We start from the raw sequence: 66043 nt of genomic DNA, 5'->3' as shown, positions 1-66043 counted from the left end.
TCCATGATATAAGCCATACCTTTTTTTTAGATAGGCCTTGTCACAGCTACTATACATGTGTAAAAAGTTATGGTCAACTTTAAGCAATGTTTAAATTTTGGAAAAGCCGGATAAACTTCAAGGTCAAAGTTCATGATATACTAGTATTTGATATGATTTTATCACAGGTTACGTACATGACATTGTGATGTTTGTGTAATATGAAAGCCCTATCTCTCTTCATTAAAAAAGTTATGATCAAGCCTCAAGGTCAAGTTGTCAAAAGTCAGTGTATTTAGAAAAGAGTTGTCATAGGTAATTCATAGGGATAAAATAAAAGCCCTATCTCTTCTCAGTCAAAAGGTATGAGTATTGTTAATGTTTTTGAAAAGCAGGTCAAACTTCAAGGTCAAAGGGTAAAAAATCAGTGAATTTTAAAAGGTGTTGTCACAGTTAATACATTTTTATAAAATGGAAGCTTTCAAAAGTTATGGTCAATTTAAAGTAATGTTATTTTTTTAAGTAGGTCAAGCTCCAAGATCAAGGTCACAGGGTCAAAAAAGCACAGTATATTTGAAAATCAGATGTCACAAATAATGCACATGTGAAATATCAAAGTCCTATTTCAACTCATTCAATAGTTATTATCAAGTTTAAAGTTTTCGTGACAGATGGACAGACTGGCTGACGAATAAGGTTTAATGTTCCCTAAAAATAAATACATGTAATTTGAACATGATAGATTGAGAAGTACGAATAATTACAAAAAAATTAGAATATATTAGAATATAAATCAGGTTTCCTACATGAGATTTCCTTAAAGACTTATTAATACATATTATTCAAGAACATGCAATACATGTTCTTGGAGGTTCAATACATGGAGACCGGTCATTTCGATGAGATGTCTCGTTACGGGGTTGGTAGTGCCATAAAAGGATTTAATTCGCCTGATTCCACCTCTGATTTTTTTTTTAAAGTCTGTCTTTGCGCTGCTAGTGATTTATATTGTTTAAACAAAATCTAATTTTATAAAAAGAATTATTTTCAATGCTTATTTTTGACATATGCTTAAGTTATTAACCTATCAATTTGAGTTTAAATAGTAAAAAGGAATTTCATTTGTCACTAAGTATTTATCTAAGGAATTAGTGTCAATCCTCTACATCAAAGAGCGTCTGACTTGTATATATGATATAAATTGCGTAAATGTGTTAATTGAAATTTGAGTGAATCCCGTATGTTGTATGAGAGAGTTTTTAGATCCGCCGTGGACTATCCCGGACGTGAACATTAGATGTACTGGACATTCTGTCATCAAGAAAATATAGTTTTACTCTGGACTATTCTGAGTTATCAAAACGTTTGTGTGTGTGTCGGTGTGTGAGCTTTACAACCTGTCTTTGTTTTCTGTGACTTGATTTGATTTATTTTTCAAAAAACAAACTTTAACTTTTTATTGCTTGACTTTCGTTTAATAAATTTTCATCACAAGTTCACTTGTGTTAATTTAACCAAATATATTCTATTAAAATAATGATTCCATCTTCTTTGTTAACTTTAAATAGCTTGAAATATAGTGTAAAAATCCAGAATGAAAATAATGAATGTTAGAAATGAAATTATTAAGTGTCGGAAAAGCATTGCAAAATTCCGGAAATCAAACGCAGTAAAAACTGGTACCCCCCCCCCCCTTACCCAAAGAAACTAATACATGTACACACTTCGATGCTCGAATGAACACTCTAATCGGCACAAATTTTAGAAATTTAAACGTTTATATATAGGAAAGTTTAGTGACGCATACTAATCTTTTTTTCATTTATTTGACGACCTGTGAATAAAAAAAAAGTCGCGTATGATTGTTGGTTAACATTATAATAGGTTATGGATTAATCATGGATTTCAACACCAGTCCTGACCTGTACGTACCTGAACAAACTAACCAACTGACATTCTCGACTCTGAAGGAAAACGTATCATTTGAGGGAAGGGGGGTTACGTATCGCGATGAGAGGAAATTTAATTATCTCTTTTAGTCCAATAAACGCGAAAGAATGGCTTGGAATATTTTATGCAACTACATGGCTTTCTCAGAAACAATTTTGAATTTGTTAAAAAAAAATTCTAATTATTCATTTTTAAGGTCTTCCGTTTCCAACGGAAGACCTTCTACTGATTCTGATGGTAAAGATTATTATTCTTTTTTTTTCTTCTACTTCCTAGACCGCAACTTTGAGGTCTCATATCTCACTCATTTCTCAACGGATTTCGCTCAAATTTTCAGATGTTATAGACGTTTATAAACTCTATCAGAATGCTGACTAAAATTTCAAAAAGTCACTTCCGGTTTTGAGTTATTTCCCTTTAAACGAAAATTTATAGGCTTTCGTTTCCAGACAAAGGCTCAGAGACGGCTAAAGCTGGAGCAGAAATTCTACTGATTTTAGATAATAGAAGGATTGAAGTTGTGCACATAGGATTTTGTTTTTCGATTTCTGTATTCAAAATGGCGCTATATAGGGGTCAAAAAATAGAACGCTTAAAAAAACCAAAAATTACTCATATTTTGCTTTTTATCTTATAAACTAAAAATATTTTGTTAAAATATATAGAACATAATTTGTGCAGAATTAGAAAATCTTTCAAATGATATGTCAGAAAAAGGGCTGACCCCTAAATTAAGGGATTTAGAGGGGCCAAAAGTTTTTCCAGATATCTCAAAAAGTATTGAGAATCTGTTATACATCAAAGAAGCAAAGTTGTTGAAAATACCAAGCTTAATCTAATGGAGTCGTCAAAATACGTCCAACATTGTCACTTCCGGCCAAACCGGAAGTAGTCGGAAAACGCGTATTTTTGCCGTTTTTGACAAGTTCTTGTGTAACATATGTCTCTGGGAGCTAAAAAAAATTAATTTTCCGTGCGTCGTCGTCACTTCCAGTCAAACCGGAAGTAGCAAAAATGGCTTATTTTTGCATTACTTAACATAGCTTTAGAAGATTCAAAGCATTTTGGGCGTTATTTCTCATTTTTGTGAAAAATGAAAGCTACTTCCGGTCAAACAGGACGGAAGACCTACTCGTTGCTTTGCAACGAGCTTTGCTCTAGTTTTCTCTCGTATTCTGAAAGCTCGGAATGTATATATTTTGGGGGCTCCTCCGTGTAAAACAGCATGTATTTAGTTACCATCATGTACCCGTAAAATTGTGTCATAGTGATATTCTTTTTATTCGAGGAAATAAAAGGAATACATTCGGTACAATGCAATTATAAGTTATGTTTCAATTCATGCAAAACTCAAAGTTGCTTCATTTACGATTTTCATGAGAATTGGAAACGTCACTTCCACTTACAATTTACTGTGCAATGTTTATATGTATTTGCTAATTTAAACAACATCGCAAATTTTTCTGATATAAAGCAATTAGAATAACTTGATATAGGCCCGTATACATGTAACGATTGCAATTACTTCAAAGTGGAGGGGGAGACGGGGCCTAAAAAATCGTCGTACTACGTGTGTACCTTTCCAATAATAGAATCATCCGCACAAATCAAAAACAAGTTGCAGTATTGATATCCCCAATTTTTTTTAAATAACGAGACTATAATGGACTTTTCAAGGGTAGAATTGAACATTAATTTATCATGTTTATGGTACATGTGCAATTAAAATCACTATCAAAATTGGCAGAGTTATCGATAGGTCATCCTGTGTCACCCTTCAGTGTAACCGATGAACTCGTCCATAGATAACTCAGCAGATGAGAAAAGCGCGCGTAAACGCAGCACCTTTTATTCATTCGTCAAAGAATAGAATCCGACATTCAACACTTTTAAATCATGTTCAAGAAAACCTTAAAATTTGTGTATAGAAATATTCTTACGATTAGCGCAAATGACATGTTTTCTTGATCTTAAATCTCGGACTCTAGTAAAAATCAAAGAGCGGTAATGTGTATACAGGTCAATGCGCGATCGATAAACGGGTTCATAACCATGTGATAACTGTACACACAAAACACGCACACTGTACACACGAAACTTTCAGGGTCCGAGGAAAATTCACGATGCATGAATTGAATGACAATGAATTATCTTAAGCTTGAATTTTTTTTAAATAAATAATGCTACATTGAATATTAATACTTAAAAATATTTTTCCTCTCTCCAGTCTTGTTCTTTACACTAAACACAGGGAGAAAGTTGTCTCTGAATAATCTGTATGACATCCAGCTAGAGAATACGTTAAAAATCTTATTTCAACAAAGTTTAACATTCAATTTAGCTAGGTATATTATTCTTATCCAGTTAATTTCAGTTATACGTGTTATACGCGTACGCATATAGAATTCTTCTTCACTTGCCGTATAAAATCACTTACCTGTACATGGACTATAAAGTTTTCTGCTCATCTAATAAAACATGACTTGAACAAAATAACGTTTTCATGAGATCAATAAGATGCTAAAGAATCCATTTCAAATCGATAACCATATCGAAATATTTACCGTTTTTAAGTTATAAAGCAAAAACTTTCGAGCGCCCTTGGCCCCTAATTTGAGGGGCCAGACCATTTTTAATGATGTCAAATGATAGAGCTTAAAATTATGCACAATATTTGTTCAACATGTCTTAACAAATTATTTTTAGTTTAAAAGATACATAAGGAAATACATGTAAATTTTTGCGCTTTTAGGCATTCTTATTTTTGACCCCTATCTAGCACCGTTTTGAGCGCAGAAATCGAAAAAGAAAAACCGATGTGCACAACTTCAATTCTTCTAGTATTTAAATGCAGTAGACATTCTGCTCCAGCTTTTGTCGTTTCTGAGCCTTTGTCTGGAAACAAACAGCACCAAATTTTCATTTAAAGGGAAATAACTCAAAAGCGGAAGGGAATTTTTGAAATGTATGAAAACATTTAAATTGAGTTTTGTAACGTCCAAAAACTCTGAAAATTTGAACGAAATCCGTTAAGAAATGAGCGAGTTACGAAGTCTCAAAGTTGGCGTCTAGGAAAAAAAAAAGAATAATAGGAATAATCTTAACCATCAGAATCAGTAGAAGGTCTTCCGCCTGAGCGGAAGACCTTAAAAAAGAATAATAAGAATAATCTTAATCATGAGAATCAGTAGAAGGTCTTCCGTTGGAAACGGAAGACCTTAAAAATGTGTCTATTTCGTGGGGGGGGGGGGGGGGGGGGGGGGGTTAGAATGCAGTACCTAATTTTTTTTTCAAACACTACCACACTTACCCTATTTTGACCTAAACTGCAATGTGCCGGTTGAAAAGGCGGGGGGGGGGGGGGTTAAACCTACGCCCGAATGTACAATTAATGTCTATATATTATGTCTATCTTTGCAAAAAAAAAAGTGGGGGGATTACCCCCTCCCCGGTTCCGACGCCTATGGGTCTAGCAAGTTATCTGTGGTCTTAAGTTAAGTATACTAAGATATGATCCCTCAGATCTTTTTCTGATTAAATCAACATATGGACTTCTTTTTCTTGAGTATAATTTCACACAGATTTCTGTTAATGTACAGGAATAAAATGTGATCGAGTTAATGAGATACGTGTCCTTTTTGTCGCCACATTTTCGTATAAACTTTAAATTAAAATCGTACATGGTTCATCTTAAATAGAGAAATAAATGGTTTTAAAATATTGCATCCGAGAAAGTTTGACGGAGAATACTTTATGGAAATGTTATCTAACTTTTACTTTCACTTCTGAGTGAAATTGCCGCCATTTTGAAGATTGAATGAAAGAAAGAAACGTGAAAGGAACATTGTCAACGTGAGTTCTTGTGTTGTTATGGACGGGTAAGCCTTAGTCAAGCGTGAATACACCATCCCTAATTAGGTTTTAATTTTTCTTGGTGTCATTTGACCAGTCAGTCGTTTTAAGCCACTAAACCTAGGTAAACAAACACACATGTTGAAATAGAAAGCTATCACTTCCGTTATGTTCTCACATCTGAGATTTATGTTTAATCTATCTCATCCTGTGATTTCTCATTCAGGAAATCGCTATTATCTAAAAGAAGGAAATAATTTTTTTGCGTTTTTAAGTTTCATCCCTTTTCAAGAGGCATGGTGTAATTTACTTCCACAAACATGATAATGAAAGTGTCATGATCATGTACTGGAGTATTACAGTACTTTTAAACTAAGAACACAGAATGTCAGTACAAAGAACATTTGTTTTTCGAAATTTTGACGAATATGTCGTATTTTTAGATAATCTGTCAAGATGAGAATATCTTTTTTGAAAAATTCTGGAATTTTAAAAATGACAAACTATCTGGGGGAAAAAAAAGAAAACCTTTTCTATTCTTCTCATGAATTCAGAAGTTTACGTGGTGATTTTTATGTACCTTATCTTATGTTAAACAATATTTAATACTGAAAATGAAAATAAAACTCATTTATATCTTCCTAAATAGAATTCCAATTTTAGCTAAAATTGTGACCTAGGTCACCATAATTAAGCTTCTCGTTCAAATTTGTTTGGTGTCTGTTGATTGTTTTTCTATTTGATTTTAATATAATGTACTTTTTAGAATTCTTAGTTTAAGTGGCTAAAGTGAATGTTACATCCAGTGTGAATTTATCACTCAGAATGGTTCAATTCCTTTTATAATTTTTAATGTGGTTTGTGTCGCTTGAACACATTATAAAACAATTCTACAGTCAGATTGATATGAAAAGGAGTTACATACATGTATTTAAAATATTCTCTTGATTATTTAATTCTCTTAGTGGCAGAAATTCTAATACATGAAGAGGAAAGAATAGAGATTTAAATATCACATTGGGTTTTCAAATAAAAAAAAAAAGAAGACAAAAGTAATTTTAAAATGGAATATGACTGCATGTTAAAAATAACCTGCGCAAAGTAGCAAACTGAACAGTATGAGCAACCTTGTGTGTCTGCATTATATGTAATGGACCAACAGACTTGCCTACCCTTCCGCTTTTGGCATAATTCTTCCGCTTTTTACCGAAAAATTACGCTATTACGCCACTTCTACTAATTTTACACTTTTGATATTATTGTTTAAAATCCATTATGAACGTCAAGGTACGACCTGCTGAAATGAAATAAGAAGTTTTCGTAAAAGTAATTAAAAGAGGACCAGTTCAATAATGTACTATGTAGTTATATGTAAACTGGTATGGCAAAGATTCGGAAGAACACGAAAGGGCACTATTTACTTTAACTATTAAATGATATTGCAATAAGTACAGCCATTTCTATGCTCAATTTAGTGTATTTAAACATTGCTTAGAACAAGATAGAGAAATGTGCGTGTTTGAAAGATGTTATTGAGTACGATTTGTGTAAACATGCAAACGCAAGCATTCAACCAAGTGATTTTGATACAGATTGACTTAATACTTCATTAAGAGTGTGCGGTTGATTTTTGTTTAATATAGGATACAAGTATTAAACAACACTTTTTTGCCAATAGATGATTCAAAAAATAAAAGTTTATGCCAGCTTTATTTAGTAATGTACGATTTCGGTTGTTCTGAAAGAAAGTAAAGTATTATAGTAAAACAACAAAATAGGAAAACGTGATTGATTACGCTTTTACCTCTGAAATTCCACCAAAAAATTACTGAAATTACACCCTTGCAATGAAAAGGGTAGGCAGATCTGGACTAAGCATGTGGATTTAATACTATTAAAAAGTTGACAAAACAATACATGCAACACAAGCCTATTATTTGAGGGTCAAATGTTAAATGGTCAATGTTAATATTAATATGACCTTCAAAAGCAAACTTTTCAACATGATTCAAAGGATATCTTATTCTTATTCATAGATCCTTTATCATAAACCCTCCCCCAAAGGTCAAGGCCAAAGCAGCAATAGATATAAGAAAAATTAAGGTCAATTGACTGAATTGAGCTTACCACCTGACCTAGCCTTTGTATGGATTTTTTTCTACAAACAAGGAATCAGTTAATTTAAAACTTTGGCTGTTCTCATTATATTAAATATACTGTAGAATGTACCTAGAAATACTTTTTTCCATGTGGTATTAAAGTAATCTTTGGACATGGTCATAAATTTTTGGTGGAAAATGCTGGAAATTTGTCCCATTGGACTTAAAATACATGTAAGGCATATAGTCTAAGAAATCCACATTATCATAATTTTCTACTCGCTGGTTAAACAGAAATTATGACACTGTAGAAAAAAGTCATGTCTACAGTTTAAAAATTTCAACTATAGGAGATTATTACTATACTGAGGTTATAATAATATTGATTTATCATATCACAGTTTTGGTTGTGGGTTGGCATTGGATTCTGGATTTAATTAACTGAATGTGTGTCATCTGTGCATTTTTACATCTAGCCACATTTTATAGTATCAATGTTATGTCTAAAATAAAGAGTATAAGTAAGGTAGAGTGAGTTACAACTTACAATACAAAATTATAGGGCTATTTGACTTGAAAATAACCTCCCAAGTTTTAAACTTTTATCAATTTAGATGTTTTGTGTGAAGCAAGGGCATTGTAATAACTGTTAGAAAACTAGTCAGCTTTTTAAGATATTTTGGAGAAAAAAAATATGATAATACTAAAGGTTCTTATAAAGGAGCAGTGATGTACATTTTGTGGAGAATACTAACACGTCTCTATTTCTGTTTTACAGAGATTACCTGATGCCTGGAACAAAGGTAAGAGTTATCTCTCTTTAGTTTCATAATTAATTGTCCATTAATTTCAATTAATACAATAGTACAAAAAGTGTACAGAGAGCAAACATCTATTCCTTCTTCCTTTTTTTCTGTTTTGAGAATCTCATAATTGAAAAAAAAGATACATGTATATCATGTATATATACTACAAACAAAAGTAATGTGCAGAATTCAGAATAAACAGAAAGACCACCTCTTTATAATGCTGGGTTACTGTGGGATATAGGTAACTGGTATTGTTATAGTGTTATCAGTGTTATGTTTGTTGGCAAAACGCTGCTGATGTTGCTGCTGGTATAGAAGTAGATCTTGTTAGGTCACTCTGACCCGTGGTCAAGGAATGAGTGGCAGGAGAGAGAGAGTCATGATATATTTAGAGAGAGAGAGAGAGACAGTGATACAATGAGAGAGAGAGAGAGACTGGTGATAGAAGGAGTTGGGTGATACATGTACAATCAGAGAGAGGAAGGGATATATACAGAGAGAAAGAGAAAATGTGTGGTGATAATATATAGTCAGAGAATTTCAGTGAATCTGCAGAGTTTATTAGCTCTGATGAGTTTAACATGTATATATGCTGCTTTAGAATTACCCTTGAGAGAAAATAAATAAATAAATATTACATTGCATGTACCAGATTAAGTAACAGGAAAAAACTAAATAATGCATTTTTCATTGCAATGTATACCCCAGGATAATTGCATAATAAATTTAAAGGTGTTCTTTTGACTGGATGTGTTAACAAGTTACTGTGGCCAATTCATAGCTGCTCCTAGACAGTAAAGGAATGTAACTGTTATTGTTGAAGAGGTAACAGTTTGATCAAACATACTATAATACAGGTAAACATAAAGAAAAAAAAACAGTTTTAGATTTATAGACAACTACGGACCAGATAATGGGACTGTCAGGGGTTTTATAAATACCAGTTTATTGAGAGGTCACTTGTACTTGACCAAAACATCTCAGGAGGAACCTTTAAAATTCCAGATTTTCAGAAATCTGCTTTAGGGAAATTATTTAACAGGATTTAAATTTCTTTGGAAAAGGAAGTAAATTGATTTCATAGTGAGAACAATAGAGATAGCCATTTTGATAAAATGTGTAAAAGCTTTATACTAATCTAGTAGGTTTTCCTTTTATCAGTGTAAGAGTTACCCCCCTTGATCCAGATCAATATTGGAAAACCTTGAGTGACATGCAGCAAACACATATCTCTAATAAATGTCACACATGTTGCTGCATCAGTTCTAATTAAGCTAAGCTACTAGTTGCTGGCAAGAGAAAAAAGAAAAAAAAAAAACTCTGATAAAATAGGAGAATTTTTCCTTATCAGTGAGAAGAACGTGTTGTCCTGTGACATTATTTATAGGTACATGATGTTTCAAAATAAATGTAATACCGACTCATTATTATGATGTAATGATTGAACTTTATTTATTTCGGTCTTTTTGGGGGGTTGGGTGGGGTGCAGTGATCCACTGTGGAAACCTATTGTAAAATATGATATTTATTGATTAACTGTTGTGGGTTATTGTCGGATGTGACGGGTTGAGTCGGGGGGCTGGGAATTCTGTCTGGGCCCGTTTGTTTAGCGACAGCTGGGTGATTAGTCTGACCCTTTCCGGTATTGTTAGCAGTCAGCATCAGAAATTGATTTGTCCCGTTATATTGTTACCTGTCTATTGTTCTCAGGTAAACCATACGTAAATATACCTCCAGCTCTAATTGCAATTTTAATGGGAGGGAGTAAGTTCTGTCGTACTGCCAGATACTGAGGCATTTACCAATATCCATTATTACACATGAAATATTTATACCGTATCAGACTCCATCGCGAGGCATCCCCAATCACCTCATCTATTATTTACCACAGCAATATTATTTCAATTCATGATGAGCTACGCCAATTAATTAAAAGGATTGAGAAGTTATTATCAAGGTCCCTGCCTTGTATCAAATGACTTGATTGCGGCCACTGTCATTATTAAGAGCAATTGATCAATGGTACAAAATTATGACATAAAGATTTTCTATTGTCCCCATTGGCTTTTGTCCCCCTGATGCTTCTCTCCCCAATGCTGCTGGAAAATTCTTAACTTTCTGGTAAAATATTGAATGTGTATTCCCGTCCCTAGTGGAGGGATGAGAGGGTATTGTGTAACAGAGATGTGACATTTCCACCATAAATAAAACCCAACAGGACGCTGCTCCAGAAATTCTCATAATTGATTATCCCAGAGCTAAATCTATTTATTGTTCCTGGCAACTAAAGAAGCAGTATCTATCATTCCAACTGGAAATTTCTGCATTGAAATTTAAATTGCAAATTAGGGGAAGAAAGTTCATTTCCTTCATGGAAAATTATCTTATAGCGATTTCTTTTTGATTCAGTAAAATGTTTATATGGGAGGTAAAACACATGGCTTTCCAATGTAAAAATTAAATTATTTATAGAATTAAGAGTGAAATGGTCTCAGGAACAGGTATATTTAGTGTTGGTTATTTAATGTTAATGACGGGATCAGCTCCCCATTACCTGCATGTTTTGTTGACTGACGATGCGGCTCCTTTGTTTACTGATGGTCGGTCCTGGATCAATGGCTGATCTGAGATGACAGTTAACCCCGCTCACATCTGTTGTATGCGGTCCCCTGTAACAGGTGTCCTGTATAACATCTCATGTGTCCTCAAACAAGCTTCTGAATGCCAACTGAAAAATCAACTATCCTACACCAAGCTGGTTGTTCTCCGTTTAGGAAAGAGGGGGGGGGTCCTTTCAAGCTTGTGAACTGTCCAAGATTCTGTCGTGTGAGCTGTCCCAGATTCCCTTGTGAACTGTCCCAGAGTCTGTATTGAGCTTTCCCAAAGACCCTTGTGAGCTGTCACAGATTCTTTGAACTGTCCCAGAGTCTTTCTTGTGAGTTTTCCCAGCGTCTGTTTCATTCTGAGGGTCTGCCAACCCTCACCAAACTCTGGCCTGCGCCAGAATGAACTGTCAAGGATTACTTCCATCTCAAGATTTGACCCAGGTTTCATCAGCTCATTTACATTTTTATTTCTATAATTTCAGGTTAATTAAAAAGTACTGTGTAATCACCTATATAGATCTAATCTATATTTCTGAGAATTTATTTTTAGTCCCATGGCTTCTGATCCACTGTGTAACTGACATCATCTTTTTTCTAATCTGTCTCCCAGTGCATTTCGGGTTACACAGGTTTCATTGTAATAAAGTTCTATGATATTTATCCCAAATCATAATCAAGGTTGGAGAAAACACTTATTTTTATTAAAAAACAAATCAGACAAAAACTTTTTAGTTGTCTACCACAGGGCATATAGTATATAACATGTAAAATGTAAACATAGCAGTTCTTTACAGAAGTGTTAATCTGCATGTCTCTTATTTGTTCCATTAAACTGAACACCTAATAATTGTTTGTTTCTTTATAGTATTAATTATCTGCCATCACAGCCTTGCCTGTCATAAGACCTCAGGATAACCATGGAAACAGGTGGTACTAATATTAAGTGATACTAAAGTTTTGTTTTGGAAAGTGATAAAATATTTGTTTAACAATAAATTGTGACAACATCTGGAGATTGAGTAAAACATTTCAATGCCAGCCTCCTTGGTTTCTCTTTTTGCCTTGGTCAGTGATGACAGTGGCCATTGATCACTGGAATGGTCAGAACTTCTGTGATGTATCAGATCTCTGGTGATGTATCAGTTTCTCTGATCCTCAGATCTCTGTTCTGTCTTTAGATTTCTATTGTTCTGTTAGAAGTCTATTGGTCTCTTGTCCCCTGACACCCTGACTTTCAGTGTATTTGTCCTTCAGGTCTAACAATCCTCTGACCAGCGCTATTATCTGTGAGGGGACGCTGGCTTCCCAGTCAGACACTCATCAATACAGGTTCATCTCCCCGGGGGATACAGAGGCTGGCCGTGGTGTTTGTGTAAAGAACTCTTTTGTGATAGGGAGAGGGGAGGGATAAAGAACCGATGTGTGGCCAGACTTCTGATGCTCAGGGTTAGAAAAATATTCCTTGTAAACAGAGGCGTAGAGAGTAGCTTCAAAGCTTTATCAGTATGTACAGGGGAGATTCTGTTTGAGAGCATGGAAGTTTTTTTCTGACAGTCTTGGTCAAATCAAAATGTCCATACAAGCAGCTAGATTTGATTCTCTCTTTGAATCCTTGTCAATTCTTGAAAAAATGGCTTCAAATGAGTTTATAACAAAATCATCTGCAAGATACATGTGAAAGTCATTTATCAATAACAAAATTAGAAAAATATTAGGTATAGATCTGACAGAATGGGGATGAATGGCGTAAATTAGACATTACAATGAAGAAAATCATCCTGAATTCTGACACCCAGTAGCGCTAATGTTCTACAAGTCTGGACAGAGACAGAAACCACTGTTGTCCGTTTCATTTTTGATACTTTAAATTTATTTCCAATTAAAAGGAATTGATCTTTTTTCTGTTTTTGTTTGATCTGTGTTGAGTATAAACACAGAGGGTTATTTTCATCAGACGATTGTTTCTGTAAAATTCAAACTCTTCATTGGGCTCTAATTTCACATGAGAGCAGACCAAGCCAATATCCACCAGTAGTCCCACAAAGAATAAAATTCAGGATAAAATTGATCAGCAATCTTTCATAATTATTTTTTTAATACAATAGTTATTGAGAAATGAAAAGTTGTATTGATTTTTTTTTCTAATGACATTTTAATTATTGATTTAGAATTTCAAGTAATTGTCCAATTAATTTTTTTTTTTTTTGGACTTCGAGCAAGTTGTTACACAGCACTTTTGGGGTCAGATGGGCTTGGGTTTTTTTTCTTTACAATAAAAAAAAAATATCTTGGTTTTTATCTGCAAGTTTTGAATCAAAATTGCTATATTTTCAATAGAAAGAGTGGCCTCGCTCTTCTTTAAGGTGGGTTTAACTTGTAACTCAAAACCTGTTCTTAACAAAAATTTAATTGATCCAAGCAATGTATTTTCTGGTGAATTTTTTGGTAAGAGTCGAGGAGATTTAATAATTGGTCGATTGATGACACATATAATTTGTAATGAGTGTAAAGCAGTAATCCTACCCCAGTATGGCCCAGTGTGACAGTGTAGATCTATATACAGAGATATAGCCACATACTACAGCTCTCAGTTATTTCCCATTATTGTATAATTACACCAATTTCAGACTTCACTTTGAGATTGTCAGGTTTTGATTGCAGTGATTGTATCTAAGAGCTACCCCAAGGCCGAATTCCGTGTCCTTACCTCGAGGGCCTTGTTCAGAGAGATATATTCACTGTTAACTTGATGTTCAGCCAGCAATTCAAAATGTCTATTTATATCAGGGTTTTCCTGCCCATTGTAATATTTCCCTGTATAAAAGTTCTACCTTTGTTAATTGACTGAAGCCTAGTCTAATTGATTTTTTAAATTTTATTGGAATAATCAATAGTGTTGAGAACAAAATACTGTGATGAAAGTGACAGAGAGTAATTATTGATCTGAGTAATGAGGATCCCCCTCCCCCACCCCCCACTGACCTCCCTAACTCCCCACGGGACAAACACTCGCTAATATAGAGGCCCGGTATTGATCCTCTGCTTTATGGAGAATTTGTCATAGAGGAACTCAATGTGTCAATATTTGTTTAAATAGAAAGCCTTCAATGTATAAGTGTGGTATGTAGCATTTGATTGGCTGAGGGAGTGTGTACACAAGCCGTAAGAGCTTTTGGCTATTAGGTTGTCATCAGAGAGGAAGCGTGTAGAGCAGTCAGTGTTACAGACTGAAGGAGAACAACATAATGTGTGATTAGTGTGCTGCAGCATGTACGTATGCTATTACACCTACCCAGGAGGATCGCACCACAGCCCCGCCACTGTCGCCCCAGCCCTTACCGCTGCACCGCAGGCCGCCACTATCCCTGTCACTGAACCACTGCTTGTGCCCGCCACCCAGACAGCTCTACCCCCCCAGACAGGAATCCCTACCCTCACCACTCAGTTCCCCATCACAGTCTGCAGAAAGGTAAGGAGGCTGATTTTACCTGTGATATTTACCTAGGTGTGATATTTTTAGTGTCGGTGTAAGAGTGTGGGACCCTTCATTAAAATCTGGGCTGCTTTAGGGGTGTAAGTCCTATTAACACCTTGTGTACACTCTGCCTTGTTTGTTTGAAGTAGTATTTTATTGTCATGGAAATAGATGGATCTCAAAGCAGTACCTGAAGTGAAGTATAAATATTGACCAAGCTGTTTTAATGTGAGTCATTTATACTTTCTAGTAAGCCACCAGGGTCAGCACCAAATTTCAATGCTTGTTTTCATTTCGTCTTACACCCTATAATCTTTCCTTTGGTTTTGATTAACTGCAGAACTAGCTACAATGAAAACAAAGTTTTGTTTTTCTAATTTCTTGAGAATTTCTCTGAACTGGCCAGAGCTTGGCCTTATCTCTCTTTCCCTGAAGTCTAGGCTAATTGTTCAGGTTTAGCTTTGGTTGAGTTTGGGGGGTTAGAATTTTGGAGTTTTACAAGTGTCATAAAATATATCTGGCTGTGTAATCTTGGGGACAGTAAATCCAGGCTTCTCTACCCGTCCAAACAATTCACTGATAACATAACCAATATATTGATCAGGTCAGAGGAATTCAGGGTGAGAAATTGTCTAGGACCTATGGGGGGGGGGGGGGGGGGGCCGACGGGGGGGGTAGGGGCACCTGCTATAAACCAGAACATGACATGTGTTAGAGCAAGAGAATTTGTAAATGTATGTGAATAAAAAGGACACAATAGAAACACAGTTTTTATAGAGCATGGAGGAAGAAAATCGTTAATTTTATTTCCTGAAACAGAAATTTCTCTTTCCTTTGTAGTTACAAACATTTGTAAAAATTGAAAGTCTGAAGGTTTATTTTGATAGAATTGCAGGAATTTTTATCATGACTTTGATGTTCAAAGATTTCCAGATTGCAGTAAGCTAAGAATAGGTGATGAACTTTGGTCAGATATTAAGTTAAAACACGTGTGTTGAATACTTCCAATAACATTTTGATGTACATGTAACATGTCCAGATGAAGTGTTGGTATGTTGGGCGTCAGGTCAATGTAGGAGGATACTGTTAGATGCCAAGACTTAGAGGAGAGTGTGCCATCTACAGCATCAGGTCATAGCTAACCTTGTCTGATGTATTACTACTGACCAGGCAGCTTGTAGAACAAGTTAGCGGGTTTTTCTTGGTTAGGGAGTGATTAGTTAGTATCAGAGATTGAGCCAGATAAACTGTCGCAGTGTTTCCAGAGTACTTATCATCAGGAAACACCATCATCTCTCCTTCCTTGTCCCCCAGGAAATCTCGCCTCAGCGCGACCCCGCAGGAAGTGTGCGGGCCGGATCCAGGAAACTATACAATGGCCCTGACTGTGTTACACACAAACACACATGAATTCCGTCCTGTTCTCTCCGTACTTACCATCACTTGATAATCCTGAGATGAGGGTTAATACTTTGTAAGAGGCCCGTTTTATTGTGTAGTCTCCATGTGACATTGTTGTGATTGTAATAAGTCATGATTACTTACGTGTCATTGTTTTAATAAGATTAAATGTTGCTATAGATCCTGTTTCTCTATCAGTTTAAGTTACATGTCCTCATTTCCTGACTTTGTAAGACTCGGTTTTTATCCATTGTTAGATCACATGTAGTCCATTTCCTGATTAAAGAGATGACACTGTGATCTGATACTCTGCGGGTTAAATGCTGATCTTTAGTCTAAAAAACTTAAATTGTTTTATAAAAACTTATGTTATTAATAAACCAGTATGTCATTTTGTTCCTACTGAGTACAATTTTATAAAATATTCAACTTCAAGGATAAAAAAAATTCAGCAAGTATTCTAATCTAAATTTTATTTGATATTGTAACTGTTTCTGTTTTGAGGTAAAAGTTCAGTAGAAATCCTGTTATATGAGAATGACCAAAGATTTTAACAATCAAGTGACCACACACCAGGCAGATAAAGGGACTTTTATAGATTTTATTTGAAGTTTGCTTTCGGAGATGAACAAACAAAACTGAAATGAGCATTTGTTTGCCATTTTGCTGAACTATTGATGGATAATTGATCTGTGTTTTTAAACAGAGTTAATATTTCAGGGAAATTAGATATCTCTATATTTGGGAAACTCGTATCAAATACCATAAATTGAACAGAAATTTGTATGAGAGTCAGGCTTATTATTTCCTCGGAAAGATAAATGTTGACAAGACGAATTCTTACAAAAGGTAGACGGACCCAACTAGATAATGTAGTCCCCCTAGATGTTTTACCAAAACTCCAATATGTTATTAAAATGTCAATATCACACAAAAAAAGATAACAGACAGCTAGACAAAAAAGGAAATAAATCCATAATCCGGGAACGATTGTGGGTAGTGAAAATAAAATGTGCTCCAAACACCCGTCTAAATGAACAATATGGTTCTATTGACAGTTAATACTCAGTCCATACACAAGCACCACCATTATCAGATAGGGCTAAATAATAATGAATTTACTCAAAGGTAAACATATTAACTTGAAATTTTTAAAATAGTCTCATGAAAAAGTTCACCTGTCTGAAAAAGTATTTTCTTGGGAGAATTAAAATGGAAGATTTGAATGAGAGCTTGAGGGGAGAGCTAGGTTTGTGGAGAGAGAGAGACAATAGAATTCCCCGGCATTTATATACCTAGTGTATGAGAGATTTAGATGAAAGGCTTCTTATTTATAAAACACGTTAACAAGGTGAGAATCTTCTGGGTTCTAGCTGTTGACTTGTTGATTTTTGGGTCATGGAGTAATCGCTAATTTACGGAAGTAAACAGAGACCTGGAAATTAAAACTTCATTTTAGAATAATATCAAACTGCTGGCATTGTCTGATAAAATTCACAGAAAGTTGATCATGAGTGGTAGAACATTTGTACAGCTGATAACGGCTGATAATGGGTCCTCTAATGGATTACCTGCCTGACCCCGGGGGACAGGTATTACCTCACCTGTCTATTGTCTCCACAGTACACCTGGTGTACAATAAATTAACCTGCAGAATTAATTAAAAAATTATAAAGGAGTAGGACTCAAAAGATGTTTAAACTGGCCAGGACAGAAAACAAAGAGCAAGGACTAACAATAGAGGGCTGAGAAAGTGTGAAATTAAAGTATTACACTGTGTACCTGTAGGCCAGGTATTAGATGAAAAAATAAAGAACAGGTAGACAGGGAAATCTCAAAGCTTTTACACCTTGTAGATAGTTTGTTTTTCTAATGAATAGAAATCCCTATTAGGGCATAGAAAACTTATTCGTTTGAGAGAAATTGAAATACTTGGGAGTTTTTTGGTTATTTTTTTAAATCCAGTAATGGGAATTGAATAATCATCTTAACATGGTGGAAAGCTCATTATGAATTTATTTTGTATTTGTTGTTTTTGTTTGATTATCTTTAACACTTACAATACGAACAAAATGATAAATGTAGTACATGTATCTTAAATTGGCATGATCACTGTTTTCTCTTGTGCTGAGTCCTGGGTCCATGTTGATTCTGTATAAAGCTGTTAGATTCTGTGATAAAACTCTCTGGAACATCAGAGAAAAGATATGATAGGCTGTGTTCAGAGAGAGAGTAGATTTGATGATGAATTGATAACTCCTCTAATTGTAGACAAGATGACCTGAAGTGAAATGGCCAACAGGTCAGGACACAGTTCAGATGATTGACAAGTGTGGGGGTATCAATATTTGTCGTATTTTGCAATGATGCTAGGTTGATTTGTGTACTGATGCCATCACAGCTCTTCACATGTCCTCAAACACTCCATTAACCCATATATCGCCTTACACCCTGTGTCTAAATAAGTCGCGATCTCTATAAGAGGCGTGAGGCGGTATTTAAATTTTGGAGGATCCTGGGTACACAAGATATTGATTGATCGGAGTGAAAATTTATCTTTGTAAAGTAAAAACGGGTCTGTGGGATTATGAGTGTTTGAACAAGGCCGGTCGCCACGGTATCAGAGACGTGTTTTGAGGAAATTGGTTTTGTGTGGATTTCATGTACTCTACCCCAGGGGGGCGAGCTGGCATCAGATAGCAGGGGTCAGGGACGATGTCTGATCTCAATCTTACTCTGTCCCTGTCATGAATTAAACCAGCCATGTCCAAATGTCTGTCCTTTATTAAAAGTAATATCACCTTGTAAGGGGGGTAACTCTTACTCACTTGCACTTCTCAGATTCTGTCTATTTTCGTGTCGCACATTGGATGTTAAATGAATTGAAAAATAGAAATAAAAAACCTGATCATGTTATACATAGACGTAGGTGTCACTAATACGGTTAAAAAACCACTACACATTTCCTTTTGTGTTTAAATATCATATCTGGGTACATGCTTATCCTATTACAGAGTTGAGCAATCGCTATAATGTAGTGAAATACACACATTCAGTGGACTAAGAATTAGGGATATCAATCAGGTCATAAAAGCTGGCCGCTATTGTTGTATAATAAGTAAATATGTAAGAGGGTTTAGTGTGTGTGTAAATCCATAAGATTAACATAGTGTTATTTGTTGAAGCCAATGCATTAATTAACAAGATCACCTCCGACACATTATCTATTAAATGCTCCAACATCTCGAGCTCTGATACCCGATCTAATGGCACCCGATTTCTGAAGAGATACAAGTAGATTCGTGCCTTCTGATATTGCGAAACTGAGAGGGAGTGAGGCTTTGTTGGTAACAACGCGACAATATTATTGGATTGGCACGGCTGAGCTGGCAGTGTTATACCTTCCATTATTTGTCAATGGTTGACTGCCTTCCTGTGTGTGTGTATTGAGTGGGCCTTCTCTCTCTCTCCTGACTTCTCTCTCTGGATCTCTCTGCTTTCTGTCTCTTAAGGTAAGTCACGGGTGCACGGGGTGGGGTGGGGACACTAGCTCACTGAGGGGGGAGGGTGTCAGGGGCGGGGGTGAATGGGAGGATCTGATCATGTGACGGTGTCTCCTGTCCACTTTCATTTTTGGTCACACCTCACAAGATCTGGGATCCATTCCTGTTATAGGTTAGATCCCCATGGTGTAAATTGTGAGGTGTGAGAAGCACTTTAAATTATCTGTTTGATTTCTGCAGTAAATGAATGTAGAATTCTACCGGGCTTGTGATACAGGTCTCGAGAACAACTCTAAATTACAGTGATTAGGATGTTTAGAATGAAATGTCAGCACCCATTGCCTGCCGTTCTGATAAAGCTTTATGGAGGATGGAATTCACCATCAATTGTTTAAGTCAATTACCTCAGATCAATGGCCTGTTTTGTGAAGCGGAATCGATGTGGAGTGAATATTGTCACACAAGCTGTGACCGTCCCTTTAGTCACATTTATAAAAAGATAGTTACATTGTCCCAACTCCTTATCTCTGTTGCCAAAGATAGAGAGGTCTCCCGGGAAGTGACCTTGGAATACTGTCAAGGACACTCTTTATGCTCAATGTCATTCTCTGTAGAGAGTTTCAAGAAGTCAAAAACTGATAAAGGGTTGAAATATTGAACTGTAGCTATGATGTAGCAAATCTTGGAGTAAGTTATATGCTCTGTATCCATATTGTGGTTGGTTTCATTGTGGAAGTTTGGGATGATTGTGAGTTAATAAGAGTTAAGTGTTGAATTTTGCTTTTACTGTTTTATGCTTAATAAGCATGTTACTGAGAGTGTTGGATGAAAATTTGAGTGAAGAAAGATTGCAGTATAAGAGAGAGAGAAAGAGTAATGTGGGTAGTATGATTTTAGTCATTTTTGATATTAGTGAGTTCGTGATTGACCTTTGGTCTTTTCTTTTTTGTTACAGAGAACATCTGACGACCTGATGTCACAGTCACCCATGGTAACCAATGGGACGAGCCCCCCTCACCTATCAGGCTCCGACAATGACGCAAAAAAGGTAAGCTGTCAAGTCCCCCTTACCTGTCAGGTAAAAAAGATACCCCCCCCCCATTATTAGGTTCCAACATTAACCCCTTTTTTTATAAGGCTCCAACAGTGATTGCAAAAACAAGCTCTGTATCACTGTATGGTTAGCCTGGTAGAATCTGCTGAATGAAAATCAGAAATCAGGATGGTATTATACATATACGTATATATTGTATGTGTTGGAGTAGGGAACTTGGTGTTCCATCTCATGTTGAACCAGTAGATATTCTGACGAGTGTGTTATTGGATACATGTATAGTATATATGTAGTTTTTCTTTGCTGATTGAGCTTAATATCATTGATTTCATCGTGGCATTGTATTAGCCAGCATTGATGAACAGAACAGCAGGCTACATGTGTATGATCTTCCTTTGAAAAGAGAATCAAACATTGACAATGTTGATTATTGACTTGCCATAAATGATATCACGTTTGCTGGGACCTAAATGATTTATTGGGGACTTCATTTGTGAATTGAGTGTCATATAGGAAGAAAAAAAAGATAAATGATTAAAATATTGATTGTGAAAGATGAGTGAAAAACAGCAGGCAGACGAAAAATCCATAGGCGATTCTGAAGGTGAGGGTTAGGCAGGCGAACAGAGTGACACCTGGAATTTCCTGCATTCCCCGGTCGTGGAGTGAAATATTTATATCAGATGTTAAAGCCAATCAATAGCTAGACAGGACTGAGATCAATACTGTCACAGTCTCGGTTTCTATGACACTGGGCTATCTCCCCCTGAGTCCCCAGTCCCGGTCATTGCCATGGTCACCAGACCTCGGGGGTCCCCCTAGACCAGTCTGACCGGGCCGTCCTTGTAATGTGCGTGTAATCCGCGTTGATCAACACACGATCATAATAACCCCTTCAGGCATTCGTATAAGAGCATTTAAAGGGAGTGAATTTAAATATTATTGCATTGTAAATGGCACATACACAAAGGGTGGAGGGTTTAGCGTAAATTTTAATTATAAAGTTAGCGGAGAGTCATGACGACTGGGATCACACTCGACAAGTGACCGAGCCAGTCATCCGAAAACTTAAAACCACTGCCAAAATATAATTGCTTTTTTTCTATCCATTTAAGACCTGTTTACTTTTCTTTACATTAATGCAGCTGATCCCACTAGCAGTTATTTATGAATGTCCTGGAATAACTTCCATAAGTGCTATGATGTACTCTTGTTCAATGACTGAACTCAGTTTTAAGGCAAAATAAAAACAGTTTAAGGCTGATTCAATACGTGAACAGACACAAAAGGAAAATTTGATTACATTTAAAATTTTAATTAAGGGTGGTTGTTTATTCTGAGAAAAGGGAAGGCATTAAAAGTAAAAGAGTGCCACGTAGATTGATATGGATTACTGAACATATTAATGGTTTGGATCAATTACTTCAAAAATGACATTCAATTTCTGTCCTTACTACTAGATGGGGGTAAACTCTGTTCTGACATGTATTTAACTGTTGCTTCTGATCACAGATACATAGTCCTATAATATCAGATTACTCTAATATCTGAAATTGCATATTTAATGTACCATACACACACTGAACTACACAGCATTCAGATGAGGCATTTAGAAATTCATTTGATATATTGGCAAAAACTGTTGATTTAATAATTGTAATGGTAATTCTTTATTTATGGTAACTTGATGACTGTGTGGCACTAGTCATCCTTAAGGCCCTCTACTACACATGATTCTGGACACGATTCTCGATCCATTGAGATAAATAAATGAAGTGTAATAGGAGAACATGATAATTTCAGTTCTTTATTCATCACACAAAGGCACATGAAAACAAAAAGGGGCTGAAGCTATTCTATTTATAAAAACAGGCTATTCTAGTCATATAATCATGGTTTTTTTGTCTTGTATAGGTAAAATGTATGCTGGTAGATATGGTATTTTCTCATGTTGTCCTAGAATTGGTTCATATGATATGCCAAAACAGAATATACTTATATCTAATCAGTGAAAAGCTGGCCAACAGTGAATGTATGGCTAGTGAATGATTCTTCTCACTTCTTACTTTAAAGGGGAAAAACTACCTGTAAATCTCTGTGATGTTTTAAAAATCTATTGTATAGTTGTACATGTATAAGCACATGCTTTTAGTATTGACCTTCAGTAGTAAATACTTGTCAATATTTTAACAGGTAAAACTGGAACAGAATTCGGCCAATGGTCCGTCCCGAGTCGTCCACATTCGGAGTTTACCTCCGGACTGTACAGAGGCTGACGTCGTCCAGCTGGGAATGCCGTACGGAAAAATGTCCAACGTCTTACTGCTCAAACAGAAAAATCAGGTACGATATAAAAATGTCCAATGTCCTACTGCTCAAACAGAAAAACCAGGTACGATATAAAAATGTCCAACGTCTTACTGCTCAAACAGAAAAACCAGGTACGATATAAAAATGTCCAATGTCCTACTGCTCAAACAGAAAAATCAGGTAAGTTCTACAGAAATTTAGTAAGACCTGTAATTAAATTACGACATTTAAAATAAGCATCTCGTTCTTAATAAAGCAGGTTTATTTGTGGTCATTAAATACTTAAACATTAGAAATGTAACACTGTTAGTGTAAGATAACTGCAGGTGTATTTTAATAGCGTACATTGTACATACAGTATTGTAGTTTAATCAAGAATTTCTGTAAATTAAAGATCTGCGTGTAATTTTGTTTGTTACTAGTATCAAATGCTTGCTCTCTGAAATGTGATTTAGTTCTTAAACTATATAGTTAGGCCTCTGTAATGGTTGTGCTGTTGGGTACGCCCCTTTTACCACTTTATGTTTGTTTTTCAGGCTTTCCTGGAGTTTTTAGACGAGCAGGCTGCCGTGACAATGGTCAGCTTTCATCAACAGAACCCTGCTCAGATCCGAATGAAACCTGTCTATGTGCAATTCTCTAATCATAAGGAGCTCAAAACAGATCAAGCTCATTCATTTCAAGTGTGTACACTCTTCTTTTATGTTGATTTTGAGTTTGTTCAAACTTTCCTTAAAGCTCTAAAATTTTACCCTTAAACAAAACCTTAGATATGGAAAGCCAATCTTTAGGCTTTTATAATAATCAAACTGTAAAAAAGTGACCAAGTTGACATTTGATCTTTATTTTTACAAGTGTTATATTGATTTTTAGCTCACCTCAACGAAGTTGGGGGAGCTTATGTAATACCCTCGGCGTCGGCGTCGGTGTCGGCGTATAAAAATGTCGGCGTCCCGGGTTAAGGTTAAGTTTTTTGGAGCAGTTTTCTTTTTAAGTACTTCTATGTCCTATATTGATTAGACATGCATGGAAGATGGTTCTAGTGTGTTTCATTGTACCAGTCAAAGTTTCAGATGCTGCAATTTTAGCAAAGAAATGACCAGGTTAATGTTTTTGGAGCAGGTTAACATTTTTGGTGCAGTTTTTGGTGTAGGTTTCATTTCCAAGTAACTATAAGCCCTATGTTAACCAAACTTGCATGGATGATACATCTAAGGATGCATACTACCGGGCTTGCTTCGGATGCTGAATCTGACCTACTTTTTCCGGTTGAGTGAACAGGTTAAAGTTTTTTGGTGTAGGTTTCATTTCCAAGTATCTGTAAGTCCTATGTTGACCAAACTTGCATGGATGATACATCTAAGGATGGATACAACCAGGCTTGCTTCGGATGCTGAATCTGACCTACATTTTCCGTTTGAGTGAACAGGTTAAAGTTTTTGGTGCAGGTTTCATTTCTAAGTATCTGTAAGTCCTATGTTGACCAAACTTGCATGGATGATACATCTAAGGATGGATACTACCAGGCTTGCTTCGGATGCTGAATCTGACCTACTTTTTACGGTTGAGTGAACAGGTTATAGTTTTTGGTGCAGGTTTCATTTCCAAGTAACTATGAGTTCTTTAATGACCAATCTTCCATGGATGATACATCTAAGGATGGATACTGCCGGGCTTGCTTCGGATGCTGAATCTGACCTACATTTTCCAGTTGAGTGAACAAGTAAAAGTTTTTGGTGCAGGTTTCATTTCCAAGTAACTATGAGTTCTTTAATGACCAATCTTGCATGGATGATACATCTTAGGATGCATACTACCAGGCTTGCTTCGGATGCTGAATCTGACCTACATTTTGTGGATGAGTGAAAATGTTAGTTTTTGATGTATGTTTCATTTCCAATTAACTATGAGCCTTATAATGTGCAAACTTGCATGGACGATACATCTTAGGATGCACACTAATGGACTTGCTTCGGATGCTGAATTCGACATATATATTTTTCAGATAAGGCCAGCATTTTTTTATTTTTAGGTTTACAAACCCGCCGCTCAAGTTTTTGAATTTTCAGAAAAAAAATAAAATTGAGAAAAACAGAATTTTTTCTTTCCGATGTCAAATTTGAGTCGGGATCGAAATTTCAAATTTACGAACTCGTACTTCCGGTCTTAAATGCATGATGGCGGGTAATGAAGGTAGATTTGTAAAGTCCATAGCAGCACTAAAACTTGGTTTAATGTAAATATTTATCGATAGGAGTGGCATTCAAAACGTTTCACCAGTTTAGAAAACAAATACAATGCTGACGACTTTGTTGCACGATGACATTTTGGTGAGTTAATTTATTAATTATGTATCCATATTCAGAAGTATCTGTCATCTGTCTCTAATTTATTTTCCTCCCACAGATTGAAAACTGCCCATGGTATCTATTGTCAGAAACATTGTTTAGGTCTCTGTTACAGCTTACAGTCTTGTATCATTCTTCAGAAAAGGGTCGCTTATGCATCAGATGTAATGACTAAAACTATGGGAGAAGTTAAGCCCATTTGAGGAAGAAATAAACAATAGCCTAAAGAAATAAAATATTTCAACTATTTTAAAAAATAAAGAAGTATATACACATATATTCAGGCATGTAGTGTCATTTGTGTTTAATAGCCAGAAAAATTATTTTACACTTGATTGAAAAAAAAAAAAATTCTATCCTACTCCCCAATACTCCCTGTATGTTTTATGAAAGGAGTTATTACTTTAGGTCTAAAGTATATTTTAGAAAAATTTCAACACATTAACCTAACACTTATTAAAAACAAAAATGAAGATATATTATGAAAGAGTTTTAAAAAATGATTTTTTTAAAAATCTGTATTTTGTCCAACATCACAAGATTTATATCACTGGTCCCAACTGGTAGATGATGAAATAAACAATTAAAGGTTTTATTTTCCCCTTTGTAACCCTTATGTGTCCAGTGGCAAGGAGCCTGTTAGGAGAGCATTAAAAAAGAAGCAAAAATTAATGTAGACAAGAGGCCCAAGGGCCACATCGCTCACCTGAGCACATCTACTAGGAAAAAGCACATATCAGATCAAAACTGAAAGTTTACTGGGGGGGGGGGGGGGGGGGCTTGAATTTTAACCCTCCTGGGTGTCATGATTTGAACAATGTACAATCTACACTACCTGAGGATGATTCCATATAAATAGAAAAATATCACTAATCATGGCTTTGAAGTACTTGAAAAGAAGATTTTGAAAGGTTTCCCTATATATCCTTATGTACAACTTTGGTCAGCCATTTTGGGCCCAAAACTAGCCCCAGAGGTCATGATTTGAACAAGCTTGAATCTTCACTAACTGAGGATGATTCCACATAAGTTTCGTCTTTCCTGGCCCAAAGGTTCTTGAGAAAAAGATTTTTAAAAAATTTTTTCTATACATTCCTATGTAAAACTTTGGTCAGCCATTTTGGCCCCACCCTAGCCCCAGGGGTCATGATTTGAACAAACTTGAATCTACACTACCTGAGGATAATTTCATTGAACAAGCTTGAATCTTCACTAACTGAGGATGATTCCACATAAGTTTCGTCTTTCCTGGCCCAAAGGTTCTTGAGAAGAAGATTTTTAAAAAATTTTTTCTATACATTCCTATGTAAAACTTTGGTCAGCCATTTTGGCCCCACCCTAGCCCCAGGGGTCATGATTTGAACAAACTTGAATCTACACTACCTGAGGATAATTTCATTTATTTTCATATTTCCTTTCTCAATGATTCTTAAGAAGAAGATTTTTAAAAGATTTTTCTTATATATTCCTATGTAAAACTTTGGTTGGCCATTTTGGCCCCACCCTAGCCCCGGGGGTCATGATTTGACCAAACTTGAATCTACACTACCTGAGGATGATTCCACATGAGTTTCATTTTTCCAATTCGAGTGGTTCTTGAGGAGAAGATTTTTAAAAGATTTTTCCTATATATTCCTATGTAAAACTTTGGTCGGCCATTTTGGCCCCACCCTAGCCCCAGGGGTCATGATTTGAACAAACTTGAATCTACACTACCTGAGGATGATTCTTCATGAGTTTCATTTTTCCTGGCCCAGTGGTTCTTAAGAAGAAGATTTTTAAAGAATTTTCCTATATATTCCTATGTAAAACTTTGGTCGACCATTTTGGCCCCACCCTAGCCCCGGGGGTCATGATTTGAACAAACTTGAATCTACACTACCTGAGGATGATTCCACATGAGTTTCATCTTTCCTGGCCCAGTGGTTCTTGAGAAGAAGATTTTTTTAAAATGCTATTAATTTTTCACTAATTCATAATTATCTCCCCTTGGAAGAGGGCGTGGCCCTTCATTTGAACAATCTTGAATCCCCTTCACCCTGGGATACTTTGTGCCAAGTTTGGTTGAAATTGGCCCTGTGGTTCTTGAGAAGAAGATGAAAATGTGAAAAGTTTACGACAACGACAACAACGCCAACGACAACGACAGACGACGGACAAATTTTGATCAGAAAAGCTCACTTGAGCCTTCGGCTCAGGTGAGCTAAAAAGTCGATAATGTATCCAAAAAATAATTTTATTTTTATTTTTATTTCCTCCTCCTACGGGACTTTTTCCTTCTGATGTTCGTAAACCTAAAAATTAAAAAATGCTGGCCTAATAGACCAGGTTAAAGTTATGGTTGCAGGTCTATTACCAAAAAACTTTAAGGCTTTTATAACATTGTATAAACCAAACTTGCACAAATGTTGCATCAAGAGATGAAAACTCAAATTTGCTTTAGATGTTGAATTACATTTTCATGAAGAAGAACTACTTTAAATTTTTTATGTTGGTCTACTTCAAAGTATCAGATCAAAATTGCTAAGATATTTTCATTTTTGGAATGTACATTTTTTGTTGGTTAATTGTGTGACTTTGCCTTATTTAAAGACAACATTCGTTGAGGTGAGCTCTGTAATCTCTGATTACCTATGTTTCATCTGTGGGAAAACATATCAAGGAATTGGACCCCATTTTATTTGTGTTACAGCTATTGAACATCATCTGTTACAGCCACTGTAATTTACTGTTATCTGTTACAGAATGCGACAGCCCAGGCAGCTCTCCAGGCGGCGTCCGCGGTGATGGGGGGCCCAGCAGAGGAGGGACAGAAACGCACTACGCTCAGAATCATTGTAGAACACCTTGTTTACCCGGTGGGGATAGAGGTTTTATACCAGGTTAGTGTCTAAACTTAGCCAACAGGCAAGGGAGGGGGGGGGATAGAAGTTTTATACCAGGTCACCGGTAGGGATAGAGGTCTTATACCAGGTCAGTGTCAAACATCTACCCACAGGCAGGGGAGGGGGGATAGAGGGGAGGGGAGGGGTGGGGATAGAGGTTTTATACCAGGTCAGTGTCAAACATCCACCCACAGGGGGAGGGGTGGGGATAGAGGTTTTATACCAGGTCAGCGTCAAACATCCACCCACAGGGGGAGGGGTGGAGATAGAGGTTTTATACATGTCTGTGTTAAAACATCCACCCACAGGCTAGGGAAGGGCAGAGATAGAGGTTCTATAAATGTCCCTTTCAAAAAGTCTAACCATAGGGAGGCAAGGGGTTTTCCACATCCTAATTTTATCTACAAATCTAACCCAATACAATTTTTTTCTAAGCTTTTTCCTTACAATTTTTGTTTATCTTTTTTGGCAGATCTTCTCAAAGTTTGGCAAGGTTTTAAAGATGATCATTTTCACCAAAAACAGTAAGTAACAGGAGACAAATCTTTAAAAATATTGATATGAATTTCAATCAGAGGTACATATGATGCATTAATTGATTATTCTGTGTGACAGATTCATTCCAAGCACTGATTCAGATGTCAGATCCTGTGGCAGCAAACGCAGCAAAACTGGTAAGTCACGCAGCCTGAATTACAACCAGATGTCATGTCTGTTTGATACTCTGAAGGTCATCTGAAGGTCATTATGATGCTTTGTTTTCTCAGTCTCTGGACGGACAGAACATTTACAATGGCTGCTGTACTTTACGGATTGACTACTCCAAACTTAACAATCTCAACGTCAAATACAACAATGACAAAAGTCGAGACTTCACGAATCCGAACCTTCCGAGTGGGGACCCAGGGTTAGATCAGGCCATGCCGTTCGGAGGTAAGTCAGTCCCCGTATCTATAAAGTTCCCCTGTGTTTAGTATAACTCTGTACACATTGTATAGAATCTTGACCTGTTCAGTGTTTGACCCCTAGATGTCAAGGTCACTTCTTCCAAGGAGAAGAGTAAGTAGATTGTTGATCTCTGGATCCACTAGTTGCCAGTTTGTTGTTTACTTTAAGTCATGTTAAATATCAGTTAGATATTTTCTTTATGTATTTTGCCTTGACACCAGTTTATTCATTTATACAAAGTTTATATTGTACATATTCAGAATCTTTTGCAATTAACACTGAAGTTGGAGCTTATCAGTTTGTGAATTCATTATACTAATTATTATGAACATTGTATACTGGTCTAACATTTAATTTTTGTGCATATTTTCACATTCTTTTAAATGACAATAAAAAGATTGATTTTGTAAATAAAGACAATATTATATAAATTGTGAACTGAGAATGTGATAAGATGCTGCTATATTGTGCAGTGATGTTAAATAATCAGGTTCTCTGTGAAGGTCACCATGAGGTGAAGGTCACGGAGGGCCTGGAGAAGTAATCTATTTATATCATTGTATCTGTAGTTCACTACCCGTTCCCCCCTCACACCCATGGCTAGAAAACACCATCACAACAAAACACCCTCACACTGAAAAAAGTGTCCAGACTCTATAAATAGTCATAAACAAAGCATATTAAAAGAAATCCCATCATTTTGAGATTTTTTTTAGAAAAAAGAGATTATAATTTTATTTTAAAAAATTCTGAAAGCATCATGTCCTTTTGTAATATTTCATTAAACACGGCACACTTGTTTGAATTCAACACATCACTTGTTTTTTTGGCACTTTATTTATTTACATTAAAGAATTGGAAATGTAGGATATAGTGCAGTCTTTACACTGATTTTTTGGAATTTGATTTTGCCCTTGTGATTACGGACCCCCGCCCGTTGTAGACAGATCACCATTTTGTCTGTGTAGTTAGGTATCATGTCAGCTTTGGTGAATCGCTTTATGCTTTGTCTGTAGCCAGTTATAATGTAGTAATAATGGCATGTGTTTGGAAGGTTCAGGAAGCCTGGTGACGTCGGTGGTTCCGGGGATGGGAGCGGCCCCACTAACGGCGTACGGCGCCACCGCCAATATGGTGGGCGGGACACCTGTATATGGTACTAGTCACTTATCACTAACTTTTATCCTCCATCTGTTTACCTCCTGTTACCCTACTGTCACGCTGCGCTTAAACACTGTTAGCTGTCTAACCAACATCTAATAAACAGACAGACGGACAGTTACAGCTGACTAGCCAACATCTAACAGACAGAGAGACTGACATTTACACTTTTAGCTGTCTAACCAACATTTAACAGACAGACAGACATTGACACTGTTGACATTTAACCAAAAGACAGAGGAACATTTCCACTGTCAGCTGTCTAACCAATACCTTACAGATGGACAAACAGACATGTCAACTGTCTAATCAACATTTAACAGACAGACAGACATTTACAATGTCAGTTGTCTCATCAGTTAAACAATTGTAGACTTCTACACTGTCTTATCATTAGTTAGACCAACAGATAGACAAACAGACAAACCTACAAGACTTTGCTCTTCACAACCTGGTGACTACAAGACTTTCTGATATTTGACTAAAATAAACAAGCAGATTGTTAAGTTTTGTTTGTGTTACTAACTTATCAAGGACGAAAACAAAATCTCAGGGAAGTGAGTTGTCGTTTGAGCAATCAGATAAGAACTAAAGAAGTTCTGCTGTTCTACACTGATGACCAGTAAAAATTGAGAAAAAATGTTCTGATTGATGAGAAATCTTTATGCTAAAAAGGAAATAGACATTTAGGGACCGGTGTGACAGTGTCCTGGAAATTGAAACTAGACCTGGTGCAGTAAACGAACTGTAGACCTAATATGTGATTGACCAGAGAAACTGACTGAAGCTGCATGTTTTCTGTGTGTATGTAACAGCACTCCAGCACTTAAACTTCCCTGTCAATCAGTCTGGTATTGGGGGTTTTGATTGGTCAATTGACGTAAAGTGGGTGGAGACTGAGTAATGATTGACAGGGAGGAGACGTGTGTCTCTGCTTGGCATGAGAATTTTCTGTCCTCCTGACTTTCTGCTCTGACTTTCTTTTTCTTTCCTCTTTTAGCAAGTAACTTCAACAGAGAAAATTCAGGTGAGTAGCTCCTCTTCTTCAAAGGTCGTGACCCCTGGAATGCTTGAAGGTCATGACTTCTAGATGTGAAAGGTCAGCTGCCATTTTAACAATATGCCTAAACTGTGTTTGTGAATGGTATAGGGAAATGAGTAACTTTGTAAGATATAAGATTTTTGTTTTGAATTGACAACACTGGCTAGTTCATTTATGAATGTCTTCCCTGTGAATTTTATATTTGTATGCATAATCAGTGTATCATATATCATGTTTTAGCTTAAAGATATGTATGCTTTCAGAGTATGCTAGAATAAATACTATAATTTAAATGAGAAAGCCATGTTGTTTACCCTGATAGGAAAACATAAGGAATATTTACTACCAAAAAAGAAAGAAAATAATGCATGGCCATTACAGGAATTCTTTTTATAATTTACTCATTAGATGAAAAACTAAATGATAGAATTCAGCTTTTAGGTTTAAAAAAGGATTAATGTTATAAGTAACTACCGGTATTTTATTTTATGATGCATAAGTTGTCTTCATTTTGAGGAGTAATGGAGAGAAAATCTACGGCTAATTTATAGGACTTTGTGTTTGTGATGGTTGCTGAGTACTTTGTCTGATGCTTGTTTTGTTTCACTAATCTTTTCTATTCAACAATATTTCCTTCTAATCTAAGTTTTTATTTTAATTAAATCAAAATTCATAAGCCTAATTAAGTTAATGTATTTGATTCAGTTGCATGTCATTGAGTGATTATCGAAGGCTTATTATCCCTAATCTTTGCTAGCTACTGTTGACAGACAATTTTCCTTTACAGCTCAAGTACCCCAGATGTCTAACTACGGTGTGCCGAGTGCTATGGGCGCCGCGCGGTTGATGACCTTGAATGCTGCGGCAGCAGGAAATGCGGTGCTACTAGTCTCCAATCTGGATGAACAGGTCAGTGGTCAAACTGTGGCTAGGACGCGCAGCTGACCAGCTAACACTACAGCTCCCAGTGGCTAACCAATGGCAGTAAGGGTCGGAATGATTCGACCTAGTAAAGTCGACTGCCACATGGTTAGCTACTGCTGACTTATCCTGGGGGTGGTCACCAGTTAATGGACCACCAGCCAGCCAGGGTCTGTGTAATTAGCTGGTTAACTGCTTTAGTTGTCTACTCTAGTTTTTTTTGTAAAGAACTCTGCTAATCATCTATGAGATCCTGCCAAATTTTCTAGTCTGGCGCTAATTGCCTCCCTTGGATTGGTGTATGATTATGGTTACGATGCATTGAGCGTGTTCTGCTCAGTAATATGCTTAACTATCCCACAAAAAGATTTTGAAGCAATTCTACATCACTTGGAAGTGTTGATTAAATGCATTACAACAAAAGAACCCAAAAAAGAGATGAAAGTTTGATTTGATTAAGTGATGAGTTTGATTGTGATGTCTATGCCCCCCGTCCCCGAGCTTCGTAATCACCAGTGCTTACCTTCATGTGAGGCATGCTTATTTGGCTCTACAGTCGCTTTCACCATTCTAAGCTATTCAGTCATTATAATCTTTTATTATTTTTTTTCTGCTATCTTGGTAGACTTGAGTTTAGATTTTATTCAGATCAGTGTATATATTCTTTATTCACTTTTTTACAGAATATTACCTCTTGCTTACCACAGCTGAACAAAAATCTAACCATTTTTCAGACATTCACAATTCAAGGGGTAAACTTATACTAGGTTTAGACTTATAATAGGGGTAGACTTATATTATAAGAAATTCATTAAAATTAGAAAACATAACAGAAGGGAGGAAACTTTTTTAATTTCAACTTTAAACAGATATTGATAGCATCAGAATAAATCACCTGAATATCAGAAAAAAATTAATGTGAATTATTTTGCTTTGAGGGGACTTTAAAAAATAGCATTAACAACAAAGCAAACCAAAACAAAATTAAAAATAAAAAGCAGAACATCAGACTAAAAAAAGGAGATAGGGCTGGGGGAAGATTAAGTACTGTAAGACGACTGAATAGCTTATACTTAGGAATTAATAGCATGAATTAAATGGGCATGTTTATTATATATAGACTAATGTAGCACACAGCTATAGAGGCTAGGAATTAATCACAAACACTAAATTATTGATGTCTTTTTTTTATTCCCATACTCTGCTGGTGTACTACACGTGGACTTTTTCTCCTCGGATTCTTGGTTTCGCTCTGCTAACTTCCTGTTTCTAGAAGGTTACGCCCGACGCTCTCTTTACCCTTTTTGGTACGTTTGTATTTTAAAGCACTTCTGTTTTATTTAGTCTGTTTCTGTGTATCGTAGTATTACCTGTATATAGATGGAAATTTTATCAGAAGCACGAGATTGATATTTTGCTGTAAAACAACTTTTATTCGCGACGACTTTATTTCGCGATTAACCAGAGGGTAAACTAGTTCGCGACGATTAATTTTCGCGATCAAGCCTTTTTGGATCAATTGTTTGTAGGCACCGAGACCTTAAGAATCGGTTCGAAGCGAGAAATATTCGCGATGACGAGGCTGTCGCGAAATTCGCGAGAATTTCTCGCACGCGAATAAAAGTTGGTTTACCTCTGCCGTTGACGTCTTGTATACTTTGTATAGGGGTGTATGGTGATGTGCACAGAGTAAAAATTCTGTTCAACAAGAAAGACAACGCCTTGGTGCAAATGGCTGAACCCCATCAGGCACAGCTAGGTAGGTACCAAATAACAGAGGATACCGTGTAATAGGGTATAATGTTACGGATGCTTCTGAATTTCCTGAAGTAAATCACTGCATTCTGTTCATAGATTTCGCTTCTATAAGTATTTAAATTTTTTCCTTGTTTTTTAACTGGTCTAATTTATTACTTATCTCTGAAACAAATTGGTTTAAAAGTTTCCTATGACCTAGCATGTTAACATTTCAGCTTTAAATCTTGTTCCTTCTCAAAATAACTAATATAAACACAAATAGAAGGACATATTTTACAATTAATAAGAAATCTAAACACGATTTTGATGGAATAATTGATTATTGAGAAGTATGTAAATACTGTTGCTCAAATTAGATGATTCAGACATTTCCTGTATTACCAAACATCGTCCAGTTATGAGGATTTCTTGACTATTTCAGCGATTGCTCACTTAGATAAGGTGAAGGTTTGGGGTAAGAGTATTCGTGTGACGCAGTCCAAACACACACTGGTTCAGATGCCTAAGGAGGGACAACCAGTAAGTTTCCAGATCAACACTGTAAACTAATCCTCAATTATTTAGGTTCCTAGATCATCACAGGGCTTTAAATCAAATTTCTATCAATTGATTTAAGTTTCCAGATCAGAATATCACTGTAAATTAATTCCCCCTCATTCCATAACATGTAGATCTCATTGGAATGTTTAGGAGACATTTTCTTCAGAAGATTGTCAGTCCCAATTTTTTTCTTTCCTTCAAAATGTAGAAAATAAATTAACTTGTTCAGAGTGACAAACTTATACTTTTTTCTGTTATTTGTGTCACACACATGGAAATTTGGTTTACATGGCTTTAAAACAGCAGATAAAAGTCAACTGCTGTATTTTAACACTAATTTTGAAATAATAGTTACATTTGATCTTAGCCCTCAAAATCTGTTCCTATCTAACTATCTCTTATATAATGCACAGGATGCAGGTCTAACAAAGGACTTCACCAATTCACCTCTCCATCGCTTTAAGCGACCGGGATCCAAAAACTGTCAGAACATCTTCCCTCCTTCAGCAGTGCTGCATTTATCCAACATTCCGTAAGTAACCAATCAATACATTTCTTAATGTGTCCTATCACTGCATTATCCAGCATATGTGAAAGTATCAACAAAGTTTGCTGTATTTTTATCATATATTTGTTTGTTTATCCATAACCTTAGTTTAAAGTTTTGACAAAAATGATTATTCTGTAAAGATGTTATAATTTGCAATATCAGCAATATGAATTTTGCTACATGAAGTGACCTTTATGTTGATTGGTTGATATTCTCATATCATAATTTGATTGGTTATTATCAGACCTTGATTTTGATTGGTTGTTATTTTTAGACCCAACATAGAGGAAGATTTCATCACAGATGCCTTCTCACAGCACGGCCAAGTCAAGGCATTTAAATTTTTCCCGTGAGTATTGCTAAGGCCATATAAAACTGAAATCTTGGTTCTCAGGCCCGCGCGCATCCATTTTGAGGTAGCCGCATTGCCGATTTTATTGTATTTTTGATAAAATAAAAAGTTGGTATCGCGGAGACCAATCCGGGGAAAAAAATTCCGACCTCATTTGTTTCGTAGTTTAGTATTCAAATATCACTTCCGGTAGCCATTTACAATGAGATTTTGGCTACTTCGTTTGAAAATACATTCGAGGACATTAGATTACCTATGATGTTTACACGCTGTTAAGCAATGGATAAAGCAGAAATTTTGACCAGAAATGGAAAGTATATCTGTGATTAAAAAAAATTATCTTTATGTTAAAGAAAAATCGGAAATTAAAATTAAAAAAAATACCTCCCTCATCTACTTTATTGCCAATAAAATGAAAAATAAAATGCCGCCCTCCCGCATTTGTTTTGGAGAAAATTGGCCTGAAAACCAGGGAATTAAATTTAGATAGCCTAAGATTTTTCAAAAATTTGCATGTGTACAAATGTATAATTTTAATCAAATTTGAAGGCTTAATTTAATAGTAACTGTTCACAATGGAAGACAAGGATAAAGTGATTTTAGTTTTACATTTTAATGTTGACTTAAGTATTGCATGTTATGTATGGTGATTTAGTGCAATATTAATACATACTGTATTTTGTGTAACTTTTTAGGAAAGACAGAAAAATGGCACTGATCCAGATGGCCTCAGTTGATGAAGCCATCACAGCCCTCATAGTGAGTATCATCTCTATATAATGAAAACAATATAAACAATGTACTGAAAGATATTTAGTAGCTTGTCTCCAGACTAAACATACAAACAGACATTTACTATGTTCGTTTCTGTTGAACTTCCTCCAAAACAAGCTATGTCTATTTGAAAATGTAGCACTTAGGAACCAAAATAAACAATACGAAAAAAAATTTTGACAATGGATTAATGCTGTTATGATATGTCATAATCTACATGTTTATAAATTATGACTATTTTTTTTTTCAGGCTATGCACAACTACCCCCTGAGTGACACGAACCACCTTCGAGTCTCATTTTCCAAGTCCACCATTTAGTTTGTGAAGAGTGCAGCAATTCATGACATTATTAAACATTGTTAAGAATGGCCTCCCCTTATAGGGGGCTCTGGTGGTATATGTGAAGTGCCTTTAAGTGGTAATGGCATTGGAGTTTTTACAGATGCCATGTTGAATGTGCAATGATCTCACATTTACCATATTCGTCCAGTGTGGTATAAGGTGGTCACTGGGACTGGGGATCAGTCTAACTGACCATTCTGTATACCACACTGGACCCCCAGGGGTCGAATTTTGTTCAGTTTCAATTTTTAATAGTTGATTTATTTTTTATTGTTGAAATTGTTGGTCAACTGTTTGATATGTTTATGACCAGGCACTTCAGTATTTTTCAATGTCCCACACAAGAAATCCATTTATATATATATGAAAGCCTGGTCTTCATTGGTGCTGATTTCAGCATTCATATCAACTCTATCATCAGCTTTAACCTACCAAAGGACAGACTGATGTGTCCAAACATTCAGGGGAACCGAATCATTCAATTTACTGTCAGTTACCATAGCAATACAACATGGCGGGGGGTAAACTGCTGTCACTGACACAAACAGGATCTGAGGGATATATGGGAACAAAGTCATTTTTTTGTACTATGTTGATGTTTTGTAGCTTTTTTATCAAGAAGGAGATGTTTTTATTTATTTTACTGCTGGTTTCTGATTTTTTTGAGAGCCACAGTTCCGAGATGTTACAGATCAACTGTTAAGATATTACGACATTTTTGTAATAAAACGAATCAAAATTAGCCTGTGTTGTCATTGCAGCTAGAATCCTTCTCTGATTTTCTCTGTCTGTTTTTGTTTTCTTTGTCATCACCATAGTACTTTGTATATTTGTGCATTAAACTTGACACTTAATCTTCCATTCTGTCTTTTTCTCTTCTGTTCCTATGTGCACTGCTCTCCAACTGACCTCTGACCTTTGTCTTTGACCTTTATCTCGTCAGTCTTGACCTCTGACATCTTCTCTTGTACTTGGTATAATTAATTTAAATATATGAAGGTGAAAATGAATCATAGATTGATGATGCCCCATCCTGTGTCATGAAGTTACTGTATGTGTACATAATTTGGCGTATACAAAGTTTAGCACAATCAATGGATATAGTTGGCTGCTCTATATTCTATTTATAAATGAATTCTTAGCAGTATTTATGAATTAGCGCATCCTCGTCTGCACCAAAGCCGCTAAAATATGAAGCCAGCTATTTTAAGTACAAATACAGTATATAAAAAGAACAAGGTTTTGTTCTAGATAGTGATATAAAAATTGAATAATGAGGATTTAAAAGTATGTGTTCAAATTTTAATATCTATTTAATGTTTGTTACTGGCCTTTTTTTATACCATATTCCATAGTGCTTGAAAGTTTTTCCAAACCCTAGAAATTCTTTAGAAGAAAAAATATAGACTAGGATCATGAAATTGATAGGTTGCCTTGTGGACAGAAAGTAAATAAAGTCAGATAAAAACAGAATTTAAGAAAGTAGGTACTTATGATTGGTCATCTTCTAAATTACATTACAAAAACATAATTACTAATTGTACTCAAAGGCCTTTAGATATAGATCAGGGCCCTGTTTTACAAAGGAACTTGAGACCAAAGTATGTTTGCGAATAATTATTCTGAAATTCATTATTATAAATTATTTAAAAATCTTATAAGTCTTTAGTGAGCATTTTATAAATAATAAATATCAATAAGGTGTAAGAAGTAAGAGGCAAGAAACGATTTAGTTTTGGTCTTAGTCCTTTTGTAAAACGGGTCCCAGTTCTTCCAACAACCTGTTTGAATCCTAATGGGAACTGATTGTTCTCTTTTATTACAGCACCCCTGTTTCAATATTCCTATATGCAGAATGTTCTCGAGAACCTCTGCATGAAAGAAGAAAACACTCGCTGTGGCCATCAACTCGACATACAGTTGATAACGAAATAGGACACACTATAAAGCAAAGCATACAGACAATCCACTACATTGGCAGACATACAGAGAACTCAGAAATACAGTTATTGATGAAATTCGAAAATCCCGTGAAAAATATAACAAGAAAATATCCTCAATGATTGATAAATCAATCCCCCCTGGAAAATGGTGGAGAATTGTCAAGTCAATATCAAAACTAAATAAAAATTATGAACCAATACCACCACTTAAATCGAAAGGTAAACTTATCTTCCATCCAGTTGAGAAGGCTACAGTCCTTAATAAATATTTTGCACAAGTTTCATCTATTACAGATGAACCAGACATTCCCCTTCATGGTCCTGGTCCACCATTACAAAATACAGACACTTTATCTGAAATATTTATCACTGAAAATGAAGTTTACGATCAATTATGTATCATTGACAGCAGTAAACCACCTGGTCCTGATGGTATTTCCCCAAGAATTTTGAAAGAAATAGCTAGCACAATTAAAACCCCTCTAACAAAACTCTTTAATAGATCACTAATTGAAAAAAAGTTGCCAGATATTTGGAAACTATCATAGATTACACCCGTTTTTAAAAAAATGGTAGTGCTCAAGAAGTATCAAATTATAGACCAATATCCCTAACAAGTGTCTCATGTAAAATAATGGAAAAAATTTTGTTTAAACAATTGCATAATTTTATGAAAGATAATAATGTAATTTACAAATATCAGGGTTTCAACCTGGAGACTCAACTGTGAACCAACTAGTAGAAATATACAACACTATAATTTCAAGTCTTGACAAAGGAAAAGATGTCAGATTTATTTTTTTTGATATCTCAAAAGCATTTGATAAAGTTTGGTATAAAGGTCTCTTATCTAAACTAAAAAATTATGGTATTAATGGCAACATATTAGGCTGGCTTGAGAATTATTTGTGTGATAGACAACAAAAAGTTGTAATTGATGGCTTTTCATCAAACCATGAGACAGTAAACGCTGGTGTTCCCCACAGGGTTCTGTTTATATATACCTTTTCTCTTTCTCCTATACCTGATTTCAGCATTCATATCAACTCTATCATCAGCTTTAACCTACCAAAGGACATATTTGTGATGATTTAGCAAACAATATACGTCTTTTTGCTGATGACACCTCTTTATATGCTATTGTAGAAAAAGAAGCCACAAATGTAGCACAGTCGCTTACTAGTGATCTAGATCTAATTGATAAATGGTAAAAAAAAATGGCTTGTTGATTTTAATCCAAACAAAACTATAAAATATAAAATATTCGCCTATTACATTTGGTCACAGGGCTCCCACTGGACCGAAAATATTTTTTCGCGACAAAAAAAGACATACTTACATCTGATTTCTCGACAATGCAATGCACTTCATGTTATTCATTTTTTAAAATTATGTTTATCACAGACATTGTTTTAAAATTGTAATGTTTAAAGCTTATGGTAGTATCCATTTAAAAAAAGAAAAAAAACTAATGTTAGAATTTTTTTTTGCCTTGAAAGGGGGGGGGCTACAGACCTAGTAAAAATATATGACATTTTTTTTTTAAATGGACATTTTCATCATTTCATTAATTAAGAAAAATAAGAAAAGCAATGAAAATTAGGTTTAAAAGTTGACTTTATTTTAATAACTTGGTAAACAGGGTTTAATATGCACGCTCATGTAATTATAAATAATTCCCTGTAATTTACTAAGATAATTCTGTTTCCAAACCAATTTCTTTTTCACTCTTTGTCAGTTTATGGTATAATGTACACATTTTTCAATAGGTAAAATTTGAAGCCATTCTTTACAATTTTCGTCATGTTTCCCTACTTTCAGTTTAAAAAACGATCTACATAGATCCAGATTTTGTTGATAAAAATCTTTTATTTACTAACTTCATGTCCTAATAAAACTTTATCCCCTTTTGTTTAATCCAAATTATATTATTTCAAGCAATTTTGTAACCCTTTATTGCTCCAGGCTAGTTACCTAGTCAGCTGTGTTCGTTCAAGTGAGACGTGATTTCCTACATGTAGGGGTTTCAGTTTTCACACCTCTGCTGCATTAAATAAACAAAGGGACTTATCTGTATACATTGAATAAACAAAGGTACTAACCAGGACTACACAAATTTTGTACGTGATACATCTAAAAAATATTTTCGCCACTTATGAATTTCTTTTCGCCACTTTTGGAAAAAATTCGCAATTGGCGACAATGGCGAATCACAGCTCGAGCCCTGGGTCATCATGGCCCATCCATTATTCAAAATGCATCTCATACCCACCTCGGATTACATTTTCAAAGTGATGCTACCTGGACATCGCATATACAATTAATTCATGAAAAAGCTACAAAACGACTAAATATCCTCAGAATGCTTAAGGATAAATAACACAAACAAACTTTTTTTGGAAATCAGCAATATTTCTCATAGATTTACATTTCAATTGGTAACCATGGTAACCTGAATAATGTTTAACAAGTATAGTTGGAAAATTTTAAAAGATTTTGTCATAAGGTTAAAAAATTGTGCAAAATTTTGTATAGAATTATATAGGAAGCAAAACAAAGTCTCATATCTAAGTACGAAGGAAATCCTACGATTTCTTTATATTTCAGGGATTTGTTATTTAGGTCATTTTAAATCAGAATCAATAAAAAAATATATATCAATCCATGCATCGAATTTTTGTTTGTGTTAAGTACCCTTAAGTATAAGGTGAAAAGGAAAATACTTATTAAGATATATTTTGCATTTATTAGACCTGTTTTAGAATATTCTGATGTTGTTTGGGACAATTGTTCTGAAAAAGATGCAAAACTTTTAGAAGATATCCAAGTTGAAGCAGGTAGAATCATTACTTGCTTAAGATCAAATTCCTCTAGATCAAAATTGTATGATGAATTAGGGTGGGATCTTTTACAAACTAGGAGGAATATTCATAAATTGCTACTATTATATAAAATCATAAATGGCTATTCACCTAAATATTTAAAGGACTTGATTGAACCTTTTCGTCCTACAAACCACCCCTATAATCTTAGAAATAATGATGCAGAATTCAAAATTCCTTCTATTAGAACTACATCATATATGGAAAGTTTCTTCCCATCAACTATTAAACTATGGAATGACTTGCCTGATTATATCAGAAATGCTCCTGGAATATCTTCATTTAAAGGTCTTTTAAATTCTTATTTTTGTAAAAAAAAAAAAGGTAAAGAAATTTATCATTTTGGAATAAGAAAGTACAATATAATACATTGTCAATTGCGAAATAATGCAAGTAATTTAAAGGCAGACTTATATAACCAATTTTTATCAGAAACACCAATGTGTGAATACTGTATTGACTCTGTTGAAGATGCTCATCATTATTTTTTTGCTTGTCCAAAATATAACTCTCCAAGAAATGTACTTTTCCAAACAATTCAAAATATTATTGATTGTGATCAAACTCATGAACTTGATTTACTTTTGTATGGTAGTCCCAATCATGGACTAGGTATTAATACTCAAATATTTGAAGCAGTACATGCTTTCATCGCAGCAACCAAACGTTTTATTTGAAACTGTCATGTATGTTACTTATGCCAACGCTTTCTAACCGGTACATGTATTTCATTGTAATTTTTTTTTCTTTTTTTTCTCTCTTTCTACATTTTTTTTCTTTTGTTTTTTTTTTGTTACTATGTTTGTCTATTTATTTTCATATCTATATATATTGTGTGTTCATTTTGACCTTGTAGGGAAAGGGCTAAAATAGGCTTTGCCTGCTGCCCAATCCCATTCACTTATGTGAATAAAATTTTGTATAAATAAAAAAACTCGACATACAGATATATCAAAGATATCATTAACAATAGTGTCGTGTTCATATGTCAACTCAGCATATATCCCAAATATTCCCAATGAATTCAAAATGAAAGACACACTGAGACTACCACGTCTGTTTTATATTTGGATGTTATACTAGTATAGAGATAAGGGCCAAAACTAAACTGTATGACAAAATATTTAAATTTCCAAAGTCTTAGTCCGAGAATAAAATTACAAATAGTAAAAATACTTTATTTTTACATTAATTTACTGATTCATCGATAGGCGGTAGTCTAAAGAAATTCACGTGCTGGGCGAGACAAATAGAGAGAAGCGGGGCTTGTGGCACATGAATTTGCGGATTCAAGAGCATGTAACTATAAGGGGTAACTCGGATTTTTTGGTTTCATGAAGATGGTCAATCGCTTGGCATACGTGATAATTTTCGGCGATTATGCAAATTATCACACAAGCCACTCAATTGATCACATCTTGAAACCAAAAAATTAAAAAAATTAGTTATTCCGTAACAAAATGGCCAGATTTTCCATCGTCAACTTTCCTTAATTAAATAGTAATGGTGTTCCATTATTTACTTGTATAGGGTATTAATGTTTCTAATCTATCCGATACTGAAAAGCCCGTTATTTATTTATTTATACACTGACTTATGCACTGAATTGACGACGAATCTTTACGTTATTTCCCGATCATGGCAAGGAGCAGACGGTGGGTGTGATGCTCGGCAGGGGATGCTCACTCTTTCATGGCACCTGATCCCACCTCTGATGTTTTGAAGGTCTGTGTTTGCTCTGCTCCTATTTTGTATTGTTTTATGGATTTTCTTTCATCTTGAATACTGTTCGTTATCTCCATTTGTTTCATTGGATATCGTCTCCTTTCCTCCCAAGGATATGGAGATAACGAACAGTTTTCAATATCGAAGTCTATAAAACAATACAAAATAGGAGCAGAGCAAACACGGACCTCTGAAACATAACATCAGTGGTGGGATCAGGTGCCATGGAGGAGTGAGCATCCCACTGCCGACTGGTCATACCCGCCGTGTGCTCCTTGTCCTGATCGGGAAATAACGGAAAAATCCGTCGTCAATTCAGTGTCAATAATGGACTAACAATTATTATGAAAAACGTCAGTCTGCATTTCACTCAATGATAAATTGTGTTTGCTGGCAAGGTCATTGTTTCGATCATAGAACTTACGAAATGATTACTTTATACGAGACTGCTGATATTCTTGTTTCATCAAGTTAATTGTCAATAATTGACCTCGTTTTAGAAATTGTTCATACGTAGAGCATGCTCTTGCGTATCGAATCAACTGAGATATATACACTCCGTATGCAGGCAATGAAGGTATATTGCTGCATAAGTAAGATAAGTTGACGATAGAAAAGTTAAAGTCATCACGTTTATCATATAGTTTGGTTGTTAGATTACCATTAACGTCTGTTTCAAGTAAAAAAAATATCCAAGTATGAAGCAGTTGTGTCAGATCTGTGGTATCTTTTATCTCAAGCTCACCAGGATATATTGTATCGACGTAGGAATGGAAAAGACCATTGTTATTTGACAATACATCGTCGATACATCTAAATGTCTAGTTGAAGGCCACAGTAAGTGTTTTCTTCTTTTCACGCATAAGATTTTGCACAAATTCTGCTTCACATGAATACAAAGATAGGTCTGTTTATAATGGAGCGCAATTGGACCCCCATAGAAATTCCAATAGATTGGAATAAACTGAATAAAGTGAAAAGCCAATAAACTAAGTACATAGTTATAATGAGGAAGAGTGTCTCTTCCCAAAAATCTATGTCCCAAAGGTCAGGGGTCTGGTGATAGGACGGGTCCTTCCGTCCGTCTATTACAGTTTGGGGTGCCCATCTCTTATCCGCAACTCCTGTCATACTACTGAATGAAATTTGATGAAACTTTCCTTTTTGATGCGACATATATTTTGGTTTTCCCATAGAAAAACATGGACACTGCCATTATATTCATTTTTTTTCTTATTTTTATTTTAGAGTTACTTCCTTTTGCCCGTTCGAGTTGATTACACGTATGAACGAAACATGTATTTTGCCATTCTAATCATGGGAGGCAGCGGTGAGCTCAGTGCTCACAATACCTCTATAGTCAATTTACAAGATCTATCCATATATTGGTTGATTCATATAAATGTTCTTTCCGATTATTCTTTCTTTGATGCACTTAAAGAGTTCATCGGTTTTTGAGAAAATATCTCTGTTTTGGTTGATTAACGTAAAGACCCTCAGTTTTATAGTTGATTCAGGAAGATTCAATTAATTGTTGATGGATTCACATCAAGTTCCATTTGTTTATAAATATTTTTTTAAATGCGTCTATTTTTGGTCGATTCAGATAGGATGTTTCTTTTCGTTTATATGCTACTAAGGGACCTGATAAGTATATACCGCGTATTCCAAAAACCCGTTTCTTCAATATCTGAAGGTTATCATTTAGTTCTCAACAAGCGCAACCTTTTAGTTTGTAAAATGTAAGGGATTGTGAAAACGTAATGTTTGATAAACCATGGATATTTCTATCATCTAGCTTGCATCTAGAACGAATGGCGTCTTGAGCGTTCTTTGATGGACAGCAATGTCTTTCTATATTCTCTTGCTTGCCAGTCGGAAAGAGGCTCAGCCATTAATCGTCTTGTTCTCTCTAAGATAGACACACCAACATTGTCAATACGAGAACTGTATTCAGGAAATCTGATCTTAACCTGAATATTTACCCCACTGTCTAAAAGAATTCGAATAATTCTTAGTTTGTTCACATAATCCGCTGTCACTAGTTTACTCATCAACAGTTTGTCAAGAGGTACCATGTGTCTTTTAGAAGTAATAATTCGCATCCAGGAACTTTGCTCATGTTCATGTTTTATATTATTTTTTTTCATTTCAATAAACTTGAAAATACGCCATGGCAAAACCAAGCATTTATCATTCTTATGAATTTGGTCATCTTTGGAAAAATTATTTCTTTTTAAGCATCTATTTTCCCTGATGAGTTCAAATAATTGCTTGTTTGTTGCAAGTCTGCAGTATTTATGTCCTTTCCTGATAATTGTTGTTAGTAAGTCGAATTGTTTTGTCCAAATCGCCAGTAATGCCGCGGAGACCCCATCACAGTCCTCCAAAAATATATCCGCCCCAGCTTTATACAGCAGAGAGGCAATATCAGAATGCCCAATGTAGATAGCCATATAGATGGGTGATCTACTGAAAGAATCACATATGTTGCAGTCAACACCGCCTCGTAGAAGAGTTTCAACGACCGGTTCTTGAGACTCTCGTATTGCATTCATCAGAGGTGAACCGTATCTTCCATCTGATACGTCTATTTCAGCACCTGCCTCGATCAGCAATCTTGCAACTTTTTTATGGCCATACCAACATGCCACTGTCAGTGGTGTGCAGAGCCGAGAAGTACCACGTACATATCCTATGAGTTGTGGCGTTTGATTTATACAGTTTCGGGGAACAAATTGAAGTATGTACTTCACTGTTTCGACACAACCTCCAGAAGACCCAAGCACTAAAAACCAGAGAGGACCCACCGCTACTTCCGATGTTCGCCGGCCATTAGGACCCAATGATATCTCAGAGTGAAATTTCCCAGGAGAGACTGATTGCATTCTGAATTAAAAAGATCACTAATGGATCCCTCCTCCCGAGCAACTCTTTCTCTTAAATACCGCAAGATTCGAAAATGACCAAAGTACACTACCCAATTTATTACTCTTATATTGTACTTCATATGAATATCCGGCAATGTATTGAATTTTACAATACGTTCATCATTCAAAAGTCTTGCACCGGTGAAACTTCCTACACGAATTCCTGTTTGTCTTGGAAAGAAATTTCTCGCGGACTCAGTAATTTACCTAAATCAGTTTGCTTTGCTAGAAAGACACTTTTTATTTCTTGATATGTTTTTTGCTGCAGTAAAGTAGTAAACGCTTCCGCAACCTGTGCATTTTTCAGTGTCTTACAAGAGAAAACATCGTAAAGTTCAAGACTTTTGATTTCTTTATAGAACCTTTTCGCCAGAGCAGGTATCATATCAGAATGTAGAAGAACGCGCCACTCTTTATCGAGTGTCTCCTTTGTTCCTATTTCATTTTCCTTCATACATAATTTGCAAGCTTGTTCCGTACCTTTGAAGTTGCCAGGGAGATGATTTGGCTGTTTAGGTTTCCCTGGACAAATAGCTACTTTTGCCATTAAGTATCCACATGACAAGAATTGCAGTATATGTTCTGGAAAAGATTTTCCATAGCTATATGCAACTACTTCAAAGATGGAGTAGTGGATGAATTTGAAATAATCAGTTGATTTCGTTGTATATGTTCCCTCCATTCGACGAAGAGCTTTTTCAATTTGATCATGGTCCGTACTTACGGCAATGTCACAGTTCTTAAAGATTATTTTTCTGCTAGACTGTGGTAAAGTCTGTGCATTATCTAGTATTTGTCGAGACAGTCTGTTATTGCAAAGCATGCACAGAACAAGTGCACAATACTGCAAACCGTTGTGAAGCTTCATTTTTTCTATTTCAGAAAAAAGACACTTTAGTGGCCTTTTAAAAAAGGAGATTCCCAATTGCTGTATTCTGTTGTCTGTTGAATATAGCTTACAAAGAAAGGGAAACATAGGCGACGTTTTCGAAAGAGCTTCAGTCGGAAATGGAGTTATGTTATGTTTGATGAGCATCTTTATTTTATCGTCTGCTGTTAATGAATTCTCCTCATCGTCCAGATTGATGACATTGCTGTCTGTTGTAATGAAAGACTTCATACAGAGTAACTCATTGAACACGGATAGTCTGCAAGTGGTTAGCACCATAGTTTTAGAATTGTGAGGATTTTTAATTATTTTTTCATAATCTATCAATTCGTGAAATTTGTTCTTTTGCATTCCAAAGATCCCTACTACATCATCCACGACAAATACCTGTGCCTTTTGAACGTTGTAATACACATATATTTCTCTAATCTCTGTCACAGGGACAAGCTCATATCCCCTCCTCTGAAGTTTTAGTGCTATGTGTCGAGCTGTCGCCGACTTTCCGGAACCGGGTATACCAGTAAGCACTGTAAAGGGAATGGAAGTAACTTTCTTCCACACATTGGGGAAATTGTGGTTCTCGTGGAACATCGCGTCTTCTACCTCCCAATTTTGTATTTCGATTTCTTGCAAGACTGAAACAGAGAAATTATCTTTAAACAATTTTAAAAAAGTTGTGAGTCTTGCAAATCATTTAAAATCGGTTTGGTGATCTGATTAGAAAATGAATACCCTTTGTAATTACCTCTAACATTGTGTGATATTGACTGCATATTTTTCTTCATTTGTTCTGTAAGTGAAAGGCAAAAAAATCATGCAAGATTTTTAAAATAAATGTTCTACTCTCTTAATTAACAATGCTTAATGTATATATGTCTTACTTTCTAGCCTTTCTACTATCTCTCTTGTCATCTGATCTTCGATCGCTTGTTTTTGTAACTGGTCATGAAAGCTTTTTGAGAGTGTAGGATCCATTGTTTCGTGACGAAGGAAGTCGACCTCCAATTCATATTTTCTAGAATTATTAAGGTACCCGTCAAGTTCAATGACTATATCTTTGATTTTTGACCAGATTAAGGTAAATTCCGTGTTTGACAGAGCAGTGGCTGTAGAATGAGCACATTCATTTCTATAAATACGAATCCACTCAATGTTTGCAGATAAGGATTTGTCACTGGGATGTGGATCGTTTCCCCAGGAATTTGTATGTGGTGGAATCGATGAAATTTTCCGAAGAAGAATGTACAATAAAGAGATATCAAAATCTGTGTAATTCCCTGTGTAAGTTCCCGTACTCGGTAAAATAATATTTCTCTGGGCAACCGTTAGACGAGGTAGGTTTTTGATGCACATTTTTATCGTAAAGGAAAAGTTATGAGGCGCTACTCGGTTTTGGTCTTGAAGTTGGTGAGTACATGGCCCCAGAATCAGACGACAGACTCTGTTTCTGTTGGTTGTTTCTTCCGTCGAAGCGTAAAGAGAAACAGCCATTATCTTTTTAAAAAAAATAGAAATGTAATGATATAATACTATAGTCATGTTCTTTAACATGTCTTTTAGACAAAAACTCTTGATTAAAATTCATATCAAACACTTAAATTGAGTTTTTTATCCTTGTTTTTAATTTACTTTACTTAGATACATTACCATGTATAAGATTGATGTAGTAATTAATTGTAGTTTTAATCTCATTTGAAAATGTTCATAATATGAGCATTTCGGCTTGGTTTTGTTTGAATATGAATGTCATTGAAACTGTCGTTCTGAAAGGTGCTGCCCATCCAGCCCTCTCTCCATGCCTTCGTAAGTTTACATTCAGTTGACAAAATTGTGCACTGAATTTCTTGACAAGAAAAGAAGAGGCCATCTTACATTATTTTTGAGTGTTTAAAGACCTGAGCTAGACCCCAACCCTGCGCGTTCCTCCGGGGTCTGATGTTCATCTTGTAAAGTACAAAAATGATTAATATAGGTAAAAATAAATAACAAATCCTACCTTTTTTTAATGATATTCCATGAATATTCAAGGCATTTATCTTTCAATGCTGGGTGGCTTTTCTTTTATATTCCGTGCTGACGTGTATATTTGGGTATACAGTATCTATATTTGAAATGTGTTCTCAGTAAAAGGCTATACACGTGATTTCGTTGAAACTGTGTATTGATTTTGATAACATGCTGCATTACAGGGTTAGGAGAGTGATTTTGAGAGGTACAGTGTGTACACATTGTGTGTCACATTCTTGCTACCTTTATCATACCTTAGATATGAAGTTTTCTATGAAGAAACAATGACTTCCTTTAACATTAAAACTATTTATCCAGTAGATAACATTTGACGGCCTGGTGAACTGGTGTATTGATAAACTTAGGATTGAAGGTTGACCTATCCTCTTTCTTTTAATTGGGAAAAGGTCTGTATGTTAGAAAAAATAATGGCTGGAAACTTCTTCTAACTGAGGTAACATCAAATAGATCAAATTAACACCGAAAACAGCATGTATATAACACATATGGAAGTCCTCCGTCCATCCTTTCAGGTCCTCACCTTCAAAACCAAACAAAGGATATTAATAAACAAATAAGAAAATCGTAATTAGTGGGGAGTGCATGTTTGAGAAAAGTTTCATCATATCCTTCAGATTTGTCAGCCTGGTAAAAGGTCAGAACGACCAGTGTTGATCAAAGTGACATTGTGAAAGGAGAGGCCCCTGGCTTTCTGATAAGCGTGTGAAATAAACATAATGGTTACGTAGACAAAGACGATCATTTAAGAAAAAAATACGGACTCCCTATACACGCATTCAACACCGAGGATGAGGTTTCTAATCTGCTTTGTCACTTTGTTTGCATTTGCGAGTAAGTTATAAACTAGAACTATTTCTTTCTTTCAGACTGCTTTTATGAAGAACGCATCGTGATTTGCCCACTATAAAATACATAACTTAATGTAGAACGCGCTGTGTGCTGCCGACTATGAGCTATACCTTATTTTTCCTATTTCAGACTGCTTTAATGTAGAGCGCGCTGCCAGTTGTCCATTGTTTTGTCCTATGAATTACGCTCCATTGTGTGGTACAGACGGCAAAACCTACAGTAACGAGTGTGAACTACATGTCTCCAACTGCCTGTATGTAACTGTTTTTTAATCAGTTTTTATGTCTCCATCCTACCCTAGGGGGTTATGATTTGAACAAGTTTGGATGTCCACTCCACTACTTGAAAGTATTACCATATTAATATGAATTATCACGGATTTGCTTTTTTGAGAAGTTTTTTAAGAGATTCTTCTTGTGTATCCCTATGCAAAACTCATCATGACTGAAACGAACTTGAAACTACACTTCCCGCAGATGCTTCCATATGCCTTTTTAGTTCTTGAGAACAAGGTTTTATTCTTAGTATTTCTTTGTAAAAATTTTGATCACCAATTTCTGTCCCACCGTACGTCCAGGGGTCAATTTTCAGTACACGATAATGATTCCAAATAATGATTCATTATACCTCCGGTGATTTAAACAAACGTGAACTGACCTTCACACGGATGCTTCTATATAAATATTATTAATTATGCTTCCTTCCCACTGTGGGACGTGGAGACGAGTCCTTCGGATGAGACCGTATAAACAGAGGTCCCGTGTCTCAGTAGGTGCTGGCACGAAAAATATCCCTCATTGCTCAAAGTCCTGAGTGACGTATATAGGACAAATCGGCAAGTGCCAGCGTCTCCATATGAGTGAAAAATTCTTAAGGAAGTTAAACAACATACAATTAATCATCAATTATGCTTTCTAATGAGGAGACGGATTTAAAAGATTTTTCTCTATTTTTTTCCATCGTAAAATCTTGAAACCCTATCTGTTGTGGTATCGCCCTACCCCGAAGTAAACCACTTTTCTTCATATTTAGAAAGAGAAGCATCTACAGGTAGTGTAAGTTTATCAAATCATGACACGGGGCTATGAAGGGAAATATAAACATTGTTTGTTTGTTTGTTTTTTACATATGCACATTTATATTCCAGACACAAAACACAAGTCACTAAAGATTACAATGGTATGTGTGGTGGCGATGCTCTTCAACCAGTAGCCGTGTCACGCTGATTTATAATTAAATCGGCATTATACTGCTGAAAAAATGTGTGTTTGTCTTTTCAGTGAAACATAAGGGAATAACAAACAGAACTCAAGATCAAAAGTCCATAAAAAATACAAAATAGAAGGATAACAAACTCAGACCTCCAAAACATCAGAGGTGGGATCAGGTGCCATGGAGGAGTGAGCATCCCCTGCCGACCAGTCACATCCGCCGTGTACTCCTTATCGGCAAATAACGGAAAAATCCGTTTAAATAAGACTGCTGATATTCTAGTTTCATCAACTTGTTTGTCAATAATTTACCTCGTTTTAGAAATTGTTAATACGTAGAGCATGCTCTTGCGTATGGAATCAGCTGAGATATACAAACTCCTTATTCAGGTGATGAAGGTATATTACTGTAAGGGAAGTTGATGATTGTACAACTGTGAAGTTAGAGACATAAAGTTTATCATAGAACTTGGTTGTTAGATTTCCATTAACGTCTTAATATTTTTCAAGTAAAATATCCAAATATAGGACAGATGTGTCAGACTCTGTGGTATCTTTTATTACAAACTCATTGGGATATATCGTATCGACTGTATATCTAAATGTTGAGATGAAGGACAAGGCAAGTTTTTTCTTCTTTTCGCGCAAAAGATTTTTGTGCCAATTCTCCTTCATATGAGTACAGAAATAGGTCTGCTAATAAAGGGCGCAATAAGTACCCGGCATGGGAATTCCAATAGATTGTAGGAAGACCTAGTCTCCAAAATCTACATATATATTTTAATTAAAAACTCAAGCATCTTTTTAATGTCAACTTCATTAAAAACTCAATTAATAGGTACACATCTTTTGTAACAATTAACAAGTACACTGGAACTTGAAAAAACAGAAAAACAAAGCAAAACAAATCAGCTCAATATTTACTAAAGAATAAAAGGGAAGTGTCCACTACATCACTCAATATCAAAGAACATCAGCACTTACTATGTATTATATTAATGACTGCATTGATTATATGCCTTTGGTTCTACTTCTTGCGGCTTATAAAAAAAGAGAATCGTAAAATTTACAATTTTCTTTACACAACCGCTTCATACTATTATAACAAAACCAAAGAGTATTTTTATTCAAGAAACCAAATATACCTTTTAAAAATTCGACAGGAAAGTCCATACGCTTAACATATCTAAAGTACGCTCGTTATAAGCTAAAAGGCAGAGCTCCATTAATTTAAGTGTGAAATCACAAGACCGTCTCGGATTTTGAGTGTTTTATAACTCGAGACAGTGTATGTTTTATCTTAGCTCTATTTTCCCACATCATTTCATCTAGAGAAAGCCCTTCGACAATTTTCACATTGTGCTACAAACACACTATCAATGTTCAGTCAATAAGCAGTCATTCTTGTTCATCAGATATCACAATTAACTTTAACATTTTTTCAATTGGTTGAGGATTCCAATTTCCTTTTAATGACCAACTCTTGAATATAAGTTTGGTATTAAACTTGTATTTAGTGCTTATATATACGATATAGAAGACTTCAGAAAATGTATCATGAAATCCACTAGTATCATTGCCATAATGTGTTTTTCACTATGGTCCATACGAAGGCCCAGTCTCCCCTCAAAGACAACAACTCTACAGGGCTGGACCTTAACTCAATAAACACCGAAAACGTTGACATTGTTAGACAACTTCTGAACCAAGAAACTATCATTAGGATGACCTTAGTGAAAAATGTCCATACTTTAATGAAAGACATGCTGAGCTTACAGGAAAAACTCGCTGAGGCTGAAGTTGAAATCTCCTCCCTGAAGAAATCGACTGATAGCGAACTTACCGATTTGAAAAACGAAGTGATGCTGCTGAAACTCGAAAATGGTATGCTGAGAAATATAATAAATGTTCACGAACAAGAGCTTGAAAATTTGAATATTAAGCTTGAAAACGTTTCGAATACACTGGCAGACATTAAAATCGAGGTAAGGTTTTCGTCGCTGACACTTCTAAATCTAAACACACGTACAGTTGATGTGGAAAATGAAAAAGAGAAAGTGGCCAGATCTGTAGAAAACGTGTAGAATTACCAGACATAGACCAAAAGAAATCAGCTGCAATCTCCAAACTCAAAGAAGATAACGATTTATTATCTGGTAAGTATTCTAGCTTTTTAAATAGTTAGGTCATTTTAGGAAATATTAAGTGAAAACTATTTTTATGCGCCCGAATTGATAGATCCGGGACGTACATTGTTTTGTCCTGTCTGTCTGTTTGTTTGTTTGCAAACTTTAATCTTTGCCATAACTTTTGAACCATGAAAAATAGAGACTTCAAATTTGATATGCATACTCCACTAATTTAGCTCTTTTAAATTTCACTTAGGTCAATGACCTTGAAACCTTTACTATTACCTATATGCTAAAAATAGCTTTTTATCCGCAAACCTTAACCTTCGCAATAACTTTTGAACAATGAAAGTTAGAAACTTTACATTTGGTATACATACACGACTAATTAAGCTCTTTCAAATCACACAAAGGTCAATGACCTTGTGACCTTTGACTGTGACCAATATGCAAAAAATAGTTTTTTGTACCTTTTCCATAACTTTTGAGCCCTAAAAGATAGAGAATGCATATTTAGTATGCATACTCCAGTAATTAATCTCTTTCAAATGACACCATGGTCAATGACCTTGTGACCTTGATTATAACATATATGCTAAAATAGCTTTTTAAAAAGTTTGTTGCCGCCGGGCGCATAGTGTTTTACAAACACATCTTATTTACACTTTTTTCATGTTTTAGTGAATGTGAACAGCTCGATGGACAATTTAAAGTCTGCCCTGAGGTTGTCAGAGACGGAGCAGTTAAAGTTGTCTGCCGCTGTATCGTCCTTGGAACTGTTGAGAGTGAACTTAACCAACCATGATCATGGTACTCATTCTTTAAAAACACGTACTGCTGATTAGGATTTAGATCCACCTTATCTATGACCTAATCAATTATCACCATAAAACCCTCTAACACAAAGATTTATTGCATTTTCATGTTTCTATTTCTTAGATAAAGCTACGAAATTCGCATTTACTGCGGGTGTTACCTCAAGCAACAAAACTTGGAGAAGTGGAGTTATGGTTTTCGATAAAGTCATCTTTAGCATTCGAAGCGGATATAACCCAAGTACGGGAGTTTTTACGGCCCCGATAGAAGGAAACTATGTCTTTTATGTCAGTGCTGTGGAGTTTTCTAACCGTTATCTCGGAGTCTTTATCGATAAAAATGGAAAACATCAGGTACAATTAATTGGCGATTCTAGTGCTCAATTCCAGACGGGGACAAACATGGTGATATTAAGTCTAAACCGGGGATATGCAGTGTGGGTCAATTACAAAAGTGGTAGCGGTTATTATAGTGAATTCGAATCAATTCCTGTTACAACCTTTTCTGGATTCCTCATTTAAAGTACATTATTTCTATCGGCAATTCATTATTATATTTGGAGACATATTTGTCTTCTTCAGTTTTTATTTACATTTATTTAGAGCTACTTGTATTTGCGATTTGATTATAAATATTGTTAGTTTTAAAGGCCATGCCATAAGAGATCTTTGTGTCATGTGTTTAGCGGCGGGTGTGACCAGTCGGCAAGGGATGCTCGATCACTCCTCCAAAGCATCTGATTCTACCTCTAATTTTTGGAGGTGTGCTTTTGCTCTGCTCCTATATTGTAGTTTTATAGAATTGTTCGTTATCTCTATAAACCGGTATTTCATCTGGTTAGCATTAAGTTGCTGTGAATCAACTGGAGTCAAAATTCCGTAAACAATACAAAATAGGAGCAGAGCAAACACGGACTTCCAAAACCTCAGAGGTCGGATAAGGTGTCATGGAGGAGTGAGCATCCCCTGCTAACCGGTCACACCCGCCGTGTGCTTCTTGTCATGATTGGGAAATAACGGAAATATCTGTCAACAATTCAGTATATAAATAATGGACTAACAATTGGTATGAAAAACGTCAGTCAGCATTTGACTCAATGATAAACTGTATTTGCTGACAATGGCATTGTATCGACCATAAATATTACGAAATGGTGACTTTAAACGAGACTGCTGAAATTCTTGTTTCATCAACTTGATTGTCAACATTTTAAATCGTTTAAGAAATTGTTCATGCAATATTCACCGAGCCTGAATATTGTACTCCTCAGATGGCTATCCAAAATAAATACATGTATGGTAGTTTAAATTCATTGTGTTTTTTTGAAATATTATACAATTATTGCTGCTTTTGAGGTCAATACAATGATTTAGCCATCTGAGGAGTACAATATTCGGGCTCGGTGAATATTGTACTTCGAAGATGGCTAAATCATTGTATTGACCTCAAAAACAGCAATAATTGTTTTATTGTATGATTCACTGATAAAATGATGCAGCTCATTACTTGTTTGTATTTGATTAAGTCCTTGCCAAATACAAGAGAGAAGCAGAACTAAAACGTAAGAACACCTTACCAGTCGTATCAATTTGAAATGTTTTTTTTTTCATCTATTTTAGCTGCCATGAACAAAATAATATATTGTCAATCTTTTTATTGGATAGATTTTGAAAGGAAGGAGTATTTATTATCAGGGAAAACTGACTGCCAAAAAGTAAAAAAAAAAAAAAACATGTTGTTCAGTAAAAGTGTTGGACGTGGGTCCCTGCATCCCCTCTTACCATTTTCACCCTAAAATATATATTCGCTTATGTTTTTTTTTTACATAAAAAAATCATAGTCGTAGAAATAGCTTTTTAACAATTTGTATCAATTTGGAATTTCCCAATCTATTTTTAGATCAATGGACAGGAAATAAATCCTTGTATTGACCTGGAACATCACGTATAATTATATACTGTGGTGGAAAGATGAATGAAACATAAGAAATAGAATGATGATTAAAAACAACTTTTTAAAGCAGATAATTCTTTTTTTGTTACACATCTAATTTTAAAGAAAGGGAAACAATTCTTACCAAAATTTAAGGTCATAGATTAGGACACATTACACCCTTAAACATGTATGCTAATAGTAATAAAAGAGAGTTACGTTGAAATGAATTAGGTATCTAACAGTAACACATCTTTAATATATTCAAAATCACAAACCTATAACATACTCCAGACTCTATATTCTCAGATATTTAACTAATTTCAACATTCAAAGTTGTTGTACTTTGACCAATCCATTGTCATTTACACACAAGTTTGTCCATTACCCACCAACTTATCTGAACTAGTTTGCATGTGTGACTGATCGTATAAGAAGCATTGTTTAAGGAAGTTCTCAAGTAACATAAACCAACTAAAAGGCCCATAAAAGTATTCCTTTGCTTGCTTTTTCTCATACATTACAACCTGTTTCAGAGTACATAACCCTCAAAATCCAACTGCCCAAAATTTAATGTAGAGTATCTAATATTGTAGTTATGTACCAAAACACAAAAATCAACAGATTGATGTTGAGTCAGCATCACAAAATTCCTTAATTTTTCATAATCATAAAAACTCTCAAATGATTATTTACTCAGGGACTTTAAAAACGCCTATTAAGATTGCTTTTATTGTCATTGGTACATTATGTTACATGTGGTAGGAAGTTTATTAAAAATCATATTTCCATAGAATCTCTTCATTTCCAATACAATCAACGAATTTGTTAACCGAATTTTTTTCAAGGCAAACAGTTAAAATCACACTCTCAACATTTTTTCTCGTTTTGATTAGTAACGTGTATGACCACCATTTGAAACTTCAAATGCTCTCAAGCGGAGCCTCTAGGATTGGCATACAGCTCGAATTCGTCTAATAGGAATGTTAGAGCCTTTGCTAATTCTGGCTCGCTTGTGGGTTGGCGTTGACGTCTTCTTAACCGTCTTCTAAGCTCGCCCATTCGTATTCGATTGGATTAAGGTCGGGAGACCGAGCTTTGAATTCCAAGATGTTACCTGTATTTGTGTTTTAAACGTCGTTTATCGATGATATGGATACATGCCAAAATGCTTCAAACAAAATACATGGGCAAAATATTAGAATATCAAAATTGTAAATTTGTTTCACAAGACATTTTCATAAAGGCGTTTTTAAAGTCTCTGAGTATATTATGCCATTTTGTATTGGATAGGATTATATATAAGTCACATAATTGATAAGGCACATGTTATATCATGATTACTCAGATAAGATTTACAAAGCAGTCTTTTGGACAGGTATACCCCAATATTAGTAATATCAAGTTTTACCACAATGCTTGGCAAAATTCAAAAATAAAAACATGCAAAGAATCATGCTCTTTTTAAATGAATTATACATCTCAAGTTAATTTGTATAAATACGATTCCTTTTAGCATAAAGGAAACTAAGAATTGTGTGTATCACACTGTGAGTCAGCATACAATGACCTAGCTTGAGTTAATCAAACCTGCAGATGGCAAAACATTAATTTCCGCATTAATATAACAGTATATAAAATTCCATATGCTCAACAATCTCAAGTGAAAATAACAAAGGCATATACTAATCTAGGCCAGTTAGATTCGTTTAAGTTAGGATCTTCCTTGATAACCAAATTTACTAGGGTTAATGTTAAGGGTCTAACTTGATATAAATTACTAGTACCATTTTTCAGAGATAAAACTATTATCTTTGAGGCATTTTTAAATACTTATAACTCTTGTTTTTGTTTGAAGAGGGATATGGAAATAACGAACAGTATTCAATTTCAACGTCCATTAAACAAATATACAAAATAAGAGCAGAGCAAACACGGACCTCCGAAACATCAGAGGTGGGATCAGGTGCCATGGAGGAGTGAGCATCCCCTGCCGACCGGTCACACCCGCCGTGTGCTCGTTGTCATAATCAGGAAATAACGGAAAAAATCCGTGGTCAATTCAGTGTATAAATAATGGACTAACAATTGGTATGAAAAACGTCAGTCAGCATTTTATGCAATGATAAATTGTATTTGCTGACAAGGTCATTGTATCGACCATAGAATTTCCGAAATGATGACTTTAAACGAGACTGTTGATATTCTTGTTTCATCAACTTGCTTGTCAATAATTTACCTCGTTTAAGAAATTGTTCATACGTAGAGCATGCTCTTGCGTATCGAATCAACTGAGATATATATACTCCGTATGCAGGTGATGAAGGTATATTGATGCATAAGTAAGGAAAGTTGACAATAGAAAAGTTAAAGTCATCACGTTTATCATATAGCTTGGTTGTTAGATTACCATTAGTGTCTTTTTCAAGTAAAATATCCAAGTATGAAGCAGAAGTGTCGGACTCTGTGGTATCTTTTATCTCAAGCTCACCAGGATAAATCGTGTCGACGTAGGAATGGAAATTATCATTATTAATTGACAATACGTCGTCGATATATCTAAATGTCGAGTTGAAGGCCACAGCAAGTGTTTTCTTCTTTTCACGCAAAAGATTTTGCATAAATTCTGCTTCATATGAATATAAAAATAAGTCTGCTAATAACGGAGCGCAATTTGTACCCATGGGAATTCCAATAGATTGTTGGAATACCTGGTCTCCAAAAACCACATAGATATTGTCAATCAGAAACTCAAGCATCTTCTTGATGTCAACTTCAGAGTACTTATGTGTGCAATCAGAGTCTGTTTTAACAAAATGCTTCTTCAAATGACCAATGACGAGGTAAGTAAACTTACGAGTTCCATTTTTGTTGAAGAAGCAGCTGTCAATGATATCAAAAAGCCTGGATTTTAATTTGTCTTGGGGAATTGTTGTGTATAAAGTTGAAAAGTCGTAAGTTTTTATGCTGTTGATATTTGTAAAGTCTTGTGATTTCAAATTGTCCAAAAGTTCTTTAGAATTTTTAAGTATCCACATCTGATTTACACCACTTCTTGAATATATAGTTGTACAGTACTCTTGAAGTTTTTCCTTCATTACTGTCAATATTTTAGTGAGAAGTAACGAAAGAGGCTTGGTTGAACATTTACTGGAACCTGCAATGTATCTTTGTTTGTAAGGATTCTTATGAAGTTTCGGAATCCAATATATATAAGGTAGTTCAAATTCATTTTGGCTCTGTGGAATATTAAAAGTATTCAAAACTGACAGGTGATTTTGAAGAATTTCTTCCTTAGAAAGAGAAGTATATGTATAAGTAGGATTACCACTTGTAGAATTAAATCCAAGTTCTTCTAGAATGCAATTTATATAATGAGCCTTACAAACGAAGACAATGTTGTTACCTGCTTTGTCGGCAGGAACCAGTACGTATTGATCGTGTAATCTATCTAATTCTTTTTTCACTTCTGGTTTATTGAACACTGAGTTAAGTGCCCTTTTGACAAGATGTAATTTAAATTCAAAATATACGGTACCTTAATTCAAAGGTTTATAGGTGAGGTTGAATGGGAAGTTTGGTTCAACCCCTTTTTAACAGAACTTGCGGGCAGGTTTAGAGAGTATTGAATAGTTTATAAAATATATTTGTCATTGTTTGTAGAATATAATATTAAATCTCGCCCACCTCAATACGTAATATCGCGAATACCAATGAGTACCTCGCAGTTATCTGACTTACTACCGCTCTTTTGCGGGGGAGTTGAGAAGGGTCTTTTTTTTAAATTTCTGGGGCAAATGACATTGTTAAGAGTAGTGAAGATCGAATGATTCGAACAATTTAATGCCGAAAGCACATTGTTTTAACATATATTGAACTCCAAATAGTAGATTTCAAATAAGGAAAGTTTAGAATGTTTTATCTGCTTTAAAATGTTTTTCAATGAAAATTAATTAAACGAGAGAAGTCTGCTTAGTTGAAAATATCGTTAAAAATGTAACAATTTAGGATTGGCTCCTCTCAAAAATTTATGAGGCTAGTTCAGCAATTGTTCAGCAAGGTATTCAACCAGAATTTTTTAACTCATCTGTCCTTATAAATTCTACAATGATCGATCTTACATTGTATTCAATGGCACTTTGCCCCAACCTAACAGAAGTTTCCTACCTCCATTGCGGAAGAGTTCTGCTAAATTAAGTAATCGCGATATTAAGTATTTCGAAGCAACTTGGGGGGGGGGTGCATTATGACACTCATTGTTATTGTTAAAAGTTGTTAAAAGAAGCTTAGAACCTTATGCTAAGAGATGACAGTATCGTTTTCCTTTTCCAATTTTGGTATGCCATTTCGGTTTGTTTCAGTACAAAACCCTGTAAGACAACATAAGCAACACCTGCAAAGACAGTTATATCTTTTCTAAGTTTTTTATTACTTTGTCACGCAAGGAAACTTGGTGAGAGTTGTTTTAATGATTTAAAAGCCATAAAAAAAGTGTCATCCTTTTAGGTAAGTTATACAAGTAACAATGGAAAAATACAGTGTCGGTAAGTATCAACAATGTTTAGAGAAAATTGATGTTGTTTTATACGGTCAAGTCCTTGACTCCGTTTGCAAAACTTGTTTAATCACTTATGCTGTAAATTTTTATAGCGAATGAGCAGGCCCTGGTCGACGGTGACCATTTGCGTTGAGGTAATGCCGCCGTCACCATGGTTCTTGGCACCTCATAGGTGGCGGTTGCAGTTCCATGATTACTCGTAGCAAACAACGAGTATTCATGGCCCTTGCAAGTGGCGTATTCCGTCGCAACTCAACGCAATTGGATGAGTGCAACACATATTATTATACTCATTCCATTGTTTATTGACTTGATTGATATTTGAATTGATTGATTGATTAATAATTGATTGATTGACAAGTAATTGACTTGATTTATATTTGAATTGATTGATTGACTATTGATTAATTATAATTGATTGATTGAATTTGATTGATTTTGCATTGGTGACGTTCATGCACTTGTGACCTACCTAGTGCATGATCCGCCCGATTTGGGTCGTCACATTTATTGTATTGATTGTTGATTGTGGGGCAGCCCTGTGGTAGCCCCAGCAAATTGATCACCGCGGCCAGAAGCGCTACCTTTAACAAGCAAAATAACATCCATATTGTGCAATTTTTATTGCGATCCAAGACCCCCGGAGAGGGTACAAAACTGTAAACAATATAAGAAAACAGATTGTACAATATAAACCTTACTGATGTACATGACAAATTTGATTATGATCAACAAATTTTCAAATAAATGCTAGTACTTTTAAGAATGTACAGTATATTTATAGCAAAACATGACCTAAATTCTATGAAATAATTTCCAGGTTTGTTTACATTATGTTCGAGCAATAGAATTTCTAATATAAGGTTTTAAACAGTAAAAAATTACAATATTCATAATAACAGAGGTAATTTATATAGATACACTTACTCTGTGCAGGGCCAAAACTCCTAAATTCTATAACAAGTTGAGGTACATGTTTACAGCAGCATGCTTTTAACGTTTTCTTTACGATCTACAAACTTCCGGTTACATTAAAATTAAAGTATACAAAAACGGAATGAAAAATTCCGGATTGAGCGTCACCACACTCCCCTCCTAGTGCATTTCTAACTGAAGGCACTACACATAACCAAAATAATGAATAATCATGTTCCTATCCTGACAAATGTTTGATATATAAAACATCCTATCAATCTGATTAGACAATCTCAATATGATTAAACAAGTAATACATAGAGTCAATCTTGTATCAATGGAACAAGTTCACATATTGGACGGACGAAGTATCTTCTGTCCTTAGCGACACGAATCTCTACAGTACGCACACGGTTATCATCACTCGGAAACACTTTCTCCACCACAGCTACAGGCCACTCATTCCGCGCCACCTCATGGTCCTTTAACAACACGATATCCCCTTCTTTAAAGTTACGTTCTGTTTGTGTCCATTTGCGTTTACTCTGTAAGTTCGACAGGTACTGCTCTCGCCATTTCTTCCAGAATTCTTGTGATAAAACAACCACATGTTTCCACTGAGACCGATATGCTTCTCGAAGATCCAACTCTGGTAAGTCTTTTGGCAGGGTACTGCTATCCATTTTCTGTGTAAGCAAAATGTTAGGGGTCAATACAGATGAGTCCTCAGGATCAGTCGAAACCGCAACTGAAGGTCCTGAGTTAACAACTGAGCAGACCTCGGCCATAAATGTAGTAAGAACTTCATTGGTGATTCCTTTAGATTCTGTGCGTAACAACATGCTGTCCAAAATTCTCCTTGTAACTCCAATCATCCTCTCCCATACCCCTCCAAAATGGGAGGCATGGGGAGGGTTGAAAATCCATACAGCCTGGTTCCTAGTCAGAAAGTTTTGGATAGGGGCATCTTCCACAAATACGGAGTCCATACCAATCTCGTTCACTGCCCCGACAAAATTAGTTCCACGATCCGATCTGAATTGACGTACAGGGCCACGGATGGATATGAAGCGCTTGAGTGCATTAATAAAGGAACTACTGCTTAGCTCCTCTATCACTTCAATGTGAATGGCACGACAAACAAGACAGGTGAATAGTATTGCCCATCTTTTTTGGTTAGCCTGTCCTCCTCTCGTACGTCTTGCTACCACATTCCACGGGCCGAAAGTGTCTACCCCAACAAAGGTAAAGGGTGGAGATGGTGTGATTCTGTCCTCAGGAAGATCAGCCATAATTTGTGTCCCGAATCTTCCCCTCAGCTTTCTACATATAACACAAGAATGGATAAGCGATGTGACCTTCCGCTTACAACCGATAATCCAGTACCCAGCTGTACGAATCTTCCCCTCAGTGATATGACGTCCCTGATGGTGGACTCTCTCATGAAAATGATGAATAATTAGACCAGCAATGTAACTATTTTTTGGTATTATCACTGGATGAACTTCTAAACAGGTAGATTTCCTCCCTTGTCGTAATCTTCCACCAACTCTCATGATGCCATTCGAGTCCAGTATTGGAGACAGTGAGATGATAGAACTTGTCCTGTGCAGTTCTCTCCCCTCCTTAAGAGCACTAACCTCACTAGGAAAGCATGCCTGTTGAACTTGCTGTATAACAAACAACTCGGCTTGAGTAAGTTCGTCTGTTGTTACAGGTGTCACAAGTGATTCTCGAGCTTCTAAAGATTTTCTGTATGATTTGGCTAGACGTTTAATCCTAGCTATAGCTCGTACAAGGCTCCGCCAAGTGGAAAATCTTTCAAATCGATGAACACCTAAAACTGTCTCTTGTGTAGCAGAAGTCATCTTTGTAACTATAACAGGTCTGACTTCTTTATCTTCTTCTGGGTCTAACAGCTCATATGAAGTTTCTCTGTGTTCTAGTGGATGTTCACTCCTTAAAACTGAAGGTCCTTGAATCCATGCACTTTGTTCAATTTCATTAGCAGGAATAGACCTCGTACCTATATCAGCAGGGTTGTCCTCAGATGACACATAGGTCCACTGGTCTGATGTTGTAGAATGACGAATCAGGTCAACACGGTTTCCAACATACACATAAAAGCGTTTATGTTCATTGTTTATATACCCGAGTACAACTCGGCTGTCTGTATACATTGTAATAGAGTCAATGGGTACAGTTAAGTGTTGTGTTATGGTGTCTTTGAGCCTTGTGGCTAGTACGGCTGCGCACAATTCTAGCCTAGGAATAGTGTGGCCCTGTGAGGGAGCCACTCTTGCCTTTCCGTGAACGAAGCTGACATGATGACCTCCACTGACATCATATATCTTCAAATAAGCTACCGCACTGATCGCCTTCTGCGAAGCATCAGAAAAGACATGAAGTTCCCTACGCTGTACTTCAGATGAAGGTAAGTTGACATAACATCTAGGTATGAGGATGGACTGTAAGTCAGCAAGGGATTCCACCCAGTTGTGCCATTTTGCCTGGAATGCATGAGGAATAGGTTCGTCCCAATCTGTCACAGATGACATTACGTCCTGCATGATTAGTTTGCCACGAATGGTAACTGGCGCCACAATTCCAATCGGATCATATAGACCATTAATAGTTGCCAGAACACCTGTTTTGGTGAATGGCCTGCGGGTAAAAGTCACTTGAAATGTAAATGAGTCTTTGGAAATATCCCAGCTGACCCCCAAACTTCTCTGTAGTGGTGCTTCACTTAAGTCTAGTTCAATGCCTGTGACTTCTTTGGCTAGGTCCTCTTGAGGGAAGGCTTTGATCACATCCAGACTGTTCGACGTAATTTTGTGTAAACGAATATTTCCCTCTTTCTTAAGAGTTGTCTGAGTGCGGGACAATAGGTTGACAGCTTCATCACTGCCGTCAAAGGACATTAAGCCGTCGTCCACATAAAAATTTCGGTACACAAAGCTCTTCACATCTTCCTCTGCGTCACTTACACATTTTCGCAGTCCACAAGTTGCAACAGCAGGCGACGGGCTGTTTCCGAACACATGTCTGGTCATTCTGTATTCAATCATGTCTTGGGTTGGGTCATTGTCTTTATACCACATGAATCTTAAATAATCCCTGTGTTTTTCTGGAACAGAAAAGCGATAGAACATTTGTTCTATGTCCGCAGTTATTGCAACGGGATGTTGCCGGAATCTTAGTAGTATGCCTAAGAGTGAGTTCACGAGATCTGGTCCTGTTAGTAACACATCATTAAGACTGATCCCTTCGTATTTAGCTGAAGAGTCAAAGACACAAATCACACTTCCCGGCTTCTTGGGGTGATACACAGAGAATAAGGGCAGGTACCAGCATTCAGTATTTGAGTCTAGTTCTTGAGCCGGTTCCGCATGTCCGTTTTCTAATATTTTCTTCATGAAGCCAATAACATGATCCATCTTTTCTGGATTTTTCCTTAGATTCATGTCCAGTGAATGGGCTCTTCTAAGGGCCTGAGGTTTGTTATTTGGTAGATGCTGACGATTCCTTCGGAAAGGAAGGGGCGCTGTCCAAGATCCATCAGGACCTTTGTACATTTCTGTTTCCATGAGATTCAAGAAGTCTTTATCTTCTATTGAAAGTCCAGGAATATTATCCTCTTTTGTCCTCGAGAAAACACAACTATCCTCAACGTGAATGTTGTTATAGCATGGCTCAAGAAGAGTAGTTCTACCATCCTTCAAGGTGAAGGTCTTCATTACTGAGATAGAGTCTTGCTGATGAGCTGTGCCTAGACACACATTTCCAATGATGACCCAGCCCAACCGTAACCTTTGTGCGAATGGCGCATGTGTAGGTCCTAAACATTGTTCTAAGACATGATGAGCCGGTAATAGATCCCTTCCGATGAGTAGTAATATCTCAGCATTTTCCTGGATAGGAGGGATGAACTTAGCAATGTCTTTCAAATGACTAAATTGTTCTGCCACTAATGGAGATGGTATCTCATCCCGAATGTTCGGTATTTGGTCACACTCTATGAGCATGGGCAGATCCATCTTACAGCCTGAGTCAAAAGATTCTATGGTGAAGTCTGAACATCGTCTACCAAACTCTGTTGTGTTCCCATTGCAAGATGATAGCGAGTATGGAATCTCGGGTCCTGAGATAGCAAAGAGGTTAAAGAATGCTGACCTTGCTAGAGAGCGGTTGCTCTGTTCATCTACAATGGCGTATGTAAGAACAGCTTCTTCTGGACATTCTCTGGGGTATACTTTCACTAATACAGTCTTAGCACAAGACTTGCTTGCACCTCTTCTTCCACAAACCATGGAGCAGGCTGATATCACTTCTTCTGTTGTAGTCTTAGCAAGATAGTTCTTGTTACAGTCTTGATCACTGTTAGTAGGCTTGTCTATATGTAAAGCTGTTGGGTGATTGGTTGCCTTACACACACTACACATCACAGTTGAGCGACAAGTGTTGTCAAATCGGTTGAAAATCAGAATCGATTAATCGGTAGCATCGGTTCACCCTAACCAACTGATCATCGGCCAATAATCGAATCGGTAACCCTTTGCATAAAATAAGCATT

The 66043-nt window shown here is 35.8% G+C and overlaps 5 protein-coding genes across 10 annotated transcripts; 3 read left to right on the top strand and 2 right to left on the bottom strand.

The window, feature by feature from the left end:
* The first annotated feature begins 5666 nt into the window (after positions 1-5666).
* On the top strand, positions 5667-37402 carry LOC134279596 (polypyrimidine tract-binding protein 1-like). 6 transcript variants are annotated; one of them, XM_062762009.1, is made up of 19 exons: positions 5667-5781; positions 8659-8683; positions 20630-20722; positions 22922-23071; positions 23575-23721; positions 28131-28256; positions 28348-28359; positions 28744-28795; positions 28887-28945; positions 29039-29204; positions 30274-30375; positions 32210-32331; positions 33617-33650; positions 34010-34102; positions 34523-34620; positions 35055-35173; positions 35466-35540; positions 36239-36302; positions 36568-37402. In XM_062762009.1, exons 1-19 carry the CDS (start codon positions 5747-5749, stop codon positions 36634-36636), a joined length of 1641 nt encoding a protein of 546 aa, XP_062617993.1. In that variant the 5' UTR covers positions 5667-5746; the 3' UTR covers positions 36637-37402. The 6 variants fall into 6 exon arrangements, with proteins under 6 accessions (XP_062617993.1, XP_062617994.1, XP_062617991.1 ...); XM_062762010.1 differs by having other exon boundaries at positions 5677-5807; XM_062762007.1 differs by lacking the exons at positions 5667-5781; positions 8659-8683; positions 30274-30375 and adding exons at positions 14467-14764; positions 31381-31407.
* Positions 37403-46223: 8821 nt separating this feature from the next.
* Positions 46224-49296, bottom strand: LOC134279594 (uncharacterized). The gene is made up of 4 exons (XM_062762003.1): positions 49026-49296; positions 47911-48523; positions 47775-47819; positions 46224-47664 (listed from the first exon to the last, which is right to left on the bottom strand). The coding sequence occupies exons 2-4, from the start codon at positions 48518-48520 to the stop codon at positions 46292-46294; spliced, it is 2028 nt and encodes a 675-aa protein (XP_062617987.1). The 5' UTR covers positions 48521-48523; positions 49026-49296; the 3' UTR covers positions 46224-46291.
* A 468-nt stretch (positions 49297-49764) lies between these two features.
* On the top strand, positions 49765-51168 carry LOC134279595 (turripeptide Ici9.1-like). The gene is made up of 3 exons (XM_062762005.1): positions 49765-49888; positions 50036-50159; positions 51054-51168. Exons 1-3 carry the CDS (start codon positions 49846-49848, stop codon positions 51130-51132), a joined length of 246 nt encoding a protein of 81 aa, XP_062617989.1. The 5' UTR covers positions 49765-49845; the 3' UTR covers positions 51133-51168.
* A 1547-nt stretch (positions 51169-52715) lies between these two features.
* On the top strand, positions 52716-54583 carry LOC134279588 (uncharacterized). The gene is made up of 3 exons (XM_062761998.1): positions 52716-53001; positions 53928-54056; positions 54186-54583. The coding sequence occupies exons 1-3, from the start codon at positions 52716-52718 to the stop codon at positions 54581-54583; spliced, it is 813 nt and encodes a 270-aa protein (XP_062617982.1).
* Positions 54584-61790: 7207 nt separating this feature from the next.
* LOC134279587 (uncharacterized) lies at positions 61791-65912 on the bottom strand. The gene has a single exon (XM_062761997.1). The coding sequence runs from the start codon at positions 65910-65912 to the stop codon at positions 61791-61793; it is 4122 nt and encodes a 1373-aa protein (XP_062617981.1).
* Positions 65913-66043: the final 131 nt, after the last annotated feature.

Source organism: Saccostrea cucullata, unplaced genomic scaffold (genome assembly GCF_032062105.1).
Source record: "Saccostrea cucullata isolate Sc308-1 unplaced genomic scaffold, CSIRO_AGI_Scuc_v1 ctg353, whole genome shotgun sequence".
Taxonomy (NCBI): Eukaryota; Metazoa; Mollusca; class Bivalvia; order Ostreida; family Ostreidae; genus Saccostrea; species Saccostrea cuccullata.
Note: the sequence above shows the minus strand (reverse complement) of the source record. Positions and strands in the feature narration are given on the sequence as shown.

What these genes read in the sequence shown, in the direction of transcription:
- LOC134279587 (XM_062761997.1), bottom strand. Translation starts at nt 65,912, where the DNA reads ATGTGTAGTGTGTGTAAGGCAACCAATCACCCAACAGCTTTACATATA.
- LOC134279588 (XM_062761998.1), top strand. Translation starts at nt 52,716, where the DNA reads ATGGTCCATACGAAGGCCCAGTCTCCCCTCAAAGACAACAACTCTACA. An exon ending in GCTGCTGAAACTCGAAAATG is followed by an intron (nt 53,002 to 53,927) that starts GTATGCTGAGAA and finishes TTCATGTTTTAG; the next exon opens with TGAATGTGAACAGCTCGATG. An exon ending in CTTAACCAACCATGATCATG is followed by an intron (nt 54,057 to 54,185) that starts GTACTCATTCTT and finishes TCTATTTCTTAG; the next exon opens with ATAAAGCTACGAAATTCGCA.
- LOC134279596 (XM_062762006.1), top strand. Translation starts at nt 14,564, where the DNA reads ATGTACGTATGCTATTACACCTACCCAGGAGGATCGCACCACAGCCCC. An exon ending in CCATCACAGTCTGCAGAAAG is followed by an intron (nt 14,765 to 20,629) that starts GTAAGGAGGCTG and finishes TTTTTGTTACAG; the next exon opens with AGAACATCTGACGACCTGAT. An exon ending in GGGCGGGACACCTGTATATG is followed by an intron (nt 30,376 to 32,209) that starts GTACTAGTCACT and finishes TTTCCTTTACAG; the next exon opens with CTCAAGTACCCCAGATGTCT.
- LOC134279595 (XM_062762005.1), top strand. Translation starts at nt 49,846, where the DNA reads ATGAGGTTTCTAATCTGCTTTGTCACTTTGTTTGCATTTGCGA. An exon ending in CACTTTGTTTGCATTTGCGA is followed by an intron (nt 49,889 to 50,035) that starts GTAAGTTATAAA and finishes TTCCTATTTCAG; the next exon opens with ACTGCTTTAATGTAGAGCGC. An exon ending in CTACATGTCTCCAACTGCCT is followed by an intron (nt 50,160 to 51,053) that starts GTATGTAACTGT and finishes TTTATATTCCAG; the next exon opens with ACACAAAACACAAGTCACTA.
- LOC134279594 (XM_062762003.1), bottom strand. Translation starts at nt 48,520, where the DNA reads ATGGCTGTTTCTCTTTACGCTTCGACGGAAGAAACAACCAACAGAAAC. An exon ending in GATAGTAGAAAGGCTAGAAA is followed by an intron (nt 47,820 to 47,910) that starts GTAAGACATATA and finishes TTTCACTTACAG; the next exon opens with AACAAATGAAGAAAAATATG. An exon ending in AATATCACACAATGTTAGAG is followed by an intron (nt 47,665 to 47,774) that starts GTAATTACAAAG and finishes TCTCTGTTTCAG; the next exon opens with TCTTGCAAGAAATCGAAATA.